Below are 72,089 nucleotides of genomic sequence, written 5' to 3' on the forward strand. Positions count from 1 at the left end.
ATAGAAGAAAAATTAATATGGTTTTTAAAATTATTTAATAAATTAAAAATATTTTAATAATTTAAAGAAGAGAATAATCACAAGTATTGAGATGAATATAAAAAGGAGTACAAATTTACATACTTATCACCATTCTTATATCCAATTTAAAAAATTAAATATTATTTATATTTATATTTATATTTATACTTATTCAATATAATAAATTTCTATCAAAATCTAAACTAATTTAAATAATACCCCTAATTTTAATAAAAATTAAAACAACAACGAGGTAGATACTTTTTCTTATACTCAACTTACAAGATCAACTATAATTTACATCCGAGCAAATATTTACATAAACAATTTTATTTATTACTCCTACTAAGATACTTTATTTATTATTTTGCTATACTAAACATAATATGTGGTCGTTGAAAGGAAGATAGACTATAAACCTTAATGGTAGATAGGTAATTAGGTTTTGGTTTAATGTGTTGATAGGTTTCTATTTTTGTCTAAAATTTTAAACAGGTTATCGACTTGTTCAACGTCTCAATTGGATCTTTATTTCTGTAAAATTGTATCAAATAAATGTTTGTCGTCAAGGTATATCTAATAAACTCTATTTTTTAATTCAAAAGTTAAGAAAATACACTTCACATATTTTTTTTTATTTGATTCAATTTTAAAAAAATAAAAATTCAATTAAGAAGCCAAATAAGTCAGAGATCTGTTTAAGATTCTGGACGAAAAAGGGACCTATTAAAAATTAAATCTACCAAAAATTAAACATTAGGTTTTCTAATTTGTAATTATGAATGCAAGAAATCAAATGTAAATGCCATGATGCAATACTCAAGAACCTGATAGTTGCAATTTACTTAACATATAAATTTCATTTTTTATTCTTAAGTATTTCAATCTCATGGTTTCCTTCTAGATTTTAGTTTAATCTCACTTGTACCTCTTATTTGGTAAGACCCACTTTTCTTTGAAGTGAGCTATATTATGATATATTTGAAACAAACTTTTTATCAACACTAGAAAAACAATAAATATTATTTTCTTAAATCAAAATAAACTTATATGAGTTTAAATAATATTGCGTTAAAATATTATATAAAAATAATTTCTACACTAATTAATTTTAGTTTATGGAGAAAAGTTATTTCTTTTCTATTTCATATAAATTATATACGTGGATATAAATCTTATTTTACAAATTATTTTTAGGGATGAATTATACTTAAAATTTATTTTTTAAATATATAATTATAACATACCATCAAAATTTAGTGAAACCTACAAAATTAGAAGAAATTCATTATTGTGAAATATCAAAATCTATTACTTTCAAAATTTCAACAAATATAAGAGTGGTTAGAAAATATATATATATATATATATATATATATATATATATATATATATATATGCAACTAACAATTCTCCTCATTTAAAACAAAAACATTTCTGAAAAACAGAGGTTAATCAAGTTCCACTAGTAAAAAATTGGGTTTTTACAGCGCACATTATGCCACGGTTCACTGGAAACCGCAGCATAATGGTGCGCGGTGGCAGTTTTGTAAATAAATCGAACAAATATGCCGCGGTTCATAGCGGAACCGCGGCATATACTTCAGTCAACCATCCCCTTTGACGCCACGTCTGAATAAAAAATTAAATAACAGAGTATATGCCGCGGGTTTCTGGACAACCGCGGCATATACCCCTGCCAATTTATTGCAGGGGCTGACTGAGTCAGAGAATTTCAGAAGTTACAAGGGTATATGTCGCGGTTCCTCAGAGCAACCGCGGCATATACCGCAGTAACTTCTGAACTTCTCCGTCAGTCAGAGAATTTCAGAAGTTACAGGGGTATATGCCGCGGTTCCTCAGAGCAACCGCGGCATATACCCCCTGTCATCTACTGATATTCCCCAAAAGGCAGTTGGATAGACAGTTGTGTTCAGCACGTTACAGGGGTATAGGCCGCGGTTCTCAGAGTAACCGCGACCTATTCTCCTACCTGAAATAAATTTAAAATGAATTTGAAATATTTAGAGGAATATACCGCGGTTGCCCGCTGAACCGCTGCATATAGTTTAAAAATAATTTCAAAAATGCCATTTAGGTTAATTTTTTTAATCAGTATAGGTCGCGGTTCATTGTGAAACCGCGACATATGAGCATCTTATACCGCGGTTAAGTAGTGAACCGCGGTAGATTCCCCAGTCAGAGTTAAAAAATAAAACTTTGGAACAATGTCGTCTTCTTGTTCGCGCAGGCGCAGTCTCGATTTTTCTTCTCCCTCTCGCGACCACCCATCTCAGGCCGTCGTTTTTGCATCGTTTAAACTCAAAATTGTTCGGTCATTTCTCGTTTTTGACGATAAGAAAGAGTTTTAGCCGATCAAAATCGTTTGAAACGCCTGTCATTCTCTCCGCTGCCATTTCCCTTTGTTGCACCAAGCTTTTTCGCCGCCCTTATTCTAGGTATTTATGCCCTTTTGCATTCTTAACATGATTTCTTCATTAGTTTTTGCATAATAACAATTGCTATAGTTTTGGTAATGTATGAAATTACTATAGTTTTGGTAATGTATGGTATAGTTTTTGCTAAAATTTTGGTAATGCATGAAATTGCTATAGTTTTGATAATGTATGGTAACAGACAAAATGGGTCATATGAGTGCGGATACTATGTAATGTATTGGATGACCCATATTGTTCGTTCTCACATCACAAGTCGTTGGGAAACGGTAATATTTAACTTTAACAAATTTTGATTTTTTTCCCAAATGTTGAATTCATATACACTAATTAATATGAATTGTCTTTTGCAGAGATTCAAGACTACTACACCAGTTCCTGAGAAGTCACTATTATTCATTAGGAACGCTGCTGCGAAGTATATAATTAGATTATACAATAGCTCTTAGATTTAAACATTGCATTTGATTAGATTGAATTTTCTTAGACTTTGTACTTTATTTGATGTTGAAATACATTTGAACATGTGTTTGTTATGTTCAAATTGAATTTGTGTACATGTTTTTATATGCAGGTCTGTTTTTGTGGTAGTGGATATCGCAAAAACAGACCTGCAATTTTAAAAAACTGCAGGGGAATATGCCGCGGTTGTAACCACAACCGCGGCATATAGTGTTTCGTTTTTTTGTAAAATGAGACATATGGCCGCGGTTAGTGCTAAAACCGCGGCATATACTACAGTCTTTTGCCGCGGTTGAACCGCGGCATATAGTGGACAAAATTTTTTTTTTAAAAAAAAAATGGATTTAGGCAGCGGTTCCTTGGACAACCGCGGCATATTCCGCAACCTATATACCGCGGTCATAACCGCGGCCTAAAGTCTCTGACTTACTACCGCGGCTGAATATGCCGCAGTTCGTAAACCGCGACGTATAGTGAAAAATAACCGCGATAAAATCCCCTCGCTGCACTAGTGTTCATAGTTAACCAAGTTCCTAAAGTACTAGTGGCTGGGATTTGCTTACTGCAAGTACTTGTTCCACAGGGAACCTTCTTGAAACACGAATAAAGAAAACACAACATGCACCTTTCGAAGCTTTGGATATCAATGGAATGAATCATGTTATAGCAGTTTCAGAAACTTCGAGGCCTATTTGAGGAAATAAAGGTAAAATCTAACATTTTAATCTTCATATCTTGTGACAACCTTTTTGTCCATGTTTCCTATATCATCTTTTTCATGAGCATATTTTAAAATTTCACATATAAAAAACTAATTGGAAGTGTTGTTAGCTTTATATATTATATACATATTAAACATATCAAGTTGGTGCATGAAAAGTAATGAATAATTAATGAACAAAAGCAGAATGAAAATTGAAAAATGACAGTAGATGGACCTGCACAACGATAATGGATTATTGCTTCGATCTGATGATGAACCTAAAGATATCTCTGTGTGACCACTTTTGAACTAACACTGCATATTATTGGGTTTCTAAGGGACTGTATAAATACACAAACTAAAGATTCTTCCCTCACTCACATGAAGAACTGTTTACCTTATGCTTAATTTTGGGTGGAATCTAATTCCCTTGTCTTTGCCATGATATTGAAATAATGGTGTTGCTTTTTTCTTCGCTTTTTTTAATTCTTCTGTAAAGTCAGGTTCGCTTTGTCTTACATTCTCCATGAATATTAAACATGTAATGTTTATCTTCTAGGTTTAACATGTACTATTTATCTTTTATAAAACGCAACCATATGACATGTACATTCATCTAATATAATAAAATAAAGGTTAAATATTTTTTCCTATTTTTTACTATGGTCATATTTTTAATTTTTTTTCAATATTTTAACTTTCTCAATTTTGTGTCATTTTAAAAAATAACAAGTTAATATAGTTTTTTTTTTTTATCAAATTGATAGTAAAGAACATTATAATAATAACATATGACATAGATAGCGAATGACATGTTATTAATCAAATAAACAACTATTTATAATACACATGTGTCATTATGTCTGTAAGATCCAAATTTAGTAATATAAAACTACTAAAATGAAACATTACATAAATAAATGATAGAGTTAAATATGTTTTTAGACCCTAAACTATCAAGCGAATTTGTTTTTAGTTTCTCTTTCAAAGTAAGATACATTTTAGTCTTTCTATTTAAAAAAAACGTTAATTTTTTATCCTCCTGGGAGGACAAAAATTAAGGTTTTTTTGAAGGAGGAGGACTAAAATGTACTTTACTTTGAAAGAGGGACTAAAAACAAATTCGCTTGATAGTTTAGGGACTAAAAACATATTTAATCCTAAATGATATAACAAGAACTATAGATTTGGTGAATAAAAATTTCACCTGAAAAACAAGATAACTACCTATACTATCAGCTTCACTTTCCCCCTTCAGCTGCTCCAATTGAAAAGAATGTATCCCTAAGCTCACACCATTAAGGTGGTCATCGCAAAAGAGAAATAACATACAAAGACAAGCCACAGAAAAGCAAGGGTAAGTTAGAGTAATTTAATTGATTACAGTTATCATGAAAATTAAACAAATACATAAGCACATGTCAACCGAACATTTTAAAGCATATAATGACCGACCATACATTACAGGCAATGACCGAACACTTGAATTGACCATCCGGATTGTATGAATATGTAGCTTTGGTTGTTCGTGCACTCGTGGGTGTAGTAACTGGAAACCCATCAGCTGTCGCACGAGGTTAGCCCGTTATCCCTCACCTAAGGTGTCCCCCCTTAGACTAGGGCCTTCTACTATTCTCACGACATGACTTACCCATCTCTACTTGAGACTTGGTAATCATTAGAATGTCAGGATGAACGCTGTGGATTTCGCTGTCCATATTCATACTTTACCACCACCTTGATAACCAATAACTAAGACATTCCTCTTTGGAATTCTCTTTCATACCAGTTGGAACATCATACCATACTTTCCATTTGACACCCTTATGATAATGCATACATCAACCATCAAAGCAATTGGAACAATTAATTATCCTAACACATTGGAATAAATATAAGCCGAACAAAAATAACCAAACACATATGAACAAGATCGAACACTCTGTGAATGTTGGAGACCGATCGTTCTCTCACTACCTAAAGAACACCAAACGGTCAATAATAGATACAGCTGAAGAGAAGGCCGAACACTATTACTAACCTACAACTAGAGGATTTCGAGTATCACAACATGACCGAATATTACCACCATACCAAGTATTAAGTTTGGACCGAACGCTTATGGCTTAGGCCGAACACCTATAGCTTAGGCCGAACACTTAGAGTTGATATTGATTACTAAAATATCACCGGACGGTCATTAACATGTAAGGCCCATGAGAGGCTGAGCGTAATTAAGACCGAATACAAGTACGAGATCGAGCACTAGTATAAGAACAAACACTACTAAGAGACCACACAATCCACCAGTAACGATCGCTATTTAGAGACCATACACCCACTATGACCGATCGCTACTAAGAGACCACACAACCCACTAATAACGATCACTACTAAGAGACCACACACCCACTATGACCGATCACTACTAAGGAACCACACAACCCACTAATAACGATTGCTACTAAGAGACCACACACCCACTATGACCGATCGCTACTAAAACAGAATACTAGTACAAGACCGATCGATCATTAACTGAAAAGCTCTACAGAAGTGGAACTCAGTTAAGACCGAACACAAGAAGAAACCGAAAGGTCAATGAATGACATTCGGCGATCTGCATAATTCTGCAGAAGATAAACAATTATCTTCACCAATTTCTACCACTTCCCAACTTCTAATCCTTTAAACATGATTCATATACCATTTTAAGCCTATCCAAAGGTACCTAAAATCGTTCTAACATCATCCCAAAAAGTCCCATACTAGATTTCACTCCCAACCCCAAACTATCATATTCACATACCCATTTTCTTAAGTTTAGAACAAACCGGACACTTATGTAGAGAAACTCCAACCAGTTCACAGGTTCCAGCATTCACAGATTCAACACAATTCAATCAAACATTCAAGTTACACACATGCAACCATCCAAACAATAATTTCATACATAGAAAATCACAATTAAATTAACTAGCTTCCCTTACCTCTTAACTGAACGAGAATCTTCTACCCTTTCAGAAATTTGTTCACACTTCCAAAATATCCAAGAACACCTATAGCTCACAGCTCTAAACAAGACTTTGACCGGTGGAAAATGATGTTTTTGACTCCAAGATTACTTAAGCTCGGTTTGATTGAAAATCAGATGAAGTAAGATGAGAGATTTTTAGAGAGAAGGATGGGAAAAGAAAAGAGAAGATATGGAGAGAAATGGTTGTATCAGAAAATGGGACGAACATTTGAAATTTTTCTTTATATAGGAATATTATTTTAATATAATCATTCGGTTCTATTATTCCCACACACCTGTCCACTCCAAAATCTTTAAAATTCTCGATTCTTACAATGTCATTATATTAATGTTATTATTTTGAATTTAAAAATAAAACTAATTACATTAACTTATCTTTTAAATAAAATAAATTTAAATTGAAAATATCCAAATATAATATGATTACAGGTAATAAAATGGGCTGGGTTCTACGTATCGATCCGCCTATCCGAATGAATAGAATCAAGTTAAATCAAATTTTTGAACTTGTCATTATGAAATGTCACAGTTCACTTAATCTGTCAATTTTGTTGCGTCATAAGCAGGACGAAATGGGCAGATTGGTCAAAATTTAATAAATTTTACAGTTTTTAATAATTTTTCTTCAACAAATATTTAAAACAATGCTACCTAAGTTTAATTATTTATATTATATATCTTTCTAAAATTTTGTGATAATTAAGGTGACTTGGATTGAATGTATAAAGTTAATGAAATGTTTAGATTATTAGAAAGGATACTTGAAAGAAGCCTTATGAATAGAATGCACAGTGAAGTTTAACAAATCATTATTTTACTCTAGATCCAAATGACAAAATATTTTTTTTAACATGAAATATAGAATATATATATATATATATATATATATATATATATATATATATATATATATATATATATATATATATATATATATATATATATATATATATATATATATATATATATAAAGGTTTGATATATCTCTATTTGGCATAAGAAAAGACCCTACAAATTTTCATAATTTTCTAACTAGTATAGCTATGTAAACTAAATAAACGTACAAAAATGATTAAAAATCACAAAACAATAAATGAATAAAATTTTACTAAATGGAATTTTTTTAAGATGTTGGAGATTGATCAACATATTTCACCTCTTTTTGATCAACTTTCATGTATAGTGCATAGTTGAATTTTGTAGTAAAAGTTATGAGTGTTTGAATATTATCTCTACCAAATTTATGTATCTCAAAATTTATTACCATAATATCAAATGTAAAGACTTTAATATCAAATATACACTAAAAGAAGTTACCACAAAAATCAATTTCTAGCCATTTTATTAATTTTTACAAAAAAAGTGTAAATAATAAAAATACATCAAAATAGATATTGCGTGTTGAGACAAGATCATTTAAGAATTTTTTATTTTGAAGTTTAACAAAAACGATTATTTGTGCTTAAATGATTGATTTAAAGAAGATTTGTGATGATTGGATTGATTGTATTTGGAAATAAAAGGGGTGTAAAAAGTGTGTTTTAGCGCATAAATTATTCTTGAATGTTCTAATGTTTATTTGTGCAGCTGAAATTATAAGTTCTATTGGTCCAAATGGCAATTCAAGGCCCAAAATCAGGTTTTATTTGAAAAATAATGTACAGATAGGCCAAACAGGCAACTTTTACCCTTGCACCTCCCAATTTCCCTACATACACCCCTTTCCTGTTCCTACCCCTCCTAAGCCAAACTCCACCAGATTCTGCCACGTGTCCAAATCCTTCAAACACAAATCTAACCATTAAGAAGCTGCCACGTCATTAATCCTCTACACACCAAATAGACCAACCACATGCTGCCACATCACTCCCACATCATCATCTTCTCCCCATAAACCCTAATTCCCAAATCCAAACCCTAGCCACCTATGGTACTGTTAGTCGCCGCTCTACCGTCAGTCGTCGTCGAGAAATCACGCTGCCACGCTGCGACCATCTTGCACGGCCACTATCTTCCTCGCGAGATTCGTTGCCGTCCTCCTACGCAACGCCGTTGGTCACCATCGCGCAACCACCTCCGTCACTGTCGTGTCGCATCAGCCGCGAGCTCCTTCACCTTCTTCATCGCGAAGCCGCCATCCGCGAGAGGCCACCATCACCATCGCGAGTCCTCCACGCCGTCGCACTGCCAGCCGCTAGTAACTTCTCATCCACGCTTCTCGCGCACCACGCGCAACCGTTGCACCACCATGTCGCGCCGCCATGACTCTACCTTGTCATCGCCTATCCGCGCTGCGATACCACCATCGAACACGCACCAGCCACCGCGACCTTCGCCACCATTCATCATTTTCACCACAGCTCCTCCATGGCAGCCACCGAGAAACCGTGCCTCCACTACCGTAGAAACCCTGGCGTCACCATCGTCACAGATCCACCTCCATGCCGCCGCGACGCAAATCGCATCTTCCTCCATCTCTGATCGCGACATCTCCCAGCCACGATGGCCACCACGCTGTAGCTGCCTTCGTTCTCATCATCGTCTTCGCGTCTCCACCTGAAAATCAAAGGAAGCCAAACGCACAGAGCAATCGCAACAAGCAAAACCCATTCGAAAATGTGAAGTCGCGCCTCCATTATTCGCAACACCGCGGACGAGAAGAGAAGCCCTTTCCCCCAATCTGAAACCCTAATTTTGGGTGGGAAGCGGGCTGACACGTGTCAATCTCCCATTGGCTGCAACCTCTATGGTCAAAGCTGGTCAACAGGGGCTTCTGGTGCAATTTTGGAGAAATTTTGAAGGGGCTAAAGTGCAGATAGAGGAAATTTCAGGGCTTATGTGTAATTTTAGAAATTCAGCAAAGCTAAAAGATAAAATTCAGTTGTTGAATTAATTTAATTTGGGAATATCAACAGAAAATATCTTCCAAATAATGTTACAATTATATAAATCTTTTAGTTATTTGGAAGATATAAGATAAAAGATTCTATCAACTGAATATTCAGAGTCTAAGCCTAATCAAGCCCTATATAAAGAGACCCAAGGGAGACTTCACTGAACTTCAATTCATTCATTCTCTCATACTTCTCTCTCTTATTTAATCTTGTATTAAACTCCATTCATGGAGAGCTAAGCATCTAGGGCTATTATGCTGTAATTCCATTATGGATTCTGAGGTTAGATTGAGTTAATGCAATTGTTTATTTTGACTATTGATTTAAGTTGTTCTCTCTTTATGTCTTTCATCTCTCTATCAAATTAAAAGCAAAGATTTTTGCATCATAATGTATTTGAATCTACATGCATATTGATTATATGAGTTCTAGGGTTTCTAGGTTTAATTGAGAATCTACTTTGATTTAATTTAGGAACTTTCATATGATTAATTGATTTTTACTATCAATTGAGAATGTACTTTGATTGGTAGTAATAATTTCAACTATAATCAATTGAGAATTTACTTTGATTGATTAGTTTTTAATTTGGTTAGGCGATTTAAGAATAGACATGATTAAACACAATAGGATTTGATTGAGAATGTACTTTGGTTGAATTCATTGTGAATAATCTAGAAAGGTTTTGCATTTGATTGAGAATTTACTTTGGTTAAATGCATGATCGCCCTCAAATTAATTAAGAATGCACTTTAATTAATTTGAAACTTAAATAATAATCAATTGAACAATTATCTGTGAATAACCGATGATGAATCTATCTTGGAAAAGTAGTGGAATTAGCCTATTTAATCATAACTGTTTTTAAGTTTCTTGTTTATTCTTTAAACATTCTTCAACCATTACTTTTATTCATAAGCATTGCAAAACATTCGTAAGAGTCAAATATTCGAAAGCAATTCCGTGTTCGTAGGGAGACGACTCAGGGTTACTTTAGCCCTATCTACTTTCTTGGATACTACTTGGCAATACTGAAGTTGTCTTGAAAAGTAGTATTAATTTGATAGCTTCAACGACAACTTATCAAAATACAAAATAATAAACATAATAATATTAATAGTGAATAATATATTATTATTATTATTATTATTATTATATACTAACTTTATAATGACGAAAGAACTAAATAAATTCCAAATCTTTATTAAATAACTTTTCTTTTAGATTTTAAGTATTTAATAATATTTTTATATTATTTATCTAATAAATTAAATACTTTATTCAAGTTATTTGAGTCAAACATGTCGGTAAGTTAAAACATAATATAATGTTAAAAATTATAGATATTAAATGTAAAAAAAAACACACACATATATATAAACATTTTTCTAGAAATTTAGAACAAAATTTTACCATTTATTAAGAAAAAAGTGAAAATAAAATTGAATCAAACTTATTTAAGGGAAAGTGTAAATAAAATTTTGCAATATATCACAAGTTTAAATCTAAACCATGTGAATGCTCCATTAATGTGGAGAGAGAAAAAGAAAGATTGTTGAATATAATGGAGAGGTGTAGGGTATGTTTGGAATAAAAGAAAATAGTGGGGAGGTATAGAGTATTTTTGGAATCAAAGAAAATAGTGGAAAGATGCAGGAGCACTTGGGGTGGTGGAGGGAGCAACACCCCAAAGCAAAAAAACTCTAATTTAATCTGTTTTAGTCGGACTATTCGGGTTCCAACATAAAAAAAGTTCCATTTATTTAAAGACATGAATGACATTATTTAGGTGTTTTCCTCTTGGTTCAACATAAATTGTGTGACATGAAAAAAAATAATGTTATACTAGTGAAATGTTTATAGTATATTATGATTATTCTGATGCATAAACATGTGATATTTCATATAGTTACTGATAAAATTATTCAGAATTAGATAAATATTATTATTTTTTCTATATATTTTATATATATATTCTATCAATCATGATGTCTTTTATTAAAATCATGATCAAACTCTAAATTATAAAAAAAATAATATTTTGAATGTGATTATTGATTATTAACGAATCGGAACATATTGCAATAAAAAAAAATATTATTACATCAATCTAGTGAGATATTAATTGAATTCAAGAAGAATTTTTATTTTTAGTTAGATCTAAAAGCAGAACCACCAATGTAAAAAGAATGTTGAAACAAACTTGCAAATATCCTAAAGTGTTTACATTATTACTTGATGCAAGAGTACAATCCTAGCCGACTCAAACAAACTTTCATTCTTGCTGCTTGACAAATCAGATGTTGATTTGGTTGAAACTTTTTCATTCTCAAATGAAGAATTAGTTTTACGTCTTTCAAAAAACGCTCCTAAATGAGTCTTGTTTTTCTAACTGTATTGTTCTTTAACTCAGCTTTAGCTTTCTGATTTTTTTTTCTGACATATTACAGATTCCATTTATATTTACGAGATAGCATATTGTGCTTTATAATTACTTAAATAGCACACTTTTTTTCTTAGGTAACAATTCGGTTTTTGGGAAACCGAATTCTAAGTTAGATTTTTTATTTTTTTCATAACTTTAGGTTAGAATTCGATTTCTGGAAAACCGAATTCTAAAATATATATATATATATATATATATATATATATATATATATATATATATATATATATTATAATTTTAGGTCAAAATTTTATGTTTTAATATTTTTTAAATTTTTTTTTAAGCATTTATATGAAAATATCTAAATGACCTTTCTACTCAAAAACTCAATGGCTTAATGTATTTATCGGTACACTAAACATCACCCATGACCATTAAACTCACTCACCCATACAAAATAAGATACATGAAACAATAACTTGAAAGTAAACTCATTTAGGAAGCTTAGAAAAACGTTTTTTTAGAAATTAGCGGTATCTTGTACAGTGGTCTAAAAGTTATGATTTAGTAGTCATTTGAAACCTCTTTGAGTCTAGATTCAAACAAAACAAGAATAAACTCATTTGGAGTTTGGTGGAGAAAGTTAAGAGCAAAACAACCAGCAAAGGTCAGAAAAACAAACTTGGGGAGTGTTGTTCATCCAAGTGGTGGGTGTAGTTGAAGTTTCTGTACAAATAACCATTTTTTTCTCTTGTAATCGATTACAAGACCCCTGCAGTCGATTACCAAAGGAAAAATGGCCATTTGTACAGAAAGTTCAACTATACTCCCCAATTGGTACAACAACACTCTCCATGATGATTTTTGGTCGGTTTTGGGTCAATTTTCCCATTTTTTGACAGAAGACACAATAATTAACTTTAATAGAGGACGAAGTCATTGACATTAGTGAATGAAACATTTTTTTAAAATTTTAACATAATTGTCTTACATAAGAAAGTCTGAGATACAATTGACATTATGACTACATCGAACATTAAAAGTAATAATTAACTAATCATTCTCCATAGTGGGATGTGGACCCTCTAATGCCAGGATTGTGAGGACAATGATTTCTCGTGTGGCCTGGGGTTTGACAGTATGAGCAATTTCGTGGGTGTTCTCGTTCCCTGATGTCCATTTCGGTCCTGATTCTGGATGATTTTGGTCGACCTTTGCATTCCTTTTTGTGGCTGGATGAGGCCAAATTTTTGTGCCTTGGTATGATGGCAAATATTCTTCATGTCGTAGCTCCCCAAACATATTATTATAAACTTTCATGATGGCATCCAAACTATAGTAGGGACTGATGTAAATGTTAAAGTCGTGATGAGCATGTTTGCAAGCTGCTAATACATGTGAACATAGTAGATGAATCTTTTAAAACTTGCCACAATCACACCATTGTTCATCCAATCTGACAACAAATTTTCCTGCAGGTCGTATTTCTCTTGGGTTTACCATCTCCTCAACTCTGAATCTTCTTGTATTTCTATCAAATTCAAACCTTATGGGTGTTTGATTTTGAATCAGGATCCTATAGGAGATTTGTGTCATTTTCAGAATAAACATGACCAACACTTACATTGCTCTTATTTGTTTCCCTCTTTCTGTGAAAAAGGAGTTACATCTTGTGTATGTGGCCAATAATATGGAGGAGATTGGTAAATTTCTTGTCTTCTTTAGGACCGAGTTAATTACTTCAGCTAGATTTGTTGTTAGGTGACCCTATCTTCTACCTTCATCATACGCAAGTGTGAATTGTTGTCTTGGAATTTGATCAATCCAAGTTGCTGATTTGGGATTGTTTTCCCTATTGATATTGTAGTAATAGTTACATCACGACTCAATCATTACGTATGCTGCAAAAATATTTAAGAAAATAATAATGATTTACGGATAACAAAGCATAATAAAGACAAAATTTAATTGGTTAAAATTTTTAAAAAAGTAGTTACCCATGTTGACAAGGTCCTTCTTCAAACTTGTATTCCTGAATCTTCGGGTGAAATTTTGTGCAATGTGTCGAATGCAATACACATGCACACATTGTCCTTCTGTCCACCCACTGGTTGGTCTGTTGAATGTTGCACTAATGGAGTTGTGGCGATCCAAAATTAAGCACAAGTTTTGTTGAGGTGTGACATGTTTCCTAAGGTTTTTTAGAAAAAACAACCAAGCGTCTGTTGTTTCACCCTCAACTATAGAGAAAGCAATGAGGAGTATGTTGTTTCTCCCATCTTGTGCCGCAACCACCAAAAGAGTCCCCTTATATCTTTCGTACAAGAATGTTCCGTCCACTTGCACCAACGGTTTGCAATATGGGAATCCATCAACATAAGGTTTGAAGGTCCAGAAAAGTCTTTTGAAATATTGTTGGTTTTGGCGGATCTCCTGGCCATCAATAATGGTTGTGTTTTCAATTTGTACATAAAGTCGGGAAGAAAAGTTTGCATGGAATGTAGTAGGCATGACAATTTGTTGAACGATTCTTCCCAATTCCCATACACATGTTCTTTTTCATGTTGTTTAGCCAACCAAGCCTTTTTGTAGGATGTAGTGTACCCCATAGAGGTCTTAAAGGAAGCAATGATGGTTGCAATTGGTATGGATGGGTCAGATTCGACCATCTCACGTATGTGATGGGAAATTATTCGTGATCCCAACCTGTTGTGATCTTGTGTGATGAGTTGCGTGACACATGTGTGTGCACCATCAATTTTTCTGATTTCCTAGACTTGATCTCGTGTACGAAGGATGGCTTGACAGTTCCATGGACATTGTTGATGTACACATTGCACCCTCAACCTTATTGTGTTAGAATGTGTCATTTTGTATGTATAATGGTTTTGTATGTGAAATGTGTTTAGAGCATTAATGACGTGTTCCTTGGTTTGGAACCTCATTCCCTGAGTCAATGTTTCAGGTTGATGATCACATGCATGAGGATATTGTTGTAGATGTGAGGAAAATTCTTCATAGGATTGGAAGTGTTGGGGTGGATTTTATGAAATAGATGTAAAAGGCTGTTGTTGTTGTATGGAGGGGATATCTAAGTTTTGTTGTTCATCATGATCGTGTTGGCTTAGGATTTCATCCTCATCCTCACTAAATGGATCTAATGACGATGAAGGTAAGCCTAATATTTCATTTTCTTGTAAAGTATGAGTGGATGAGGGTTTTGTGTTTTGATGTGGGAGATATTGGAAAAAATGTAAAGTGGATGGACCGGTTAATAGTTCAGTGTATGATTATATGTCATTTTGCCATTCCCCTAAACAAGTGTTGTTAAGGTCAAAAGAGTCATGTGTGGGTTGGGTAGGTGACGGGGGTTCATCTTAGTTAGATTGTGTTCCAAAAATCAGTACGGAAGATGGAATATCTATAGTATAGGTGGAACAAATTTGTATGCATGTTAAAATTGGGTTGGCCTTTGTAATGTCGATTGCACCTTCCAAGTCATCGTCATCTTGAATCTGAGTGGTTGTGAAGGTGATATGTCTGTCAAATATTTGAGTTACAAATCTAAAGTTTCAGATTGGAGGTGGATGGGTTGGATCTCTGTTTGACTTCTGTAGTAGTATTTGTATTAATCTAGACAACGTAAACCTCTGTGAATACGAATCATGATTTTGGTGTCCGATGTAAACAAAACACCACTTTCAGGATCAGAAACAATGTTACCATTATCGTAGATGCATGCATAGATGGAAGTTGCCATTTTAAGTTGTGGTAGAAGATGTTTGAATGGAGAAGAACAACACAATGAAGAGTAAATTTAGATGTTTGAATGTGTGTATTGTAAATGGTTGATAGGCGCATGTTTTATAGGTAAAAGTTGCACAGTAGCTTAGTTGATGATGTCACTTGCAATAATACATTATGATGTGTAGACTGACATCAGATAAGTGGAACAACGATAAATAACATGCAATACTTCAATACATTTTTGAAAAATAAGGTAGGTCATCCTCAATCAAGATTTAGTGAGCAATTGAAGTTATTCATCAAATCGTAATAAACTTCATTAGGGGTTGTGTCTGGTTGAATTGGTGTAATAAATGCCATTATCTCAAAATGAAGGCTTAATACCCTATTTTGTCCCCACTTTCGCTCGACAATGTCAAATTAGTCCATCCTTTAAAACGTGCGTCAATTACGTCCCTACTTAATAAAATTTATATCAATGAAATCCCTTCCGTTAAATCCGTACAAATGAGTCCTCAAAAATTAAATACTGTTAGCAACAAATGAGGACTAAAACCAAAATTCCGAGGACTAAAACAAACGTTTCGAAAAGAATGAGGACCAAATTGTACCTTACTTTGAAAGAGGGACGAAAACCAGAAACGGCCAATAGTTTAGGGACTAAAAACATATTTAACCCTTTATTATTTTCACACATGCTGAAGGTCTAACAAGTCACACTCAATGTCTTGTCCACATTTGCACCACTTTCTATGAAGCAATTGACATTTTTTGTTTTAATGTGCAAAAGTTAATTATTTTCATGCATAGTACGCATGGCTAGATGTCTTTTTACGGATAGAGATTTTGGTGAATCTAATGGGTCTACCAAATTTGATTTAGTTGTACCTGTCAACACCCAATTTCGTCCGGGTGACTAAATAAAATGTTTCTTACTTTTTGCTTTGTTTTATTTTATCTCATTTTTATATCTTTTCATCATTTTGTTTCATTTTATACTATTTAATTTTAATTTAATTTTATTTTGTTTTATTTAATTTAATTTTATTTTATTTTTATTTTACATTTTATTATTTAGAGTTATTTCGTTTTATTATTTTTATGTTAGTTTCTTTTTGTTGTTTAAGTTTTATTTTATATATATATATTTATATATGTTTTCTTTAGTTAAACGTTAAAAAACAAAAAATCTAAGAAAAAAAAAAGAAACAAAAAAAATGAAAAAGGTCAACTTTCTCTGCTTGCTTTTTTCACGCCATCTCCCATTCTGGTGAAATCTTCTGCTCGCCATGCATGCTGCACCTGCACTGTCTTAGGTGAGCAGAACAGAGTCTGTGGCAGGAAGCAAAGCCAGACTTTTGACTCTGAGGGGTCTGAAGCACGAAGAAGGGAGAGGGGAATCTCAACTATTCTGACCTTCAAAAACCAGCCTCTATCTGTCCAGCTTCGGGGGGATTAGGGGAACCGAGAGAAAACACAAGATCGGGGAGATAGGAGGAAGGAGTATAATCGGAGGGAGTAGAAGGAAGAGAAATTGGATCAGAGGAGGAGAGACACGAGGAACTACAAGGGGAAAACGTAAAAGGTAAGTCCTCATCCTTCAAGCTTCAAGCTTCGATGGTCACTAGCGTAAATGTTACAATCTTGGGATCATAGTATTGTTATTGGCTTGCATTTGATTTGATGATGCTTGGTTTGGTTTGTCTGATGGTGTTTGAATTAAACATGAAATTATATTGAGAGGTTACTTTGCCTGTTACGTCTGGTCTGGTTCTGTTACCCTTGTTTTCTTGTTTTCCATTCATCCATCACCAACGTAGATTCTTTGGCCAGCTTCGAACCCACCATTTCCCCATCACGAAGAACTCCATCACTAACACCACTCCAACACCATAGACATGGCTTTGCTGTATCCCATCACCTGAAAACCAGAAAACCAGAGAATCAATTGCGGCAACCACATTCAGATAATAAGTCTCTTTGCCTCCATTCACTCGTCGGATACCCCTTTCACCACCCATCTTCACCCTTACACCTCACGGCCAATATCACTGTCTTCATCCTTATGCTCCATTCTCTGTCACCCAATCTTCAAACATCATCCATCCCCTAGTACAACATCTCCAACACCCATCATCCTCACCCCATTGAACTTAACAGAAGACAACTCCCTCTATCACGCACATCACCGGAAACCTGCCATTCCCCAACCTATATCTTCATTTTCCTAGTCTTTTCCCACAGTAACAACAGAGACTCCAACCTTCGTCTCCCTCCCTCGCAAGCCACAGAGAGAACCGTGTTTATCACAGGGAACACCCCTTCAGATGCACTTGGAAAATTTGAGAGACCCATTGCAGAGGATCAGAATCAGACACTGATCACAGCACAACATACATACACAAAACAAAACCAAAACGCGGAAACAGAAAATAGACAAAGAAGAAAATGAGACGTCGAGGTGGTGACCGGAGGCAACCCTGGCGACAACCGGTGATGTTAGCGGGAGCCCTGGCCGGCGCGGTGGCCGAACTCGCCCAAGAGGCGATTCACGAAGGAAAAGACGAACCCAGCGCGGTGGCTGACGGTGGCTCCGGTGATGGATGGTGGTGAGCGGGAATGCTTGCGCCGTTCAGCCGTGACTCGCAGTGGGCGGTTTCGATGGAGGCCGCGGCCTGTGTGCATAAGCTGGCGGAGGCGAACCCCTCCCCCCGGGTTGCCATTTTCGAAGGGAAACGAAAGAGAGGGAAGGCGGTGGCGCCACGGTCGACAGTGGTTCAAGTGGCGTTTGGGGTCATCGCCGACGTCGAGACTGGTAGAGGCTGGTGGCGCGGTGGCCGTTTGGGCGGAGGTGAGCGCCTCTGGTTTCTTGCTCAGAGAAGAGACCTTGGGTCTCATGTGCTTCAGAGTTGAATATGAAAATGGGGAGGAAGAAGGGAAACCCCTAGGGAATTCTAGGTCAGGGATCAGAAGAAAGCCCCCGGGCCAGCACTGGGCCAAGCAAAAAAGAAAGATTTGTTGTTCTGCACCCCCTTTATTCATATTTCGCACCCCCATACCACCCCCGGGCCAGTGCTGGGTCAAGTCCAAGAAGAAAAAAACCTTTTTTCTCCCGCAGCCCCCGTTTCTCACTTCCACACCCCCTTTCAGCTTGGGTTTTGGCCCAATTCATTTCCAAAAGAAAAAAATAGTTTAGACACCCCAGTTTCTCATTTAGGCACCCCCACTATTTGTTTTATTTTACTACTCATTTATTTATTTGCTTTCCTTTATTTATTTTATTTTGTTCCCTTATTTATCTTATTCTATTTGTTTTTTTTATTTTTTTTTTTATTATTATTTTTGTTTTGTTTTTATTGTTTTTATTCTATTTTATTTTTATTTATTTATTCTAAACATTTATTTATTTTAAAATACATGTTTAATAATACATTAAAAAAAATAATAAAATATTTATATATATACAAAATTTACAAAAATATTGTAAAGGTTTAGGCACATGTGTGATCGCACGCATCGTCCTTGTGCTAAAACCTTTTCTTTTCTCAAATAATAATAATATATTTGAAAGGTTTAGGCACATGTGTGATCGCTCGCATTGTCCTTGTGCTATAAACCTTTTCTCTTTCTTTTATAAAAATACAAAATATATTTTAAAGGTCAAGCACATGTGTGATCGCTCGCATCGTCCTTGTGCTAAAAACCTTTTCTCTTTCTTGAATAAAAAAATACCAAACATATGTTTTGAAGGTTAAGCACGTGTGTGATCGCTCGCATCGTCCTCGTGTTAAAAACCTCTCTTTGTCTTTTATAAAAATATCAAAAAATATAAAAATCTTCAAAAACTAAAAACAACACTTTCAAGCAAACAAACAATATTCCTCTCCAGAACTACGTGATCCTTGATTCTTCATCAAAAGTGGAGATACGTAGGAGCAAGGCTAGACCTTGTCAGGTTCACTTTCCCAAAAATCCAAATTTATCCGTAATCATTTTCTCAAACAAATCTTTCAATCATTTTCTCAAACAAATCTTTCAATCAATTTCTCAAACAAATCTCTCAAATTTTTTTCAGAAAGAACTACGTAACCCTGATTTCTCATTCTGAATGAGAATACGTAGGAGCAAGGTCAATCCTTGTCGGGCCCAAAAAAACTAAAAAATATATTTTGTTTATTTAGAATTTTATTTTAGGGGATAGTTAAACATTTTGAAAACCACATCATATTCGTGCATTTAGTTAGAGGTACTGCTTTAGGGCAGGCGTTGTAGGGTGCTAACACCTTCCCTACACGTAACCGACTCCCGAACCTAGAATCTGGTTTCCGTGGACAGTGTCTTATCGTTTTATGGTTTTTCCGTAGTTTTCCAGAATAAACTATGGTGGCGACTCCAAATCTCTTTTTCAAAACCCGTTTCTTTTTGGATCGTCGTCCCGTCGCGATTCCGGTTGCGACAGATGGCGACTCCACTGGGGACTATTTTTAGAGAGTCAAGCCATTTAACTATATGCGCGAATTCAATGTGGTTTTTCTTTATGTTTTTCTTCCCTTTTTCTTTATCTATCTTTGATATTTGAATAATCGCATGTGAATAAATTTGCTTGTTGGATATTGAACCCTAGGGTAGAAAACGTGTTATATCTGCCTGGGAATCTTCTGGTTGTTTTGCAGGTGAGGGTTTGGGGTATGCATTGCATTCTCCCTTCACACACACACACTTTATGCATATCATGAGTGGGACCCTATACCCGGGCCTGAGTGTAACTTAGAAATAGAGGGGTTGTGTAGCGGTGCCATTTGGGACATACTTCCTGTTTGGCTATCGTGAGAATCCCAGCTAGAGTCTGTTTTCTTCATTTGTGTTTTCACATCTAGTTGATTACTCGACTGTTGTGGAGATGCTGTGAAGGGGGCCATAGCTCTAGTGACCATTGATCTTTAGGTTTAAGGAACCATCCTTGTGAGATTGCATGTACCTAACCTTGAATCTTGACCGTTGAACCCTCCTAGGGCACAAAGGGAGGTGTGTGTTTGTCTTGTAATCGTTATTTTTGCTTAATAAAATTAAACACCTTGTACATATCACCATATCTTTTGATACATTTTATTTTTTATTTCTTTTCTTTCTTTTTCTCATGCATTTTTATGGTCTTGTTGTTGGTTCTAGGTAGGAAGTTATAAATTTGTGATTAAGCCCTTGAGGTAAAATGGAAATTAACATGAGATTTGAAGTTGACCGGCCTTCAAGTTCAAACATTTTAAAGGAAAGGATAGTCGTTGAAGCCGAGGAAGGAAATATGGATAGTCTGAGAGAACTAGTAAAAAAAATGACGACATCCCAAAAAGATGAATTCAAGAAGGAGTATGGGAATTTGTTGAGCCTGTTAGAGGTGGAGGTCCAAACATCAGCAATTATTACTTTAGCCCAGTACTATGATCCACCACTAAGATGTTTCACTTTTCGGGATTTCCAATTGGTGCCAACAGTGGAAGAATTCGAGCAAATCTTAAACATACCTCTCGAGGGAAAAGCTCCATACAACTACCTTGGACAGTATACCCCTGTCTTGCAGCTAGCGAGAATCATAAAAGTACACCCTATGAAGTTGGAGAGCAAGTTCACAATCAAGGACAAAGTGAGGGTCCTTTCTCAAGCATACTTAAAGGGATACTTGCATCGTTTGGCTGAAGAGGAAAACTGGGAAACATTTATGGATGTATTGGCTCTTCTCCTCTATGGTGTCATGCTTTTTCCTAATGTCAAGAATTTCGTCGACTATGCCGCCATGAATGCATTTGTGGGATACAAAGAGCGCTGTGAGAATCCGGTCACTGCTATCCTGGCTGAAGTTTATGGGACCCTTAATCGTTGTTATGAGCTAAAGGGAGGAAAAATGTTATGCTGTCTACCAGTGTTGTATACGTGGTTCATCTCCCGTGTGAGTGAGGACGCCTTGAATGCCACGTGTCCCATGGATGAGCCACTGCAATGTAAACCAAATGTGAAAGGGGCAAATGAATGGGCGCAACTTTGTGCAAGTTTAAATGAGGAGCAGATTAAATGGTGTGTCCCTTGGCAGCGTAGATCACAAATCATATATCATTGCGGGAGGTACCCTAATGTACCCCTCATGGGTATCAGGTGTTGTATTAATTACAATCCTGTGTTAGCACAAAGGCAATTTGGGCGTCCTATGAGGGGATCACCTACACCTGCATCTCTTGCCATATTGCAGATCTATTATGAGGAAGGAACCTTTGTTGAAGTGCTTCATCAAGTTAGGAATGCTTGGGGCAACATTGTTCGTGCAGAAAGGGACCCCAGACCATGGACTATCGACGAAGGAATTCCTTACAGCCATTGGATTGCAGAGAGGTTTAGGACAGTGAAGTTGCCTTTCAAGTTAATTTCTTCTAACCTAGATTATGGAAAACAGTTTCATAAGGCTGAAAATGAGGAAGTAAAATTGTTGAAGGCAGAACTCGAGCAAATGAAGCTAGAAAATATCAAGTTGACCAGTAATCTTCAGAACCTACAACATGATTACGTGAATTTTAAGCAAGATAGTGTGGAAACCAGCGAAGCATACGAGGAGTTGTTAAGAAGACAAAAGCAAGAGCTGGTAGCGGCCAACATTGAGCTGACTTTGAAAGACCGGGAATATGGTATAATTGAGATATCAGAGCGTGTTACGAAGCAATTGTGTGACCAATTCCAGAGGGACAAGCAAAAAGCACTAGAGGAGTTGCACAAAATGCATATTAGAATGGACGACGCCGAACAACAGGCGAAAGCAGCGGTGACAAAACTGAAGAAGGAACGTTGGCATCAGGCTGAATCAGAGAAGAAACATCAAGAGTTGATGAATCAGATGAAGGAGTATACCGTTGAACAAGGGCGAGTTATAGAAAACTGGAAGAGAAGTTTCTCACAACTAGCTTCCCTTGCTAACGAAGCCATTAAGGATGTCCCTAAGTTATTAGCTGATGCTGAATCTGTAATGCCGATCTTTAACCCGCCCAAGAAGGTCGAAACTTTCCTCAATTACTGCAAGAAACTGACGAGAGAAATGAAGAATGTGATGGCTGAGGCTCGTGATAATTGATCGTAATTTTGCATAACTCACATGTGGTGAACTTAAATGTGGAGGATGAACTGTCCTATTGACTTTGTTTCATGTTAATTTCCAGATTATACATTTGGCGATGTTTTCACATCTTTATAATTTCTTACTATAGTAATTGCGTTACTTTGTCTTTCCTCTTTTTCTTTTTCTTTTTATTTTCTTTTCCTTAATTTATTTCATCTAATGAAATTCAGTTTAAAAATAACAATACGGCTAAGTCTCCAAGACACCCTAAAGGACACGAACCGGTGGCAAAATCATGGAGAACCAGGGAGAAGTTGAAGAGGGAATGAAAGCCGATATCCAACAGTTGAAGGGACAAATGAGTCAAATATTAGAGGCTCTGAATGCCTTACAAAGCCCTGGAGATTCGTGCGCACAACGACCACAACAAAGAGTTCCAGAGGCACCAACTTTCCCTTCCTATGGTCTTCCTCCGAATTACACTCCACCCTCAAGAGTGGACTTGGAACATCTTGACGCTCAAAAGGCCGAAGATAATGCAGTTGAAGTAGAAGACGAGCCTGAGGCAACCACTTTCACAATTCCGGAGAAGACGATCCAACCAGGTATTGAGAGTATGATAATGAAAGAACAACCCGAGACGAAGTCTTCATCTTATGTCGTTACACCAGCAAATTTTAAGGACGACAAGAGTAAATTAGAAGTCTTTGAGAAGAGGTTGAGAGCCATAGAGGGCGAAGGAAGTTTTGAATTTGGAGATGCTAGAAAACTATGTTTAGTTCCTGATGTGGTGATACCTCCAAAGTTCAAGTTGCCAGAATTTGAGAAATATCGGGGAAATACTTGCCCAAGGAGTCATATAACCATGTACTGCAGAAAAATGGCAGCTTATGCCAACGATGAAAAACTTTTGATTCACTTCTTCCAAGAAAGTTTAACTGGCGTGGCTTTAACTTGGTACATGCGCTTAGAAACGACTCACATCTACTCATGGAAAGATCTGGTTGATGCATTCCTAAGGCAGTATGAATATAATAAAGATCTAACACCTGATAGAGTACAATTGCAGAACATGTTGAAGAAAGAGTCTGAATCATTCAGAGAATATGCCCAAAGGTGGAGAGAAATTGCTGCTCAAGTAGAACCGCCTCTGAGTGACAAGGAGATGACTACCATATTTCTGAATACTCTACAACCACCATTTTATGAACACATGATAAGCAGTGTCTCCTCAAGTTTTGCTGACATAGTAGTAATTGGAGAGAGGGTTGAGGGTGGCATAAGAAATGGAAAAATTGCACTAGGCCCAGAGCTAGTAGCAAGTTTAAATGAGTATGGTCCTAGACATGAAGAACGAAGAGCTAATTCACATTTTACTGCCTATCCTCAAGTGTCACATTCCTGTGGGTCCAATCGAGCCATTCAGCGAAGAAATTACAATCGTGATGAAAAGGTCGCCAACTTTACTCCTATCCCCATGACCTATACAGAGCTACTGCCAGATCTTCTCCGCAACAACCTCATAAAGGTTTGTCCCACCAGGCCTGTACGACCTCCTTATCCAAAGAACTATGACATAAATGTCAGGTGTGATTATCATGAAGGAGCACGTGGACATTCAACAGAGGCATGCAAGGCTCTAAAGCATAAAGTGCAATCTTTGATCGATTCAGGATGTTTAAAGTTTGAAGAAAGTCAATCCAGCACTGTGGCAAGGCATGATTTCGCCTCTACAAATGCCATGAACAAATAAAGAGGACACTGGGACTGTATGGGAAAGCATATGTTATTGTAAAAGGCGAAATTGATGATTGTTTTGCTCGTGTTTTGAATTGTCTTGCTATGAGGGCTATGCTCATTGATATCATGTTTCCATCCATGACTTTTAATGTGAACTTTCATTACGAGGTATCTCCAAGGTTTACTGGAAATCATGTCCTAATAGGGTGTCGCGGAGAGAATGAAAGCCGCAAAGAACAAATTCAAAAAAAAAACAAAAATGAAGGCAATCTTGAGTCACTCGTCTTTCTAGTAAATCGTCAAACTCTTGTTTTTCGAAAATAGCAAAAAAGGAATAAAAAATGATAATCGAAAACAAGAGTTGCAGTGTCAGACTTTTCCGAGGTCAAATGTCTAATCAAAAATAATAATTTGACGTTTTCTCTCGAGACGTTTGTGCGCATGTCGTTTGAAAACCTTCACCATTTACCTATTCCTAAATAAAGGATTTTCCCCAACAAACATTGTCACTGCTCTCAGTAACAAAGTAAACCTTTACACTGGGGCAGATTGGCTTGACCAAAATTACTCTCGCTTGTGCTAGTTGGGTGATCCCCGAATCCATTGAGACAAACAAAAGAACTTTCAAAAAGAGAATAACCCCACTAGATTGAAAACCCGAAAGGGCAGTCTAGAAAGGAAAAGAAAAGGAAAAAGAACTCATGTTGAGGTCATCTAGTCGTAGAATTAATCTTTTGAAAATAAAGCAATCAGAATTTGAAATGATGTGTGGCCATCTTTTCTTTATCTAAAAAGCAAAAAATATATATCCATTGTCACCCTGTTTGAGCCAAAAATAAACTCTTTTTCAAAATTATCCCCAAGCAAGGGTTGTCATCAGGTAGGAGTCAACTCATGATGCAAATGAAGAACACTCAATGATTAAACGAAGAAATTTCATCAAGAAGAGTGAACAAAAAAAAAACAAAAAAAATCACAAAGTGATGATGAAAAAAAATGAAAAATGGAGATTCAAGAAAAACAAAATGCTCAAAAGGTCAAATAGTTGATGCAATGCCAGATGATAACCCTTGTTTAAAAAAAAAAATAATAACCGACAAGCATTCATTTGGGCCTTTAACCCTTTCTTTCGATACCTTCTAGCTCTAGCCACATTACAAGCCTAATAAAGTCCACACAGATTGAATAATGTTTGCTCAAATTTTCATAAAGCTTAATTTTGCGATAAGAAGAAATGACTTGCAATGTGTCCAAAAAACAAAAACAAAAAAAATTTGAAAATGAAAAAAAAAGAGAAAAAACTAATGTCTCAAGAAGAGGGGATCTCCCTACCAACTGGATAGAAGCGTACAAAAGAAAATCAAACCAATTTGCGCCATCCTTTTAGCTGATCCTTCCATGCCCACTACCTCTCCCAAACGAACCCCATGCCAAAAACAAAAAAAAAACAACAAAAACTGGGGCAGCTTGGTGGATCTCACCGCACGCCTTTTCCTTGAAATTCATTAGCCCGTAATCTCAAGACTGGGGCAGCTTTGCAGATCTTACTTGAATTTTCCACCTGAATTATCATGGATTCGTCACCATACTCATTACACCAAATCGGGGCAACTTTTAAGTCCCTCGTGTTCGCTTCGGCCCCCACCTCCTTTAAGGAGCATATGAGGTGACATGCCCGCATGGCTATCCCATTCTCTTCCAAACCATTCTAAACAACTCTCATCCTTCACTTACCAGTAATTTCAAACGTGTGTGCACTAAAGTCTCGAAAGAAAAAGTCAAAAAATGTAATAATCTCAAAGTTAGATCTCGGACGTATGACATTCCTCACTTTTAGAAGCATTGAAAATAATGACCAGTTTGATGATTGCAAGTAAGACGTTTGACTCAAGCAAAAAAAAAAACACACACAAAACAAAACAAATGTTTTCATATGTGGTGTCAATCCACTCAAAAAGAAAGTCTTTCTGATCGAAACCATATTCATTCATATGAATGGTTATCGAATCCTTCTTCAAAAACACAAAAAATAACATTCAGATTTTCTCTTTCAAGTCATATTGTTTCATTTCGATCACGTTTTTTCTCTCATTATAGGGTTTTGACATCCTGATCCTGCATCAAGATTTTAATACTTTGTAATGAAAGGTTTCAACACCTTGATGTCTTTTCAAAAATCAATTTCCTATCAAAATTACAAAACATTTCACAAATTACAAGTTTCAAGAATTTCAAAATTTGAAAGCCCAGTTCCACACTGGCCCCCAAGCCCAGCTCGCCTGGCCCCCAAAGCCCAGTTTCTACACTGGCCCCACAAAGCCCAGTTTCACACTGGCCCCCAGGCCCAATTTTCACATTGGCCCCCAAAGCCCAGTTTCTACACTGGCCCCCAAAGCCCAGTTTCCATACTGGCCCACAAAGCCCAGCTCGCCTGGCCCCAAAGCCCAGTTTCACACTGGCCCCCAAGCCCAGCTCGCCTGGCCCCCAAAGCCCAGTTTCTACACTGGCCCCACAAAGCCCAGTTTCACACTGGCCCCCAAGCCCAGCTCGCCTGGCCCCAAAGCCCAGTTTCAACACTGGCCCCAAAGCCCAGTTTCCACACTGGCCCACAAAGCCCAGTTTCTACACTGGCCCCCAAAAGCCCAGCTCACCTGGCCCCCAAGCCCAGTTTTCACACTGGCCTCCAAGCCCAGTTTCTACACTGGCCCCCAAAAGCCCAGCTCGCCTGGCCCCCAAGCCCAGTTTCTATACTGGCCCCCAAAGCCCAGTTTCAACACTGGCCCCAAAGCCCAGTTTCAACACTGGCCCCAAAGCCCAGTTTCTACACTGGCCCCCAAAGCCCAGTTTCCACACTGGCCCACAAAGCCCAGTTTCAACACTGGCCCCCAAAGCCCAGTTTCCACACTGGCCCCCAAAGCCCAGTTTCAACACTGGCCCCCAAGCCCAGTTTCTACACTGGCCCCAAAGCCCAGTTTCAACACTGGCCCCAAAGCCCAGTCTCCACTGGCCCCCAAGCCCAGTTTACACACTGGTCCAAAAGCCCAATTTTAACATTGGCCCCAAAGCCCAGTCTCCACTGGCCCCCAAGCCCAGTTTACACACTGGCCCCAAAGCCCAGTTTTCGCATTGGCCCCAAAGCCCAGTTGCAACACTGGCCCCAAAGCCCAGTTTTCTGGCCCCCAAGCCCAGTTTCCACACTGGCCCCAAAGCCCAGTTTTCGCGCTGGCCCCAAAGCCCAGTTTCAACACTGGCCCCCAAAGCCCAATTTCCACACTGGCCCTAAAGCCCAGTTTCTACACTGGCCCACAAAGCCTGGTTTCCACACTGGCCCCAAAGCCCAGTTTACTTGGCATTCTGCGCTCAAGTTTTTCTTTTCGTTTCTGTCCTCTGCTAGGAAATAGTCGAACTCTTCTATAATCTCACCTTTTTCTTGAATTTGCTTTGTACTAATCCTCTTTCTTTTCGCCTCCTTTGAAACCCAGACGAAATCAGTGTTTATATCTTTACTTAGCTTTTACTTTGATAATATGGAAATTTTAAATTTTCATATTATCTAGTAATATCTAAGTAAAGAGGGGCAGCTGTCAACACCCAATTTCGTCCGGGTGACTAAATAAAATGTTTCTTACTTTTTGCTTTGTTTTATTTTATCTCATTTTTATATCTTTTCATCATTTTGTTTCATTTTATACTATTTAATTTTAATTTAATTTTATTTTGTTTTATTTAATTTAATTTTATTTTGTTTTATTTAATTTAATTTTATTTTATTTTTATTTTACATTTTATTATTTAGAGTTATTTCGTTTTATTATTTTTATGTTAGTTTCTTTTTGTTGTTTAAGTTTTATTTTATATATATATATATTTATATATGTTTTCTTTAGTTAAACGTTAAAAAACAAAAAATCTAAGAAAAAAAAAGAAACAAAAAAAATGAAAAAGGTCAACTTTCTCTGCTTGCTTTTTTCACGCCATCTCCCATTCTGGTGAAATCTTCTGCTCGCCATGCATGCTGCACCTGCACTGTCTTAGGTGAGCAGAACAGAGTCTGTGGCAGGAAGCAAAGCCAGACTTTTGACTCTGAGGGGTCTGAAGCACGAAGAAGGGAGAGGGGAATCTCAACTATTCTGACCTTCAAAAACCAGCCTCTATCTGTCCAGCTTCGGGGGGATTAGGGGAACCGAGAGAAAACACAAGACCGGGGAGATAGGAGGAAGGAGTATAATCGGAGGGAGTAGAAGGAAGAGAAATTGGATCAGAGGAGGAGAGACACGAGGAACTACAAGGGGAAAACGTAAAAGGTAAGTCCTCATCCTTCAAGCTTCAAGCTTCGATGGTCACTAGCGTAAATGTTACAATCTTGGGATCATAGTATTGTTATTGGCTTGCATTTGATTTGATGATGCTTGGTTTGGTTTGTCTGATGGTGTTTGAATTAAACATGAAATTATATTGAGAGGTTACTTTGCCTGTTACGTCTGGTCTGGTTCTGTTACCCTTGTTTTCTTGTTTTCCATTCATCCATCACCAACGTAGATTCTTTGGCCAGCTTCGAACCCACCATTTCCCCATCACGAAGAACTCCATCACTAACACCACTCCAACACCATAGACATGGCTTTGCTGTATCCCATCACCTGAAAACCAGAAAACCAGAGAATCAATTGCGGCAACCACATTCAGATAATAAGTCTCTTTGCCTCCATTCACTCGTCGGATACCCCTTTCACCACCCATCTTCACCCTTACACCTCACGGCCAATATCACTGTCTTCATCCTTATGCTCCATTCTCTGTCACCCAATCTTCAAACATCATCCATCCCCTAGTACAACATCTCCAACACCCATCATCCTCACCCCATTGAACTTAACAGAAGACAACTCCCTCTATCACGCACATCACCGGAAACCTGCCATTCCCCAACCTATATCTTCATTTTCCTAGTCTTTTCCCACAGTAACAACAGAGACTCCAACCTTCGTCTCCCTCCCTCGCAAGCCACAGAGAGAACCGTGTTTATCACAGGGAACACCCCTTCAGATGCACTTGGAAAATTTGAGAGACCCATTGCAGAGGATCAGAATCAGACACTGATCACAGCACAACATACATACACAAAACAAAACCAAAACGCGGAAACAGAAAATAGACAAAGAAGAAAATGAGACGTCGAGGTGGTGACCGGAGGCAACCCTGGCGACAACCGGTGATGTTAGCGGGAGCCCTGGCCGGCGCGGTGGCCGAACTCGCCCAAGAGGCGATTCACGAAGGAAAAGACGAACCCAGCGCGGTGGCTGACGGTGGCTCCGGTGATGGATGGTGGTGAGCGGGAATGCTTGCGCCGTTCAGCCGTGACTCGCAGTGGGCGGTTTCGATGGAGGCCGCGGCCTGTGTGCATAAGCTGGCGGAGGCGAACCCCTCCCCCCGGGTTGCCATTTTCGAAGGGAAACGAAAGAGAGGGAAGGCGGTGGCGCCACGGTCGACAGTGGTTCAAGTGGCGTTTGGGGTCATCGCCGACGTCGAGACTGGTAGAGGCTGGTGGCGCGGTGGCCGTTTGGGCGGAGGTGAGCGCCTCTGGTTTCTTGCTCAGAGAAGAGACCTTGGGTCTCATGTGCTTCAGAGTTGAATATGAAAATGGGGAGGAAGAAGGGAAACCCCTAGGGAATTCTAGGTCAGGGATCAGAAGAAAGCCCCCGGGCCAGCACTGGGCCAAGCAAAAAAGAAAGATTTGTTGTTCTGCACCCCCTTTATTCATATTTCGCACCCCCATACCACCCCCGGGCCAGTGCTGGGTCAAGTCCAAGAAGAAAAAAACCTTTTTTCTCCCGCAGCCCCCGTTTCTCACTTCCACACCCCCTTTCAGCTTGGGTTTTGGCCCAATTCATTTCCAAAAGAAAAAAATAGTTTAGACACCCCAGTTTCTCATTTAGGCACCCCCACTATTTGTTTTATTTTACTACTCATTTATTTATTTGCTTTCCTTTATTTATTTTATTTTGTTCCCTTATTTATCTTATTCTATTTGTTTTTTTTATTTTTTTTTTTATTATTATTTTTGTTTTGTTTTTATTGTTTTTATTCTATTTTATTTTTATTTATTTATTCTAAACATTTATTTATTTTAAAATACATGTTTAATAATACATTAAAAAAAATAATAAAATATTTATATATATACAAAATTTACAAAAATATTGTAAAGGTTTAGGCACATGTGTGATCGCACGCATCGTCCTTGTGCTAAAACCTTTTCTTTTCTCAAATAATAATAATATATTTGAAAGGTTTAGGCACATGTGTGATCGCTCGCATTGTCCTTGTGCTATAAACCTTTTCTCTTTCTTTTATAAAAATACAAAATATATTTTAAAGGTCAAGCACATGTGTGATCGCTCGCATCGTCCTTGTGCTAAAAACCTTTTCTCTTTCTTGAATAAAAAAATACCAAACATATGTTTTGAAGGTTAAGCACGTGTGTGATCGCTCGCATCGTCCTCGTGTTAAAAACCTCTCTTTGTCTTTTATAAAAATATCAAAAAATATAAAAATCTTCAAAAACTAAAAACAACACTTTCAAGCAAACAAACAATATTCCTCTCCAGAACTACGTGATCCTTGATTCTTCATCAAAAGTGGAGATACGTAGGAGCAAGGCTAGACCTTGTCAGGTTCACTTTCCCAAAAATCCAAATTTATCCGTAATCATTTTCTCAAACAAATCTTTCAATCATTTTCTCAAACAAATCTTTCAATCAATTTCTCAAACAAATCTCTCAAATTTTTTTCAGAAAGAACTACGTAACCCTGATTTCTCATTCTGAATGAGAATACGTAGGAGCAAGGTCAATCCTTGTCGGGCCCAAAAAAACTAAAAAATATATTTTGTTTATTTAGAATTTTATTTTAGGGGATAGTTAAACATTTTGAAAACCACATCATATTCGTGCATTTAGTTAGAGGTACTGCTTTAGGGCAGGCGTTGTAGGGTGCTAACACCTTCCCTACACGTAACCGACTCCCGAACCTAGAATCTGGTTTCCGTGGACAGTGTCTTATCGTTTTATGGTTTTTCCGTAGTTTTCCAGAATAAACTATGGTGGCGACTCCAAATCTCTTTTTCAAAACCCGTTTCTTTTTGGATCGTCGTCCCGTCGCGATTCCGGTTGCGACAGATGGCGACTCCACTGGGGACTATTTTTAGAGAGTCAAGCCATTTAACTATTTTCACACATGCTGAAGGTCTAACAAGTCACACTCAATGTCTTGTCCACATTTGCACCACTTTCTATGAAGCAATTGACATTTTTTGTTTTAATGTGCAAAAGTTAATTATTTTCATGCATAGTACGCATGGCTAGATGTCTTTTTACGGATAGAGATTTTGGTGAATCTAATGGGTCTACCAAATTTGATTTAGTTGTACCCATTCACTTTTGCCATGTAAAATATGACTATTTTCATGCACTCGAGAAGTACTGCCCATTCTTTTTTTAACACATATTTCCAATTCAACTTTATCATAAATATTATTAAATTATTCATTTCTTTAGTATTATTATTATATTCTTTAATAATAAAACAAAATGATGTGGTATCTAATTTCTTACAACCAATTTAGTGTAGCATGGTACATGTGAATGTGGTGGTGTTAAAGAGTTCTGTCAATGTCAATTATTTAGTTGCTTTGGGTTCTATGCGAATTGATTACCTATGTAGACTTTGTCCATGATATATACAAAATTTCATATACTTTTTGCAGTAAGAGATTGTCATATTTTTTGCTAACTTTAATCCAATGGATGACTTTGAATTGATGTAGTGAGCAATTGTCTACATATATCTTCAATTGTGGTTGTTCATAACCTCATCACATACTGGAATTATTACCATCAATTAAATTGTAGACGACAAAACACTTCAAAGATGTTGTTGTGGAGGCAAGAAAAATAGAGTTGCGTATATTGCATTGATGGTATGTTATTCTTGTTTTTCATAAACTTAAATTTCAATTAACTTTTGTCCTAAACTTTCTTTTATTGTTCATTTTTAGGATGTAGAGGGCAACATTATCTCTTCATACTATCATTCGATGCCTGAACCCCATGTTGTAGTTGCTCCTGTCATACACGAAGCTGGGTTTGGTGTTGTAACTAAATTGAGACACTTAAAAGTAGATCACGGGTTAGTTACAATGTTGGTCGAAAGGTGGAGGCATAGAGACACATACTTTTCATCTTCCAACTAAAGAATGCACAATTACCTTGCAAGATGTGTCACTCCAATTGGGGCTTAGAGTTGATGGTCCTTCAGTAATTGGACTTACAATGTTTGATTGGGAAGATATGTGTGATACATTGTTAGGGATTACACCGATTAAGGGGTTCCTTGTTGGATCTACGGTGAAGCTAAAGTGGTTGTGGGAAAATATGCTGCCTATACATGACGACTCAAGTATAGAAGAAATACATGCCCATGCAAGGACATATATATTAGGACTAATTGGAGGGGTTCTTATGCCTGATAAAACAGGTAATAAAGTACACTTAATGTACTTAAATTTCTTAAGTAATCTTCGCAGAACTCGACGATATAGTTGGGGGTCTGCTTGTTTAGATGTGTTGTACATGGAGATGTGTAGAGCAACAGATCGACATTCAAAGACCATGGGTGGTTGTGCATCGTTGTTACAATTATGGGCATGGTTTCATATGCCCTTTATTGCACCAATTTCGCGAATGCAATTTAGTTTCCCACTTGTATGTCGATGGAGCGGAGGTCGTGTTTTGACCTTTTGAAATGTCCCCCACAATGATTTAATTGGATACCGATCAAGGCTAGAACATAACCAGGTAACATGGTATTTGTCATTTAAATCTTTTTTCATAAAAAATGAATCAGATAGTAATGGTCTGTTGACGCAGTTTACGTGGGCTCCGTATGAGGGATTAGAGTCAATTATTCCTACCCAAGCTTACAAAGACCAGGCATTGTGGACATCATGCACAACATGTTCCTAAATTACCAAACAATCTTGATGACCTCCATAAAGTTGATACGAGAGGCAGACAAGATGAGAATTGGGTTACTAGACATTCCCAATGGATAGACATGTGGAACAGCAGGCGTCAACTAACATTGACAGGAATTCCAGTTCTAGGGCCACTTGTCCACACAAGTGAGTACATGTCCTGGTATTTTGAGAATGCAATTTTATTTGTCTATTCCACAAATGTTGAATGACCCTAGGATGCAACATGCCTCGACATCGACACATCTTCATTCTCCTGAATACCATGACAGTAGGGACCATCAAAACAGTCCTCATGTAGAGGCAAGTATGGATGCAAGAAGGCATTCCATTTCATCGTTCTCTGATCTACGCATGCCAAGCTTGTTTGAAGCTTATGCCCCTACTCCACCTTCGGCTCACGGTGTTGGGGGACCTTATGATAACTCGTTTTATTTTGTTGAAAGCCATAACAAAATAGGTACTTCCTCTGCTACTTATGGAGGAGATGAAGGTGAAGAACATATTGAAGCACAACCTTCACAGGAAGATCCACCTAGATCTCCACAGGAAGAACCACCTAGACGTCCATAGGGAAGGAGAAATCCAACTAGGAATAGGCGGTGATCACGTTGTGGAATTGCACACCATTATGGAGAATGATTAGTTAATTACTACTTTTAATGTTCGATGTAGTCATAATGCCAATCGTATCTCAGACTTTCTTATGTAAGACAATTATGTTAAAATTAAAGAAAATGTTTCATTCACTAATGCCAATCACTTCGTCCTCTATTAAAGTTAATTATTGTGTCTTTTGTCAAAAAATGGAAAAATTGACCAAAAACCATCATGGGGAGTGTTGTTGTACCAGTTGGGGAGTATAGTTGAACTTTCTGTACAAATGACCATTTTTCCTCTAGTAATCGGTTACAGGAGTCTGTTAACGAATGTGGAAATTGAAAAGAAAGAGAGAAAGTGAAAGTGGAGGTGGGGGCTTGTCTCTAAGAGAAAGGATGAAAGTGAAAGGAGATTAGGATTTAAAAAAATATAAAGTAAAATAAGTAAAGATAAAAGTAAAAAGGATAAAATTAGAATTTAGAAAAAGTTGAAAAGGTGGAGGGAGAAGATAGGATGGTGGAGGGAGTAACATTCATAGGACTAGTGCTTAAATGGGCTGCAACTGATTAATAAATGGGATTGGGCTGTTGCACCTATTGGGCTGATTTGATGCATTGGGCTTCTGCAATTGAGATGGGGGTGTTGCTTCCTCCACCCCCACACATCTCTTCCTCCACCTCCCCTTTACTATTTTGCCCCTTCCTCCACCTTTCCTTTACTATTTTGCCCCTCAGTAAAATTTTATTTTTAAAATTGTTGTTTTTTAATTTTATTCATTTATAACATATTTCACTGATAACCTACGTAGTTTCTTGTATGAGTAAAATATTTTTCTACAAAGCTTGGTGATCGTGAAAAGAATTATCAAACAATCTTCTTCTTGTTCTCGGTGCAGTACGTGGTGCAGTGCGTTTATGGTGTAGTGTCCTTGTCGTGGTTCCTCTCCAGGTACGTAGTCATAATCCTTCCAATAATCCTAAACCCTAAATCCTTCCCATACTTCCAATAATCCTTTTAATATCCAAGCCTATAATCCTTGCATGAGCCGCAAAACGTAGCAAAATAAAAACGAAACGTAAAAGGAACACTGCCTATGGACGGATGACATCCTTCAACGGATGTCAACATCCGTTTAAGGCAAAACGGATGTCGACATCCGTTTAAGGCAAAACGGATGTCGACATTCGTTTTGCCTTCAACGGATGTTGACATCCGTTGAAGGATGTCATCCGTTTCCTTTTACGTTTTGTTTTTATTTTATTTGTTTATTTTATTTACAGTAATTTATATTTAAATTTATAATTTTAAATGTTATATATGGTTAGTTTTTAAACGTAATAATTTTGTTAAAATATGAATTTGTTAAAATATGAATTTGTTATAGGTGGAGAAGAAACTTAACGGAAGAGAGAAAGGTAAACGAAAATGGAAGAGAGGAAGAGGTGCAGAGGGAAGTAAATCAGAAGTTTTAAATAAATTAAAATATTAAAATAATAAAAATAAAAAATTTTAACTTTTGAGGATATAATTGTCATTTTAAAAGGATATAATTGGTATTTTAGAAAATTGGGGAGGTGGAGGAAGAGACGTGTGGGGGTGGAGGGAGTAACACCCTTGAGATGGAGAGGCTAGATTATTGCACAAGGCCGCTGAGGTGGTTTGGGCTCTAATTAATGAAGTTGTGCTTTCTGGTGGGAAGTTGCTGCAACTCTAGGAAGGGCCTTTCATCCTGTACCTCCAAGGTTTCATTATGCACTTCCAAATTTCATAAATACCCTTAAAGTTCAGTGTATTAATTGAAGTAACATGGAATATATACTTTCTTCTTCCCTCTTATGCCCTCTGTCTGTACTTCCATTTTATTTTTCTTTCCTTCTTTGCTTCAATAGTCCTTCAAAGAAATTGAGGAAAATTTTTGTTGAACTTATTGGTTGGAAGTGGTGGTTCCAGGCAGTTGAAAGTAAAAGTATTGGCATTAGAAGTGAAAAAGTGGTATTTTAAGATTATGACATCAAACATGCGCATGCTTCCACGAGTCGGATATAAAAAACCGACAAAAGAAAAATCGGATTTTGAAATCCGATGTTGTACCTCTCCCATTTCCATTTCCGAAGCATACTTTTTTCTCTAGCATTTTGATATCCGAGAATTGTTCGTCAGAAACCAAAAACCCACGCAGAGGCTTTAACACGCCGTGTGTAGAGGTGTTTCTGCTTATTTTGATATCCATCATGATCAACCATCTCAAGGTTCTTTTTATTTTCTCTATCTTCGTTCCTTGTTGTGGCTGAAGTCAGAAACAAAAGAAAGCACAAACACATATTCGTGTTCATCATCTTCGCCATGAGCCCCTGCTTCCCGAGTACCAAGACCAAAAATCATTATTTTCTCAAGACTCCTTCTATTCTGAATCACCACCACCTCCTCCTCAGTAACCATCTTTTTTTGAACCCCCACCTATTCCCTTCTTCCCACCCTTTCCTTTCCCTCCACCTGCTCAAGAAACTAAGGCTCCTTTTCTAGTAAATTCCATTGGAAATTGGGAGTTGATTTCGGAAAATGCAGGAGTTGATTTCGGAAGTGCGAAAATCATATATCTATGAGATTTCGAAGGTGCTGACATGCCTAACTACACACCTGTGTTGTACAAACCGGAGGAGCCTAAATGGTTAAGGTTTACTGTGCTTAAGCCAAACACCATCGCATTTCCATATTAGAGGTATATACGTTTTTTAAATTTTGTTTATTTTGTACTCTCGCACTTCAATATCCCAGACATGTTTGTCTCGTAGAGCCATATATATTTTTTTAAAGTTTGTTTATTTTAAATGTTTAATTGTATTATATTATTTTAAAATCTAAAAGTTTATTAAATAATTTTTAAATGTTTAATTATATTATTTATAATCTAAAAGTTTCTTCTTTTAAAATGTTATAAATATTATTTTAAAATTTAAAAGTTTGTTTATTTTGAGTGAAAAAGTTTATTATATTATTTTAAAATGGTTAATTATACTATTTATAAACTTTTAATTAGATAATTTGTATACAATAATTTGTATGAATATTTTAAATTTATTAAAAATATAAATTTATTTAAAATTTATATGAAATAATTTTAAAAATTATTAGGTAGTTTTAAGTATTATTATTTTAGTGTTTTAATTTTTAAGTTTATAGATTATTTTTTGATTTTATAATTTAATTATAAGTTTTTAATTTATTCTATTAGTTTTTCATTTTGTTAAAATTTTCAAATTGTGAGACTTTTTTAAATTATTTTAAAAAAATGGTATGTAAAATTGATATCAAAATTTTGAATGATTTTTTAGGCACTTATTTATTATTATTTTGGTATTTATTTTTAAATTTATTAGATAATTTATAATTTTATAATTTATTGTATTAGTTTATAATTTTATAATTTAATTATAGATTTTGAATTTTTTTTTTGTATGATTAAAATTTTAAATATATATTAACTAATTATAAATTAAAAGAGAGTAAAGAAGAAGAATGAAATCCAAGACTGGAAGATGCCAAAATGTGAGAGAGAAACCTAAAAGTGAAACTAAAACTGGTCAAGAATTTTGACTAGATTCTTTTCAGTTTTCTATAAATTAAAACAAATTAAAAATGTTTTTAATTAGGGGTGAAATAGACATTTTGTTAAATTTTGGAGTTGCAGCGTGAAATCTTGGAGGTGCAGTGTTCACTTTGTCCAAATGAGAAGCAAAGAACCCTCTCAAGCTAGGGCTTTACACGATAAGAAATGGAGTGTTCAATCTTACATCTCTCATCCTCTAATTCCAAAAATTCCACTTTTCATCTTACACCTCCCATCCTGTAATTCCAAAAATTCCACTTTTAACCCTTACGAGAGAGTCGTGCGAGATAGTCATAGTTAGGGTTTACGCGCATTTCGTAGTGTAGATTTTTGACGCTCTTGGATTGTTGATCGAGCCTCACGGTGGTGACAGCCCGTGAGCACCTCGGCGTTGCTTTTACGGTGCTTTCTCTTGTAATTTTCTGTGTTCAATTCAATTTAGTCCAATTACATTGTGATGTTTTACTTTCTGTTCAAGATTCTGGTTCTGTTTAGGAGTTTTATGCAGATTTTACGCTTCCTAAAGTTTCAGTTGTGCTTTTAAACTGTTAAATGTTTTAGATAATGATAGTTTCCATTGTTTTGATTTCTGTCGGTTGAAATTAGTTTTATGCATTTGATAGTTCTTGATTTAGCATCTGTTTCTACATTTAGGTTTTATGAGTTTACTTCAATTTTAGGTGATGCACATTGCTATTCTAATTCTTCCATCAGTTTCATTCAATTTCTGGTTTTGTTTTGAATTCAATTGATAACAGATCTGATTAGGTAGATTGTAATTAGGTTCTTTTATTTGATTGCAAGTAGCTTAGTTAGTTTCTTGATTCCAGATTTTTGCTTATGATGAGTTGTTTACGCTAGTCTATTTTCATTAGGAGTTTACAGGTTCTTAGAGTAGATTGTATGTTTAATTGCATTTAGGTTAGGTTGTGCATCTGATATTGATTAAAAGATTGCATTAGAGTCACATTTGCTATGGTTTGTTATAGAGAGTATGCATTTGCACAAACTAAGTTCTGAATTGGGACTTAATTACCCCAAAGAGGGTATACCTTTACAGGATGTCTTCCTGAGTTGCAAATAAATACTATGATGTACTAATCCTTGCATTTTGGATTCCAATTCATGAATCTAATCAATGATTTAGTGTTTGAGTAATATTTTTAGGTGTTCTAGATTCTGATTTAGTAATTCTTCATCCATTTATATTGTTTTCTCTTTCCTTAATGTTTTGAATTGATCATTTTTTTTAGAGTTCTGATAATTGGATTTTAGATTTTAATTTCTTAGATTTTAGGTTGTTTACTCATGATTCATTCAACTTTGACTTTTCACTTCATTTTACCATTCTTTCACTGTCCAGATTAGGTTCATTCTGTCATTGTATCATTTCATATAGGTTCATGTCATTTAGCATTTAGATTTCTTAGCTTTTATATTTGTTGAATATAGCACTGTTGGATCTTGTCTGATACCATTTTTTTCTTTACATTTCAGGTTTATTTCTTAGTAGTTTAGATTTCTATTTTTTTTCTTTTATTTCATTTTTTTTCTTTCTTTAAACAGATTCTAGTTTATTTTCTTTTTAAAATTACATGTCTTTTATTTTTAATTTCCCCACCTTGTCTTTTAGTTAGTTAATAATAAATAAAATAAAAGATTTAACTCTACACTTTAAGCTTAATTTTAGTTGAGTCCTTGGATTGATCCCGAGGTTTTCCCTTCTGTTACATTAGTGGAGAAACTTAGGTTTTGTTCTCTTTTTGTGCGACCAAATCGAGTTTAACCGTACTTTTGTAATTAAAAAATATTTGGGGAGGTGTAGGGAACATTTGATGGTGGTAGAGGGAGCAACACTCAAAAAGAAAAAGAGAACAAAACCCATATTCGCCCAAGCCCCATTAGCCATTACATCTCATAGTCCTGACCTAAACTCAATTAGCGTAACCGTGCAGTGACGAGAAAACAACGGGAGTTTCAGATTACGCGGTCAGTGTCGGACATTGTGATAACCATTACGAGGTATGTTGTGCTATCATGTTTAGGTTATATTCCCTTTATCATTGAGATTTTTTACTCAAAACACAATCATTCCATAGTTACAATCATATATTTGCGTTTGAATGTTTTGTATACACATTTTTCAGACTTAGTGTCATCAAGAACGATGAGTATCTTGCAAGGGAAACGCAAGCGCCAAGACCTGGCTTCTGCACTCTCTGCGTCGATGACCAACGAGGAGCGGGTGATTTACAATATCATTCGCGGGAAGAAGGAGATGGGGATATGGCAAGGGGACATCAAAAGAGAAACCAACATCCCTGACAGCATTTTGAAGAAATCCATCAAGTTGCTAATCTCCAAGACTCTTATCAAGGAAGTTGTGAACATCCAAAACAAGTCCAAGAAGGTGTTGATGGCCATGGAATTCGAGCCCTCTAAGGAGATCACTGGTGGAGAGTGGTATACTGAAGGCAGGCTCGACACACAGCTCATTGATGCTCTGTCTGATGTCTGCTTGAAGCTTATTTCTCGGAAAAAGATCGCTACCCGCGATGCAATTCTTGAGTGGACTAGAACCTTAGGAAGTGAGGTTTTTCCTGGGGGAGTCAGTCCAGGACAGGTGGAACAAATTTTGAAAGTTTTGGTTATGGAAAATAAGTTACAAGAGGTGAACAGCACTGGCTTTGGGGATTTTTCATCTGTTCCTGCTGGTGAAGTTTGTTTTAGGCTGGCGAAAAAGGTAGGCACCAATGTCAAAGTTGGTGCCATGGCTTCTATTCCTTGTGGGGTTTGTCCTAGGATTAAATTTTGTACACCTAATGGTATTATATCCCCAACAAATTGTCAATATTATCAGAAATGGTTGGACTTTTAATTGTGTTATCCCCAGTTCTTTCTTAGTTTTAGGTTTTTTATACGGCACTTTTTAGTTTTGACTTTTGGGTTTCGTCTACTATATAATCAATCTTGTTGATTTTTTTTTTCAATGTGGTGCTTCAAAAGTTATTGATTTTCATTTGCATTAAAGTGAAGTTCTTTTGTTGTATTTTGTTCAATAAATTGAAGATGTATGCTTGATAAATTAAAGATGTATGCTATCTTCATTTAGTATTATTTTTCAAATACCTATTGATAGCCATACATAAGCCGTCAAAATGGGTTGAAACCCGTGAGCCAACCCGGTTCACCACGGGTTTGAATCGGGTTGGGTTGGAAAAAAATACAAAATTTTTTATGAGAGTCAAATGACTCGGCTCACTAAGAACCCGACTCACACGGATTGAACTCGTGGTGGGTCGGGTTGGCTCACCAACCTACCTAATTTTTTTAATGGTTTAATACCCAATTTTGTCCCCACTTTGGTTCGGAAATCTCAAGTTAGTCCCTTTATAGAAATGTGAGTTCAATGGATCCTTACTTGTAATTATTTGACTCTAATGAGTCCCTTTCGTTAAATAGAAGGAAACGGAGTTAGTGGGCTGATGATGTGGCAGTTGTATTTGGTGAGGTGTCAATACGCAATTGTTTGCGTGCTTACGTGGTGTTAGGGTTCCCCATTTTCAAATTGGGTTTTATTAAAAATTGGGGATAAAAGGATTTGGGGCTGATTTGTTGGAGATTAGGGCATGTCCGAGAAAGAAGACAGAGGCAGGCAGTGATCGCGGGAAGACGGAGCAGTGGTGGTTCGCGGTTGGCGAGTTCTTCTTCGTTGTCAGTGGTTGTCTTTGTTTGGGGTTCGCTCTTTCGGGTTCACTCTTTGGGGTTCGCAATGTCTTCGAATCACGGTTGTTCGTCTTGCTCATGGGGGAGCTGTCGTGGTGGTTCATCCAGAGGATTGGTTGAAAGCCAAATATGCCACTGTGGGGAGGCTGCTGTGTTGAGAGTGGCAAAAACAATTAAGAACGAGGGGAAACAATTCTGGGGCTGCCCTAACTACAAGCGGACAAGAAATGAAGAACTTCAAGGATGCAATTTCTTTAAATGGCTTAGTGAAGATTGTGTAGATGATACTGTTAGTACTATTGCAAGGCAAAGGAGGAAGATTAATAGTCTGGAGAAATGTGTTAGGGAATGTCAAAAAAGGGAGAAGATGTTAATAACAATGATATGTTTTCTGGGATTGATTAATATCATTGTTGTATGTATTTTGTTTAAAAGTCCATGATGTGTTCTGTTAGATAGTTTATGTGAAGAGCACTTTGGACAAATTGTAATATGATGTTATCAAATGAAGGTGAAATTTGAATTCAAGGTTCTGAAATTATGGTTTGAATTCAAGGTTCTGTTAGGTAGTTTGAATTTACAATAAAATGAGGAAGATTCTTCTGTAATCCAAAAAGAGAAATCTGTATAAGAAGTTCGTTTTTAGACAAGAAGAAGTACACTTTTAGTGTTTGTAATAGTACTTCTGTAATCCAAAAAAAGAGTTATGTAACAGAGGTACAACACACTTTCAGTGTTTGTAATATAATTGAAGAAGAAATTGATATGCCAAAATCTGTGAACAAAATATAAATATAAATTGAATCCAAAAAGCTGTGATCACAATATAATCAGAAATTGATATGCCAAAATCTGTGAACAAAATATGTGATTGAAATTGATATGGCAAAGGTCCAAACAGCATTCATAATTACATCATAATGAAAACAAAAGCTGTCATAATTACATCATAATGAAACCAAGTAGATGTCTGTGATTACAAAATACATGTCTGTGATTACAAAATAGCCATCACTTAAGCTAAACATACTGTCAGTCCTAAATCAGTTTTAAACTTGTGTTGTAGATGGCTGAGTAAGTTGACTTGGTCCAGTAATTGGCTGACTTTGTTCAGCTTGGGTTGCGGGTTGCTCACTTGATTGATATTGAGTTTGGTTTGCTGGAGGAGCTTGTGGACAACTATTTCTTTTATGACCAACCTGTCTACATATGGAACATCTCTTACGAGTTCCATTTTGCTTCAGTTGTGTGTCATCCTTCTTTAGCTCCCAAGCCTCTAGCCTTCTCTTCTTCTTTGGTCTACCAGGCAACACTCTTTTAGTTGGAGGCAAAACATCAGGCTGAGAAGTTGTTTCCCATAGCTGAGGACCATTGACAGGGTAGATGATTGTAATGTATGTTTCTTGGTAGGTTGACTTTGTAAACCAATGTGGCACGTAGTCTTCTCCATTGATGTTGATAAATGTCATGGCAGCTAGTGCATGACAGCATGGGATAGCTGTTAAAGTCCACTTTCTGCAACTGCATTCCAGTTTATCAATGTCAACGACATACTTGTCAGTCATCATTGAAATGTGTCTGACCTCAAAAATTTTCTCTCCAGACCAACTACAAATTTTTAAAAGAGAAATCAGTGTTTAAAAGAGAAATAAGTGAAATGGTAATGTGGTCATGTCAACATACCTAGGTATCCAGTATTTTGTCAGGTGCAGTTCCTTGTCAAATCTTTTCTTAATCTTTGGACAAATACTACCTTCATATGTGGATATTTTGTTTCTATTTGTTGCCCATCTCTTCATGAGGTACAGACGAATGTCTTCCATCATTGTGATGATGGGCTTACCTCTTGCATGTAAAATTACACTATTAAATGCTTCAGACATGTTATTCACTAAGGTGTCACAAACAACATTACTTGTAAACCTTGACCGTGACCAAAATCTACTTACACAAATAACAAGTGCAAAATATCAGCTATGAAAACAAACAACAATTAATAGGAGCAATGAATTTTAAAGGCATGTGGATTGGCATACCTTGGTGGGATGGCTAATAAGTATTTAAAGGCGTCTGGATTCACCCCTTTAATTTCTCTCATCACTGCTTCCCATGTTTGAGGGTGTGTTGATGCTGCTGCCTTCCATAGTAGACGTTTTAGAATCTGGCCAGGAAACCTCTTCCTGAAATTAGCATAGATGTGCCTCACACAAAACCTTTGCTCCACACCAGGGAGAAGTTCTTGTAAGGCTGGTAAAAGTCCCTATTCACATGAAGCTATACAAGTTAATATAAAACACATGAAGGTTTAAAACATAAAAAAAGATGGCAATGGTAATAAGTTACTAACTTTTTGTTGATCTGACATAAATGTGATGGTTGAAGAAATCTCCACACCACCAAGATCATCAATGAGAAAATGTAGAAACCAACTCCAAGTGTCCTTATTCTCCACTTCCACCACAGCATATGCCAAAGGACACATTTGGTCATTCCCATCTCTTGCTACTGCAGTTAACAACTCACCTCCAAATTTTCCTTTTAAGAAACAACCATCCAAACCTATAATCTTCCTACATGACACGAAGTTGTCCTTACAGGCCTTCAAACACACATATAGTCTCTTGAAAATTGGAGTGTCCTCATTAGGTTGAACATGAACTTTCACAGTTGAACCAGGATTTGACCGAAGCAACTCATTGGCATAGTCATACACTCTTCTATATTGTTCTTTAAAATCACCTTCTATTTGTTTGGATGCCATTGCTTTTGCCCTACAGGTTGTGGACCATGAAACACCAATGTTCCACTTCTTAGAAACTTTGTTATGGAGGTTATACAAATTAATATTTGGATTCTCTTTCATAGTCTTCTCTAACCTCCCACTCAACCATTTTGAAGTCATTAGACGGATGTTAAATTCTCTACTGCAAGTGTGGTTGTCTACTATTTTCCTTAGCTGCCATGTATTTTCAGCTGCCTTATATGCACAATATGCATTCCAAGGACATTTCCCTTTTGCCCCACAACATCTGACACGCACTCTTCTTTTGTCATTTTTATAAACCTTTAATTTTCTACCATTCTCTACTCCATAGGTTCTTATAGCTTCTGTAAATTCTTTTTTGTCACTGAAGTACGTGCCCACTTCCCATTTATATTGTTACATAGTTTTGGGCATTGAAAAAACACCAAAATCCCCATGGTCATCCCTGTCATCATCTGTGTTATCACTTTCCACAACACTCTTCAAACTGTCGGATTCCCAATCACTGTCAGATAAACCCCTAGGTCCACCAAATTCAACTTCATTAGTACCTTCAAATATATCAAATCCCACTTCATCAGACCCATTCCAACTGCTAACATCATACTCATCAGTTTCTACTCCATTACCCTCTACCTCACCCTCTACTTCTGCCTGCCCCTCCACATCAGACTGGACGTCTACATTCACACCATTTCCCTCTACCTCAACCTCTGCCTCCACACCAACATCCTCTACCTCAACCTCTGCCTCCACACCAACATCCTCTACCTCAACCTCTGCCTCCACACCAACATCCTCTACCTCAACCTGTGCCTCCACTGCATCCTCCACACCAACATCCTCCACTGCATCCTCCACACCAACATCCTCTACATCCTCTACCATACCCTCTATATCAGCCAGTACATCAACCTCAACTTCTATCATTTCTGGATGAACTTCTGATTCAGGTTCTACCTCAGGTGCTATTGTCTGAACCTCTGCTTCACCCACTGCCTTAACATTTGCTACACCAATCTCTATCTGAACTTCCTTTTCAGCACTCTCTCTCTCAACTTCTCCTTCAACACTAGGTCTATCAACTTGCAAATCAGCACTCTCTCTCTCAACTTCTCCTTCATCACTAGGTCTATGAACTTCCAAATCAGCACTCTCTCTCTCAACTTCTCCTTCAACACTAGGTCTATCAATTTGGGGTTCAGAAAAGTATTCCAACTGCAGAAGATACTCAGGTTCACACACCCTATGTATAACGTAGAGGTGAGCTTCACCATCAACATAGCAATATTGATCAGATGACAAGCACCCTTGTCATCTAATAAAGGTTCCAAACAATCTTCTAATACAGGACCACGACCCAATGAATACCATAAGTCCTTTACATTCCTATAACCCATCTCCTTTAGAATGCTTAATATTTCAAAATAACTCCATCGATCAGGGTCTATTTTTATAGTTGTGGTTTCACCATAGTGATATCCAAATGTCCCATTATTCTCAAATTTCCCCCCATGGTGAAACACGACTTCAATGTGTGAGTTGGCCATATTATCTAATATAAAATTGGTCACAGTTAGTTAATCTATGCTTAACCCTTAACCCAAATGATATCTAAGCAAAAAACAAAGCATAAACAACTCAAACAAAACAAAACCACATTTATGACATTAAATAAAGCAAATGCCACAACACAGTACCACACACTATGAAGGGGGACCACAACGACAACGTCGCAACAGAAACAAAGCAAATGCACTGACAATGGGGCACACAACACAGACAAACCATAAAATAAATCAAAACTTCTGGGGGGACCACAACGAAAGCAACGAAACACAGAACAAAACCTACCATAAACGCACCTTCGAAAGTCGCTTTTCCATATTTACCCCACCAATGGTCGTCCACTCACAAATGCTTTGTCTAAAAGTTCTTACGAGTTCCCGCGATCACTGCCTGCCTCTGTCTTCTTTCTCGGACATGCCCTAATCTCCAACAAATCAGCCCCAAATCCTTTTATCCCCAATTTTTAATAAAACCCAATTTGAAAATGGGGAACCCTAACACCACGTAAGCACGCAAACAATTGCGTATTGACACCTCACCAAATACAACTGCCACATCATCAGCCCACTAACTCCGTTTCCTTCTATTTAACGGAAGGGACTCATTAGAGTCAAATAATTACAAGTAAGGATCCATTGAACTCACATTTCTATAAAGGGACTAACTTGAGATTTCCGAACCAAAGTGGGGACAAAATTGGGTATTAAACCTTTTTTAATTAAATTAAATTAATTATTCAAATCCTATATTTTTTTATTGAAATCAAATTAATTAAATTAATTATTCAAAATGCACAACCTTTACTTAGCAACAGAGCCTTTCGCGCCGTTGTCTTTCCAAAAGTTCTCCTCTACAAATAAAACTCTAAGATTATTAATTTGATAATATTATAGATGGAGATAAAGAAGAAGATGCTTCAAGACAACATAATAATGTGGATTTATCCATTTAGGACTCCAATTTAATAGATGGATAATATTATAGATTAGATAATTCAGGAATATATCATTTGTTTTATCTTGTTTTTAGACCTATCTACAAGCATGACAATTTTATCTTGTGCTATATATTTTTGTTAACGAACTAAATTGACAAAATTTTATGCTTGATAGCTTAGAATATATATAACAATATATTTTCTTTGTTTTATTCTCTTTTATCAATTGGTTTAATTATTACTGTTTCAATTTGATAAATCAAAGTAACATATTATAAGAATATGAGAAGAAGAGGGTGAAAAAAAAGTTAATTAAGTGAGCCGCCAACCCGTTTAACCCACCAACCCGTGGTGGGTTGGGTCGGGTTCGAATTTTTTCAACTCGCTAATAAATGAGCCGGATTGGGTTGGCTCACTAAGTGGCTAATCCGTGGTGGGTCAGATCGGGTCGGGCCGAGTTACCCGTTTTGACAGCTCTACATTATTCTTTCAAACAAATTATGAGTTCAGTTTAACCGTCTAGGTTTTCTGATCTAGAGAGTTACATAATATTTAATATATTATCTATTATGAATTTATAAACTTCAAGAATGCACCATACTTTTTCCATTTTTTTATGCCATGATATGACTTATTTGGCAGCATAAACATAATTTTGAAACAGCAGGTATTATCATACCATTTTTTTAGCTTGAGTAGGATATGGTATAACTTAATTTCCTTGTCAGAGGTGGGTTTCCTCTGGAGTTCAATTGGAAATATCCCATGTGGATGTTTTGTATTATGGCTTGAGATGCATAATCGTCTGTTGGGAGGGGGTGTGGGAGAGATACATTGAGTAAGAATATGACCAAATTATAGTATATAAGTGAATGTTAATTTCACATTACAAATTAGTATTAGTATGTAAAACGCTACAGAAACCAATATTGAATAGAGACTTTTGTAAGTAACAGAGAATGTGAATAGACCCTCGTTGGGTAAGCAAATTAGTAATACCTGTGCAAGATGCTACGCTTAGATGGAAATAAGCCGGAGAGTATTAGTAACAGGTCACAAATAAATTTGAAACAGAACTCAAATAATGAAGTAAAAAGGTTTGAAACCCTATAATGTTTCAGCTTCCTAAAAGGGGGGAGATATCACGAAATATTTTAAAGGGTTGGAAAACTCATTATAGCATCTGTATGCAATGATGTGATACAACAGTCTCAGCCCCTAGGCTGCTACATCCTGTTTTTTAGGGAGCTATTGACTTGCTTGCCTTCCACAAAGCTTTACGTTAGAATTTCCTTATTATTGTATAACTGCAGAACTTTGAGGCTCTGCATCTCTCAATGCCCAAAGACACCAATCATCTCAAAATTACAAGATGGATTTCTCTCATTCTTCTCTTCTATTTGCATACAGCTACAGGTCTTTATAGAACCGAGGCTAAAGACCCTTATTGCCTCGGTTAAAAAAATAACCAAGGTAATAACATGTATTTAGGATTAAATTTCACGAACAGAGATAAAAGTTGTGCCGCTCCTCACTTTTCTCCCATCTTCTTTCGTTGGAGAGAGGGAGGCTTCCTTCCTCTTCTTTGTTCCGATGGAGGCGCGACGGAGGGATCATTAGTGACGCGACGGAGGTGCGACGGAGACGTGGCAGGGACGCAAGGGCGCGGTGGTCGCTCTCGTTCTTCTTCTTCTTCTCTCCGTTCTGATTTGCAGCGAAGGAGGAAGCTTCCTTCCATCCCATTTTTCTGATTTCGGTTGGGTTGTCTTATGTTTGCTTAATTCTCTGCAGGAGTGGTGATGTTTGATTGATTCTCTGCAGGTGGTGGTGGGAGAGCGTTGTTCTCGTTCTTTGTTCTTTGTAGTTGGGAATCTTTGATGATGGTGATGTGAGATGGAGCGGAGGGTGTTGACAGATTGCGGCCAAGGGCTAACAACTCACCTTGCGAATGGTGAAAACAAAAAAAAAAAATAAAAAAAAAGAAAGAAAAAACCCCTCTACTACCTCGGTTGGATTTGAACCGAGGCAAAAACACACACCTTTTTGCCTCGGTTCAGAACCGAGGCAAAAATCTTACCTCTTTTTGCCTCGCTTGTATATGCCTCGGTTGCGGAACTATTGCGTATGAGCGAAAATAACCGCTGTCGTTTCCCTTTACTGTACTAGTGTAATAAAAATACATCAAAGTAGATATTGTGTGTTGAGACAAGATCGTCTAAGAATATATTATTTTGAAGTTTAACAAAAACGATTAACGAAATATTTTCTATCAAAGTGACTATCTAGGATAACACAATAAACGATATTTATGTCTCTTGTATAAACTACTCTAAACGATTTGATAAACAGAATAATATAAACGCTATAGTACAAGGATTGCGCAAAACGCTATAATAATCGTCTAGCATTTGAAATCCAAATATATGAATAATACTTTTTGTCTCTTGTATTGTTTCTTTTTATCTGTGCAGATCCATAAAGGACAAATACTTTATTCAAAAGTTTTACACTGGTGCAAAAGAACATTAAGAGATACAAAGAAGTAGTTTTTGTCTGTCTAATGTTAAGAAATGGACTTTAAGTCTAACTCAATCCCACAAAACCGGCTTGTAAGGTGAGGTTTGCACCCACTTATATATTATAAATTGGGCTTATCTCTAGTCGATTTGGGACTTCCAACACACCCCCTCACGCCAAGGTATATACATCTCGAGCGTGACAATAGACATTAATGGGTGGTCCGATAACAGTCCAATAGCAGGTGGAACAATATGTGCACATAAATCTCGCTAGGATAGGTTCTAACCTGACTTTGATACCATGTTAAGAAGTGGACTTTAAGTCTAACTTAATCCCACAAAACCTCCGTACAAACAACTTATTTGTTTATGCAAAAGCAACGTAACATTTAACCTCATACAAAAGGTCACACACCTACATTAAAGTCAATCTTTCTGAGTAATAGATCTTTCTTGAAGTTGCCTATGTAAAGAAGATTGCATGAAGAGAAGAAAATAACAAAAACTGCATATATTATCACGTTGCCAATATTATCTTCTTGGTGCATCGTCTAGCTCTTTGAAAAAGAAAATTCTTTGTAACAAGTTTTCTAGATATACTTTGTATTGATCAAAATCCTTTTTGAGAAAGCTTCTCAATGTGTATTTGCCTTTAAAAAAACATTTTGTTGTTTTTGAATAATTAAAAGTGATTTAAAACAGTTGGTTGTTTAACTTAATGGGAGTTAAACATTTTAGTCAGTTGAACTATTATATACTAAGATGGTTAAACTCGTTGTAAAACTTGTTGTGTGTAACCTTTTAAAAGTGCTTAAAGAAGAACTTGACGTAGCTTAGCTGAATTGAATCAGTATAAAAATGAGTTTTCATCTTTGCTCTCTTTTGTTTTGTTTCTAAACGATTTTGAAAATCCTTAAACGTTCAATATTGTCTGCAGTCTGGCTAGCCCCTACAAATAGCGTCTAAACTAATTGAAAAAAAAAAATCAAACTCTATTTAAAACCCGCTTTTTCTAGAGTTTGCTTATTATTTAGCTACAAATCCAATTTAGACCATAACAAAAGACCTACACCAACCAATTTAGAGCAGTAAAATGACTTTTAACACTTCTAGAAACACTTACAAAGAACACCAATAAAGAAAGAAAATAAGAACGAGAGAAATATTATTATGATCATTCTTAGACATAAACATGTGAAATTGCATGTAGTTATTGAGAAGAATATTGAGAATTAAATAACTATTATTATTATTTTTATATATTTTATATATATTCTATCAAATCAAGATATTTTTAAAAATTAAATCATGATGAAATGCTGAATTACAAACGAACAATATGTTAAATCTTAAATGTGATTATTAACCTTAACGATATTATTTTAATAACTAGAATAGAAACATATACAATAAAAAGATATTATTACATCAATCTAGTCACGAATTCAAAAAGTATTTTTATTTTAAAAAGGTTGTGTTGAAATTCATCATCATTAGGATATTTTAGAATAATTCTCAAACTTTAACCCAAAAACGAACTCAGTGCATGTTCAGATTAGAATTGAAACAAAATTGAAAAATACCTTTACTAGCGAAACAATAAATATTTATTTCTGGCTTCACACACTTGAATTTACATCCCTTTTGAAGCAAAGGTGCAGTAATAAATTGATTACTAGGCTTGTTGACCTCCTTTGAGACAACACAGAGAAGCTGGAAAAAACTGCCATGTCTTGTTTCCTTTTCTCTTTTCAATTTTCTTTCCGTGTGAGTTGTTGCTTTCGAGAGGTTCGCTTTGATTTGGGGGATCAAATTCGGCTTGATTCCACTTCGGTTTCGTTACAGGGTGGAGAGGGTGGTGATAGATAACCATATTTGAGAAAATCTAAAAGTCCTGGAAAAGTTTAATCCAAGAACAAGCCAAAAATTGAAAATCTATGTAGAAATAGATGGAGAGACATGGAGACATGCATACATATATATACCTGCAAGTGCAACTCAGCTACTTCGATCTGATGAACAAGAAGCAGAATATTATATATTTTATATCTCTCTATTTTACCACTTCACTTCAACTAATACTCAAATGCTCCTCCGCTGCATTCTCCTCTTCTATTCTATTCATTTATTCCAACAATCGTGTTGCTTTTCTTTCACTTTTTTGGATTCTTCTATAAAGTGAGGTTAGCTTTTGTTACCGTTAATTTCTTTTTATTCCAAAATATAAAATGAAAAATTCATTTTGTGTTGAAAAATATAAAATATAAAATTTGTATTCCCAAATGTATGTTAACAAAAACTGTAACAAAAATTAATCTTTTCGATAAGTACCGAAGGACAATGGTTGTTCCAACAATGGATCTGAAAAAAAAATAAAAAATAAAAAATAAAAAATGAAACATGCACGGCCAAGGAAACATAACCACTAGAGAAATTTGAATATGCATAAAATAACCCCTATTAGCTTTCCTATATTCCTAAAATAACCCCTATTTTAAATTTCAAAATTTGAAAAAATTCAGAATTTGATTTCAAAAATTTTGATCCAGATTTCAAAATATGGAAAAATCTAGAATTGAATTTTGAAATTAGGAAAGTTCTGAACTCAAAAATTGCATTTCAATGGGAAAACCAAAAACTAGATTTCAAAATCCAAATTTAAAAATCCTAAGTGTAAGAACTTACTTGCCGTGTTACATCATTACTTGATGCAAGAGTATAATCCATTGAAAGTGTAGCTGACTCAAACAAACTTTCATTCTTGCTTCTTCACAAATCAGATGTTGATTTGGTTGAAACTGTCATTCTCAAAATGAGGAATTAGTTTTACTTTTCAGAAAAAGCTTCCTAAGTGAGGCTTGTTTTTCTAAACTACGACTTATTTTTTAACTCAGCTTTAACTTTCTCTCGACGTCGTTGATCCTTTTTGTTTCCTGTACTTGTTTCTTTTGTTGTTGCTTGATAGTACATTTCTCATCATTTTTTTTGCCTCAGTGACAATTATGAATCTGATTCCTAAAAGAATCAAGTGGTTGAAAAACTATCATATGTATTAAATAAGTATCATTTTATTTTAATATTATATGTGTCTAGATTACCTTATGTAAAAAGAATGTTGAAACAAACTTACTTGCAAATATCCTCAAGTGTTACCTCCTTACTTGATGCAAGGGTGTTGACAAATCAGATGTTGATGTGGTTGAAACTTTGTCATTCTCAAATGAGTAATAGGTTTACCTTTTTTCAGAAAACGCTCCATAAATAAGGCTTGTTTTTCTTCCTTGTTCTTTAACTCAGCTTGAGCTTTCTTTCGACGCTGTCCATCCCCTTTTGTTTCCTTCTTTTGTTGTTGCTTATTTATAATACATTTCTTATCATTTTTTTTCCTCACCTTATGACAATTGCGAATCTGATAAGAATCAAGTGGTTGAAAAACTATCAAACGTATTAAATAAGTATCATTTCATTTTAATATTATATGTGTTTAAGATTACCCTATTTATCATTATTATATTGTGTCTAGGGTTACTCTATTTATTATTATGATTATATTGTGTTTAGGTTACTCTATTTATCATGATTATACCGTGTCTAGGGTTACTCTATTTATCATGTACTTTGTATTAAACTTTCTTATATATAGAATGAGAGTGAGAGAGATCTTTCAAATCCTCTAGAATTATGTTTTTTCAATCTCAAGTTGGTATAATAGTAGTTTGTGTGAGTCTCTTCCTACTCTGTCTTTGTTGTCGCCGATGATCGAACCGACGACTTTAAGATTTTCATCCCAATTTACTAAATATTACATCTCCCTTAGGTTACTACATTAAAAACATTTATTAAATATCACATCAATAGTGTTTACTTTTACTTTGTGAGAGCCGAGAAATTTAAAGGAAATTGGAGCAGGACAGATGTATGCACTGATTGGACCGTTCAATTTTGAGAGTAGTATATAAATAAAAGTTTCAAATTTAGTTCCATTCTCTGCATACACTCTCTCTCTCCAAAAATTCTGATATTCTCTTTTCTCCTCTTTCTCTCTAAAGATTTTCATCAGTTAATCAGTTGTTCTTCGTGTAGGAGGAGTTTAAGTGATCCTTGAGCTGAAGGATTTCTAGTCAACCAATTAATTCAGTGATTTGAGTCAGTGTTTTTAGAATTTCTTGAAGTTCAAACAATTTCCTGAAGGTGTAAAAGCTTTTTGTTCGGTCAAGAGGTAAGGGAAGCTAGTTAATTTAATTGTGATTTTCTATGTATGAAGTTACTGTTTGGATGGTTGCATGTGTGTAACTTGAATGTTTGATTGAATTGTGTTGAATCTGTGAATGCTGGAACCTGTGAACTAGTTGGAGTTTCTCTGCATAAGTGTTCGGTCTGTTATAATCTTAAGAAAGTGGGTATTTGAATACGATAGTTTGGGTTGGGAGTGAAATCTGGTATGGGACTCTTTGGGATTATGTTAGAACGATTTTAGGTACCTTTGGATAATGGTATATGAATCATGTTTGGAGGGTTAGAAGTTGGGAAGTGGTAGGAATTGGTGAAGATAGTGGTTGATCATAATTCTGCAGTTATTCTGCAGATCGCCGAATGTCATTCATTGACTGTTCGACTTTCTTCTTGGGCTCAGTCTTAACTGAGTTCTACTTCTTTAGATTTTTTCAGTTAATGACTGATCGATCTTGTACTAGTATTTTGTTTAGTCTCAGCGATCGGTCTTAGTGGGGTATGTGATCTCTTAGTAGCGATCGATCTTAGTAGGGTGTGTGGTCTCTTAGTAGCGATCGGTCTTAGCGGGGTGTGTGGTCTCTTAGTAGCGATCGGTCTTAGTAGGGTGTGTGGTCTATTAGTAGCACTTGGTATTTTAGTGCTCGATCTCGTACTTGTATTTGGTCTTAAATGTGTTCGGCCTCTCATGGGCCTTACCTGTTAATGACCCTTTAGTGATATTTTAGAAAATCGATCTTATATTAGTATTCAGTATCAACTCTAAGCGTTCATCCTAAGTTATAGGTGTTCGCACGAATCCATAAGCGTTCGGTCTCCAACGTTCACAGGAGGTTCGGTATTACATGAGATTTTGCATTTTGGTTTGAAAACTTAATAAGTTTAATTATATGAATCTTTGTGCCTAAGTGATGGTGTGGTTGTTTTATTAAGGTATTATGTTCTAATTGGTATGAAAGAGAATTCCAAGGAGGGATACACTAGTACAAAATTTACTTTTAAACTCGAACAATAGACATCAGTTTAGACAAAACCAATGTCTATCAAAACGTGGTGGCAGTTTTGTAATTACGGCAAACTTATACGCCTCGGTTTCTCAGTGAACCGGAGCATAAAACTCCACATGCTCGCATGCCTTTTCAGTTGACAACTTTATGAAATGGAGATACTGCCTCGGTTGCACGCAAGACCGAGGCAGCAAGCCTCTACCACACCTACAACTCACTGAACATCCCTCTGCCACATGTCAAGTTAGCCATACAACATTGGTTCCCTATAGGACCGAGGTAGTAAGTGTTGTCATGTCCAAGAGCTACTACTTCGGTTGTTTAAGACCTATTGTCCAAAGGTTATAAAAGGCCTCGGTTTTCGGTATAACCGAGGCATATAAGTTTAAGATATTTTCAAAAATGCCATTTCCTTTTTGTCTTTTATTTTTCTTCTGGCGCTTTAGGCATCGGTTGCTATAATAACCGATGCCATATGGATGTATTGCCCCGGGTTTGCGGATAACCGAGGTGGTATCTCTTGTTAAGTTCAGACACAACCTACTGTTCATTTGTGTTTCTTCTTCCTCGCACTCTCCTCTTTTTCCTCGGGCAGTTCCTTCTCAGGCGCACAACAGGCATCGTTCTTCTTCATCCACCGCAGCATTGGGTTCTTCTTCTTCGTCTTCCCTTCATCGTTGCCTCCAACCACGGTTTGTTTCCGCTGTCATGTCGTGCCTCTTTCGCCATTGTTGTCGCTGTCGATATGTGACTCTTCTGCCATTGCTACCGCCGTCACAAAACCACTGTCCCCAACTGGCGTGCATCCACAGTCGCTACCTACGCGCGAACTAAGCCCCAACAGTCGTTTGCAATTGTTTTTGCACCTTGTGTTTGACACCATTGTCGCCACCACCGTTGGTTGCAGCCACCACCATTGGTCGCCGCCACTGCCCGTTTGGATCGCCACGCTCCCTGGTTCTCTTTATCCATTGGAGATTGTTGACTTGCGTGGTTCTTACTTTGATGATTTGCTTGGGATTATAGAATTAAAGAAGTTGCTGATTTTTTACTTGTACAAATGTGTGATTAAGAAAAATGTTAGAATTAAAAATATATTGAATGTCTGATTGGTAGCTTTGTATGTGATATTTGATATATGTAAAAATTTGAATATTGGTTCAGTTATTTGATATTTGTCAAAATTTGAATATTGGTTCAACTTTATATTTTTCAGTTATTTGATATATGTAAATTGCTTGAATATATTGTATGTTGCATATGTAATTATTTGTGGTTGAATATATTCTTGTCCCAAATTAGCCTTAGTTTCTCGTTTGAGATTTAATACAAAAATTATTTACTATCTCCTATTTTTTTGAACAAATGTACTTTTTAAAGATGAATAGAGAGGAAATGGTAATAATAATTTAAAAGTATTGAATCATGTGTACGGATCGAGGGTGCATTAATTTACCAGGTATCAGCACTGAGTACGAGAGAGGGGTAGAAGAATTTATAGAGTTTGCGCAACGTAATGCGAGTACAAGTGGTGATGATGAATTCAAGTTCAGATGTCCCTGTGTGAACTGTTTGAATGGGATGAAGTTGAAGACAACTGATATTAGGGAACATCTTATCTGTGATGGTTTCATACGAAGTTATACAACATGGATATGGCACGGTGAATTAACAGACTTTCCAATTGTCTCTCCAACTGAAAATGTATATGATTCCACCATGGATATGGAAGATCGATCGGAAGAAGACAACTTAGAGGACATGATCTGTGATGTTGGCGCAAAAGCTTTTGTCCAAGCGCATGTGTAAGTGGGTCGACAATAACAGTGGGGTCAAAATACATGAATCTGGTATGACACTAGTTGATTTTCGAAAAGTTGGTTATGGAGATGAACCGTTTATCATGGCATATCAAGCAAGTCAGGTCTTTTATGTCAAAGATCCTGCATCTGACCATTGGTACGTCACTCTTCAAGGAAAAAGACAAATTGAAGATAAAGAAGAGAATATAAGTAATCTTCATATTGCTGACAACCATCCATTTAAACCGACAATAAATTTGGATGATGACCCTCTAGTTGATGATGTACATGCAATTCGGGAAGATCACAATGAGGGAATATATATATATATATGACCAATCCATATGATTATGTATGAATTTCATATTTGTGTAAAACATTATGGCTTTTGTTAATCTTTTATTAATCTGTTTGTTATTTTATAAGTCTTTTATTAATCTTTCATCTTATTTTTTGTGACAGATATATGGTTGAGGCACCACATTCGTCTAGGGATGAAATCTCCACTTCTAGACCCACTAAAGGAGCGACGAGGTTACGACAACTTCAACTTAGAAGAAATGCAGGTGAGAGGACACTTGTCATTATTGACGTGGTCATTGGAGTAGCATCTAGGCCAAATGCAGATGAATTTAGGTCTTACCTTGGAGTACTAGCACATGATCGAATCTCTATACTTACTCCATCCTTTAACTATGTATCTAAGGTTGATCGAAATCTTATCTGGCAAGATCTATTGGCCAGTTAATCAATATTGCTCCAAATTCTAGTTTAATGATATTGATAAATTTATGTTGATATAAGGTTATTACTTTCTTTATTGCAAATGACATTTGATATCCCAAATGTCGATAGCTTAAGGAATAGGTGTTTATCTACAATTGCAAAAAGATTTTGAGGGTTTAAGACAAAATTGACGTCTAGATATATATTTGGACCAAAAAGTAATGAAACTCCATGGCATCACTTTGTAGAGCTTCGTTCATCCGAGACATGGCAGGTAAGTGTAGGTAAAATCATTCAAGTCATCATTCATAATTTTATATCCTAACAATTGTTTCATTTGTCACAGGAAAAAAGGTCAAAAGCATAGGGAATAAGTGCTCAGAATAAAAATTCACACCTACTGTCTCATGGTGGTTAGGAAGCTTGAGGAAAAAATAAGGTTTAATTGCTTCCTTTGTCCCCAGTTTGGTTGAATTGTGTCAAATTCATCCTCATTTTTAAAAAAGTTTCATTGTCATCCTCACGTGGTGTAAAAGTTTCATTGTCGTCCTCACGTGGTGTAAAAGTGTCAATTGAATCCAAACATAGAAAAAATTTGTGTCAAAGTAGTCATTTTTCCTATATATCTGTGTCTTCCTTTCATACAATCAAGTACAAATATTCATTTTACCTTATCCAATTTAAGGCTTTGCATAGCTCCAGAGAAGTGACATATGAAAGGAAGACACAGAGATATAGGAAAAATGACTACTTTGACACAAATTTTTTCTATGTTTGGATTCAATTGACACTTTTATACCACGTGAGGACGACAATGAAACTTTTTTAAAAATGAGGATAAATTTGACACAATTCAACCAAACTGGGGACAAAGGAAGCAATTAAACCAAAAAATAATGAAGCAAAAGTCAGATAGTAGACTTCCACTTTCTGAGGGTGGTGACCCTCCTCCACCTTCACCACCATCTCGGCCAGAGAAGTGGAAGTTAGCCCGTATAAAACCATCGGGCTCCTACACTTCTGACTCTGCCAGAGAGATATCTGAAAGAATTGTAAGATGTCATTTCTCATATTTTTACAACATTTTTCTTATATATATTACATAGATCTTTCAAATGATTTTGAAGTTTTGTTATGTTACAGGACTCCTTGGTTGAGCAGAGCTCCCAAGGTCAATTCACACAAGAAGATCGTTAGGATATTCTTGCCACAACTATTGGACGACCTGAGCACCTAGGACGGGTGCGTGCTGCTGGGACTGGCATAGGAATACGACAATTCTTTAGGTCTTCCTCGCGTCCATGTTCATACGAAAAGCTGAAGGAGGACATCAGAAAAGAGATGACACACGAGATCACAAAGAAGGTTCGGGCAAAGTTGTATGATGAAGTTTCTGAAATGGTTGCGTGCCAACTCCAACAGCTTTGTCAGGATTATGGCAATCGTCCTCCGCCATCTCCTGTAGCGGAACATGTTGTGCCCTTATAGGTAAACTTAATAATCATTTTTTTTATTAATTTACCTTTTGTATAACCTAACATTTAATTTGACAGGTAGAAGCGGCAAAGGAAGTTGCTCAGTTGTCGGTGTCCCAAGGGACGACATGGACGACACTTGTCCATGTCAGTTATATATTCTCTCTGATACCGGGACCATGCTAGTGGCTCATGGCACAGTCTATGAGATAGCCATTGTAGTGCATGGTGTACACCTGGCAGAAGATCAGGTCAAGGTCACGGTGGATGAAGTTGTCGTATGAGATGTCGTTCTTCCTGTGCCTACAGATGAGTTTTCCACTATGCAAGAGGCATTTAAGTCCTTCGTCGCCTAGCCTAGACATTTGGTTGGTGATTTATTTGATCCCCCGGTAAACACTCCTACTATATACTTCTCAATTTTAATATTTACTTTTTATTGACGTCATAACATAACCATTTTTTCATGTAACAACAGACAGGTCAAGAGAAAAGTCCTACACCGAAGAAGACTCATTTATCTGAGGACGACCCTCTTGGTGCATTAGACGAGCTTGCTAACATCATTTCAGATGCGCCAATGAATGTACACGGGGATTCTACTACATTTGGAAGAGAAGCTCAGATCCCATTGTACTTGCATCAACAAGATGTTAGGGAGCTTGCGTCGGGGAAAGAAGAAATTAATATTACACTCATTCAGTTGTGGATGATGTAAGTTTATGATAACTTTTTTATATAATTCTTTTTTATCAAGTTACTTATATCAGATTATTTCTTCATTTTAGGTATATGTTTGATGTCAGTAACAAGAAGGGGTTCAATGATGTATATGGGTTCATTGACCCCTCTATGACTCATGAAAGAAATAAATTTGATGATATCCAAACATACATCACCAGCTGCTTTGTAATGGGGAAGAAGATATATTTTCTCCCTTATATACTTAGGTAAGTGAAGTTTGCTAACTTTAAAGTTTCATTTATTAATTTTGGTATATGAGAATTAAGTTATTATCAATTTCAGGCGTCATTGGCAGCTACTTGCGATCTCCATACCGGAGAACACTACTGTCTGGTTTTGTTCATTACACAAGTCTCCTCCCAGCCATCTTAGACATGTAGTAGATTTGTAAGAACCTCAATGTTTCAACTGTCTTTGTTATATAAATGTATGCTAAAGAAATTTTTTTTAATAGTTCCCTTGCAACACATATGATGTTATCTGGGAGATCTACTACTACAACTAAAAAGCTTGCATGAGTTTCCCTTAAGGTTTGGTATTTTAGTCCATACTTTGTTACATTATGTTCCATTCCAATGATGTTACTTAACATTTTATAATTATGATGATATATTATAGTGTAATAAACAAACGGGGTCATATGAATATGGTTACTACGTCATGTTTTGGATGATGGCCACTATTCGTGCACATTACACCAGTGGATGGCAAACGGTAATATTTAGGTTTGAATTTTATTTTCTATATAGTTTAGATTTCATATACACTAATTAAAATTATTGTGTTTTATGTAGAGATTTAATATGACTGCTCCAATTTCATAGAAGTCACTTAAACTCGTGAGGAAAGCACTGGCTAAATATGTAATTCAATTATATAATAGTGTGTAGTAGATTTTAGGATATAGTAAGTTCTAAGTTTATGCTTCTAAGTTTTTTTATGTTTTTGTACATTATTATTAGTTTAACTTTGTACATTGGATTGATTTATGCTTCAAAGTTGATTTATGATTACATTGGATTGATTTATGCTTCTAAGAAACTGATTTATGATTACATTGAATGTATTTAACTTTTAATATAATTTTTATTCAAAATATATGCTTCTGGATTTTTCTGTAATATGTTCTGGCTGTGAAATTATATGCAGGTCTGTTTCTATAATTCGGAATGTTGCAGAAACAGACCTGTTCTTTAAAAAAAAACAGGGGAATATGCCTCGGTTGTGACCATAATCGAAGTAGAAAACCCCATATAGCATCGGTTCATGCCACAACCAAGGCGTAAAGGCTGACAGATTAAGCAAAAAAAAAATTAAAAAAAGACCCTACTGCCTCGATTATGGTTCCAACTGAGGCAATAGAGGCGACCATACAGCCTTGGTTCATAATGAACCGCGACATAAATGCCTGCGAAAAAAAAATAAAAAAATCAAATAAGATACTACTTCGGTTAGTTACGAACCGAAGCAAAATCGTACCTTTTTATGCCTCAGTTCAGAACCGAGGCAAAAAGGCTACCCATTTTTACCTCGCCTGAATATGCCTCGGTTCAGGAAAAGCTGCCTATTGGCAAAAATAACCGTTGTCGTTTCCCCTAACTGCACTAGTGATATCTCGTGCTGGTTATCATGGTGGTAAAGTATGAATATGGATAACGAAATACACGGCGTTCATCCTGAAATTCTAATGATTACCAAGTCTCAAGTAGATATGGGTAAGTCATGTCGTGAGAATAGCAGGAGGTCCTAGCCTATAGGGTATCGTAGGTGAGTTATAACAGACTAACCCGAGGTGGCAGCTGAGGGTATCCCGTTACTACATCACCCGGGTGCACGAACGACCTCAAGCTACATATTCATACAATCCGGATGGTCAAGTAAAGTGTTCGGTCATTCTTTTTGTAATGTATGGTCGTTCATTGTATGCTTTAAAGTGTTCGGTTGACATGTGCTTATGTATTTGCTTAATTTGCATGATAACTGTAATAAATTAAATTACTCTAGCTTACCCTTCTTTTCTATCTTGTTCATGTTTCCGTTTGGTACTCTTTAATTGCAATTATCACCTTGTGGGTGTGAACAGAGGGAGGCGATTGTTCGCTGGAGGAAGCACGGGATGGTGAAGACCCAGTGGTGTAGTCTATGACCGTTCGGTCATATAAATATAATATGTATAGACTATTCGGTCATGTATATAGTTTTGAAGTTATGGTAAATTTTTGTAAAATTTAAATTTATAGTTATTTTGTGGATAACTGTAAGTTAGCTTTATTTTTAGAAACTATTTTATTACGGTGTAAGACTCGGATGTTACATACTTAGCCTTATATAAACATATTTTTAAATATACTATATTTCATTTAGTTTAATTATGGTTTTAAGTACTGTAACCCATTTACGATGAATGGGAAGAGTAGAAGAAGGTTACGTGGTTTACTGCCAACTACTCTTTTATTTCATAGCATCTTTTCATATATTGGGCGAGAGCCAAATATTAAATTTAAAACTTCAATTTTATAAAAAATAATTTTAAATCTCAACATAATAATTAAATTATAAAAAAAATTGAAATATAAACAAAAATTATAGATATATAATGCACGCTTTATAAAACTTTTACTTTAAAATAATTTTTATAAAAAAATATGTTGCTTTAAAATCAATGTTATTAAAAAAAATTATAGTAAAATGAGATAACTTATAAGACTCGTATATATATATATATATATATATATATATATATATATATATATATATATATATATATATATATATATAATTTTATTTTATTTCTTTTTCCATCATGTATGTTTGAAAAAAACGTGAATATGCCATAATCCTATTCAAGTGAAAATTCTTTAATTTCCATCATGTATGTTTATTAACCTACCTACTTAAAATTCTACATAAACCAACCAATAAACTTACCTAAATACAGTTAACTCACAAATAGGATACTTGTACCCTTTTACATAATATATAAATTTTTCAGATTTTCTTTGCATTACAAATGTTTGAAAAGGAATGCATGGGAGAAATTAGATTAAATTTATCCTAGCTGTGGTACATTATGCTTGTTTAAATTCAAATAATACACGAACACGTATAATGTTTTAGCTTGTAATGTCTTTGATTGACTTATGTATTCAACCATTGATTACGATGGGCTGGAGTTTTGGTTGTTAAGAAGTTGAATGGAACTATGGAGAGAATATTTTAAGAAGTTGTTAGTAAATAATTTTTTATTAAAATGTTCTTACACTTTTATTTATTTCTTTTTTTTATAAAAGACATCATAATTCCTTCTAGATTGATATCATACTCCTCCATAATCATAAACTTCTTAAGAATATATATATATATATATATATATATATATATATATATATATATATATATATATATATATATATATATATAAACATATATTAACTCAAAATTTGTAACTTGGAGCACAAGTGCAATTGTTTTGTTATATAAAATCTTGTAGTAACAATATTAGAAACTAAATCTCTAACCTGCCATGTACTATAATTTCTAGCATACCTAGTATTTTTCTTACAATATTTCTTCTTAAGTGTCTCCTTTTTCGCTAAATAAGGCATGTAATGTAAGTAAAACTCACATTAATATAAAGAAAGGAAGAAAAAAATTAAAATACAAGAAACCATAAAAATTAGTTGTTAAAATGCAATGATCTAATCATTTAAATATGTCACCAAAACAGCCTAAACTATTTGATATCAAATTTTTGGGTAGAATTGGATTGCTTTATATTTAACGAAAGGATTATCAGAATTAAAAGAGGAATAGACTTGATTTCAATATACAGATTTTTGACATTTTATTTTATAAAAAGGTGAAAACCTTAAAAAATTCTATCTATGTTTTATTCTAAACATGAGAATATTATATATGGAACTTGTCTAACACAAAAGGACAGGGGCAAGACACTTGTTTTCTGAGGGGCCTGCACAGAATTAGATTTCTCAAAATGCAGAAGAAATAATTTCATAAAATCACAAACAAAATAGATTTCTTAAAGTGTGTAAATCCAAGATTATTAAGAGGTTCATCAATATAAGTTTTGACCAACACAAACTTCACTACCATAAATTTAATTAACATAAGTCCAGTAACATAATAAGATTTAAAGTTTACTTTTTAACAATTATAACTTACCATCAAAATTTAGTAAAAACTACAAAATTAAAAGAAATCCATTAATATGATATATCAAAATCGAACACGAATAAAAATACACAACACGCGCTTTGGATATCAATGGAATGAATCATGTTATAGCATTCTCTCATAAACTCAGCCTATTTGAGCTAATATTCAAACATAAAAGGAAATAAAGGTAACTAACATTTTAATCTTCATATACTGTGACAACCTTTTTGTCCATGTTTCCTATATAATCTTTTTCATGAGCATATTTTAAAATTTCACATATAAAAAACTAATTGGAAGTGTTGTTAGCTTTATATATTATATACATATTAAACATATCAAGCTGCTGCATGAAAGTAATGAATAATTAATGAACAAAAGCAGCATGAAAATTGAAAATGACAGTAGATAGACCTGCACAACGATAATGGATTATTGCTTCGATTTGATGATGAACCTAAAGATATCTCAGTGTGACCACTTTTGAACTTACACTGCATATTATTGTGTTCCTAAGGGACTGTATAAATACACAAACTAATCACTCACGTGAAGAACTATTTACCTTATGCTTAATGTGGGTGGAATCCAATTCTCTTATCTTTGCCATGATATTGAAGTAATGGTGTTGCTTTTTTCTTGGCTTTTTTTAATTCTCTATAAAGAGAGGTTCGCTTTGTCTTCCATTAATATTAAACATGTAATGTCTATCTTCAAAATTGAACATGTACTACTTATCTTGTATAAAACGCAACTATATGACATGTACATTCATCTATAATATAATAAAATAAAAGTTAAATAATTTTTCCTGTTTTGTTACTATGGTGATATTTTTTTTTTCATTATTTTAATTTCTCAATTTAGTATCATTTTAAAAAATAACAAGTTAATATAGTTTTTTTTGTTGATCAAATTGATAGTAACAACATTATAATAATAACGTATGACATAAATGACATGTTATTAATCAAATAAACAATTATGAACAAATGTGTCATTGTGTCATATATTAGAGTGTCGAGGAGAAGCAAGCGGAAACCTTAAAAAAAGGAGCTCGACGCCTTGTTCCGCTAAAGGAAGTCGTGGCTGAGAAAGTGCACGTCAAACTGAGCCAATGCGGTGGTTCACGGAAGGCCGTCATCGCGATTCTGCTGGAGGGGAGTGACCTTTCGCCTAAGCTTGTTGACCAGATCCATGACAGATTAAATGAGGAGGTCGGTAGCGGCGCAATCGTGCTGGCGGAGCCGGTGACCTACGCCACTGTAAAGACTAGCATGTTGTTTGTGGGGAAGAGACTTATGGATTGCCTACCATGATATGTTACAAAATTAAATCAATCATCATAGGCATTTGAATATTTGAGACACAGACCAAATTATGTTAGGAAGTGTTATGCACATGGCTTCACTATTTTTCTGCATCAAATTATCCACTAACGAGCGGATATCTGCCTCAGGAATACCTTTACTGAGCTTTGTCGATGTCTTCTTTAGCCCTTACAGAGCTTCTATCATTTCTGAAAAAAAAAATAGTAAATAAGCAAACAATCTCATTCCCAAAACTTGATCAAATAAAGAACTCATGGAAAGGTAATGAAACACCAACTACTAACTTAAATTATGGCTACAATACAAAAAGAAAGTCACATTACCAACAGCGAGAATAAAATCTCACATTCTTGCTTTCAAGAAAAATAAATAATTTAATTAATTATAATCAAAATACATTCAACAACCAAAACTAATTACACTAGTAGGGAGCACATTACCAGAGACCGCAATAATGCTATCATGATCCTCTCCGGCACATGCGTCGACTCCGGCACATGCGTCGAACACCAGGCTTTCCTCGAACAGATTGTGTCAACAATTTCAAATCCCTGTCTGCATCACCGATAAAAAAGTCTCAATTAGAATTGAATGACCAAGTCCTAGATCTAGAATGCATGTTATACGATTGAATACTTAATGTAATAAACATGAACCGGAATCAAGATAAGCAAAAATTCTCAATCACCTTCCAACACCAAAGACACGACTCGGAGTAGTCCTCTAATACAGAGGTATATTCATAAGTCACTTTCCGTCCCGCAAACAACACACTACTCTTCACAGTGGCGTAGGTCACGGCTCTGCCAGCACGATTGCGCTGCTACCAACCTCTCCGTTCAATCTGTAGTGGATCTGTCAACAAGTTTCAACAGCGGAAGTCACTCTCCTCCAGCAGAACCGCAACGGCGGCGTTTAGTGAACTACCATACTGGCTCAGTTTGACGTGCACTTTCTCAGTCACGACTTTTTTATAATAACAGAACAAGTCTCTAACTCCTTCTCTAAGGTTTCTCGCTTGCTTCTCCTAAGCACTCTTTAGGTTTTGCAGCGTCGATGAAAGTTTCTTCCGGCCCCGCGGGGTGGTGCTCCTCGGAGTAGTAGTCTTGGCAATCTTGGCATGATTCGAATTTGGATCTCAAAGTGTTACTGCGCTGCCATTTCCCCTCTTCCACTTTTATCAAAACCTGATGTGGGATTGATTATTTAATGAGATTGGTTATTTAATTTCTATCTCATATCTTCTTCAACCTTTTTCTTTATTATTATGTTTATATTTTAATATACTTTTTTATCATTTTTAATTATTTTATCTATGATTACATATTTACAGTTTTACATAATCGAAAAATATAAATTATAAAATAAATAAAGTTTAAATTTAATTAACATTTGTTAAATCATTTATTTAAAATAAAATTATTTATCTAAATAAATAAGATTTTATACAATTCTTTTTAAACACTATAAGTTCTATCAGAGTTTAATTTTCTCTAAAAGATTTAAAATTATAATACATAGAAATTTATTTCGTTTAAAAAATAGTTATAACAAAACTTTTATTATTTTATATCATTTTATATTTATTTTATATTTATCAATTCGTTTATCAGAAGTAGTTTTGTAAAGTTGTTGTCTTTTTATTAGTTTTTTCTTTTAATATATTATCTTTATGAAATTTGATCATATTTTATCATAGTCTAATAATTAAAGAATATTTGTAATCTATTGGATTTGTTTAAATAGAGTACATTTTTTATTATAAAGAAATAACATATTAATAATTAATTTTATTAATGAAAAAATATTTTTCAATAAAACAAAATTCATCAATAAATTTAAATTTTTTATTATTAATAGATATTTATAAATTAGTTTAGGTAAATGAGTGTTAGATATTTTACTTTAAACTTTGATTATTTTATAATAATATTTGTCAATTATATAATTTTTTTAAAATTTATCACTAAATTCATTGATAATTGATTTTTTTTTAATATGTTTGTACATCAATCCGATTTTACATATTTTAATTAAAATCATATTACATAACAATATCTTTTCATTTTAAAAAATAATTTCCTTTAAGTAATCATATTTATGTAATGTTATCTTTTATGTCATTTCACATTTATGAAATAATTTATATCTATACGAAAATTTCAAGTCAATCTATTTGTTCAAAATTTATAATTGAGTTTTTGTTAAATATTTCCCATGAACTAGTGGTTAAGTTGAATTATTAATTGACTTACAATTTTGTTTTATAAGAAACATTCAAATTACATTTTTCTCTTTCTTTTTATTTTTAGAACATTCAAGTTAGCATTCTCTCTTCGTACTTTTGACTTTATGTATATCTAAGACAATTATCCTGAAACATTTTAAGTTATTACATTGTTCGTATCATTAAGTGAGTAATTCATTGTAGTTTCAATGTTTAATGTTTAAGTATTTTTCTCAATTAATCAAATGTTAAATTATTCATACTAAAAAGGCTCAAATTTTTATTATTCAAAACCTTTGTTTTCTAAATAGATTTCCAAATTCAAAATGATTTTTTTATCAAATATATTTTTACCAAGCATTAAACTTATACTTGTAAAATGAATATTTTCTAAGATATTTACCAAGCATAAAACTTATAGTTGTAAAAGTAGAATGTTTTTTTTTCAAAATTTTTGAAGGAAACTTTAATTTCTAACATACCTTGTATTTTTCTTACAAATAAAATTGAGATCTAATTATATTTTTGTATTATTCTGCATTAACAAGTCCGAAACTAAAATAGTTTTTAATAGGCTTAAATGCTTATTTCGTCCTCATGTTAAGAGGTGAATTTATGTTTAATACTCGGTTCTAAAAATGAAGACATTGGGTTCCTATGTTATGAAAAGTGTATGAATAAGGTCTTGTCCGTTAAGTTGATAGCAACGACGTTAAGCTCATGCTGATGTTACCGTACTTTTTCTCTTCTCTCTTCTGCTGTCCAGCTTTTTCTCTCTCTTGTTCAACTTTTTCTTTTATGATTTGTTGAACTTGTTCTTTCATTGTTGACCTTACTCATATTTTTCATAACATAGGGACCCAATGTCTTCATTTTTAAAACCGGATACTAAACAGAAATTCATCTCGTAACATGGGAGACAAAGTAAGCATTTAAGTCTTTTTAATAATAGGATGTCATTTTGATGATATACCATAGAATAAAATTTGAATTGTTATAATTAAAAGTGACAAATATGGTTCCTTTATATGATTAATGTCACGATTAAGCTGACAAGTAAGAAATTTGTGGCTTCTTTTTGTAAAGTCTCCATGAAGTCACATATTTGCAATAAGAATGTCTAATAAAGATAACCAGAGACTGAGAAGCATTTATTCAATTAAATTATATGATTGTGATGAGTTGTCAAAATTACAATATTTCTTCTTAGTGTCCCCTTTTTCTGGTAAATAAGGCATGTAATGTAAGTAAAACTCACATTAATATAAAGAAGGAAAAAAAATTAAAATACACTAGTACAAAAACAGCATATAACATCACGCGTTCAACATCCAACCACTGAATAGCCAACGTTAAAAATGAGTGGTAACATTTTTGTAAATAAATGCAATTATTAAACGTCGCTTAGAATTGTAACTCGACGTAAAAAGATATAAAACGTCGAATGCCCTTTAAATTCGACGTCAAAAGGTTAGTGAATTCAATAAAAGTTTGAGCAGGAGATTGAAAATTCATTCACTTTATCTTAGCACGCGATATCTTCTTCTCTTCTCAAACTTTTCTCGAACGAAGTTTGATGAGCATCACAAGTAATCTTCCTTTCATTTATACAAATGCATATTAATTAACTACTTTATGTATGATTTTTGTTTGTTTTAACCGATTATTTTCGTGCTCTTGTCCTTCATAGGTACATTATGTTTTCTGGTGATAAAACTTTATTCCGATGAACCCACCTTTTGAAGGTTAGTTTTCGTTTTCGTTTTGAAGAACTTATGTGTTGAACTTGTTTGTTGTTTTTTTTTTGTTGAACTTGTTTTTTGTTCTTGTTTGGTTGAAGTTGTTTGTTGTTTTTGTTTGATTGAATTTGTTTGTTCTTGGTAATTATTGTTTGTTGTTGATACTACACTACACGTCCGTAGTTCATGCTTTATAAAATACCAAAAACTGAAATTTGTTGTTTTTTTGTTTTTTTTGTAAAAAGGGATCACAATTAATTAAAAGAAAAAAAATTGATTAACGTCGAATATTGACAAAATTCGACGTTAATTTAATATCATATATTGGGAAAATTCGACATTAATTTAACGTCGAATTTTAAAAAATTCGACGTCAATTTAACGTCTCCTGATACATACCGTTTGCAAATTCGCCATTAAAAATCTAAAATATTCAACGTTGTACGCAATTTTTGTACTACATTAAAAACTAGTTGTTAAAATGCAATGATCTAATCATTTAAATATCTCACCAAAACAGCCTAAATTATTTGATATGAAATTTTTGGGTAGAATTGGATTGCTTTATATTTAACGAAAGGATTGTCAGAATTAAAAAGAGAAATAGACAAGATTTCAAATACAAATTTTTTACATTCTCTTTTATAAAAAGGTGACAATACGAACACCTTAAAAAATTATATCTATGTTTTATTCTAAACATGAGAATATTATATATGGAACTTGTCTAACACAAAAAGATAGGGGCAAGACACTTGTTTTCTGAGGGGCCTGCACACAATAAGATTTCTCAAATTGCAAAAGAAATAATCATTAGAAGGTTTCTGAATAGAATATTATATAATTTCTTTTTCGTTTTTAGTTTCTTTTATATTCCAATCATTTCCAAATTATATCACCAGAGGAACTAAAAACATTATAAAGTCTTTATTTTTATTTTTTTATACATTTGTAATAATATGAACGATTCTTTATAACTATTAAAGTTTTACATTTTATACATTTCAGTTTCTCTATTTTTCTTTAATATTGTGAGCGGCACATGTAAAGAAACATTATTTCAACACTTTCTTTAAAAAAAAAAAACATAAACATGATATATTTATATTTGTGTCTCTCTAACCTGGGATGTAGTAGAATAAAACAATATCCAAAATAACTTAGAGAATTAACTATGATGATGTAGCTACTCTTCATCAACTTGAGTTGTACATTATTCTTTTCAGGAACGGTAGCACTCTTACATGTCTAGTAGCAAACCTTTCAGCCTCAGAAGGTTAAGGCAAATGTGCAAGAGATGCTATCTCATCCTCTCCCCATATATCTTCATAGGGTCCATTTCTGCTTCGAATAATGTCTCTACCATTCATGCACCTCAAGCACGTTCCTGTTTCACAGTATATAAGCTTTTCCATACTCCATGTGTGCAAAATGTTCTTTAGATCACTAATCTCTACAAATGACACTATACAGTAGAAGGAAATGGCCTCGGTTGTTTTTGGTCATAGGCCTCGGTTGAGAAACCGAGGCATATACGGACGAGGTAAAAAGTCTTCCTCTTATGTCTCGGTTGTAAACCGAGTTAGTATCTTGTCTTATACTGTCTCAGTTGAAACCTGAACCGAGGCAGTAAAGTGGTTTTTTTTTTTGCCACACCTTGTGGAGCACGGGGAAGTAGAAGTGGGAAGCAGAAGTGCGTCCAGAGAGTGGTTACACAAGCTTTGAAGACAACAAACAATTCATCTCTGGGAAACTCTTGGCTCAACTTGGCAGCAATATCTCAACCCAATTTCCTGACAGCAATAACTTGGCAAACAATTTCCTGCAATATTTCAACCCAATATCCAATGAGATTGGCAGCAATATCAGCGAACAACCCAGATATTGTTCATCAAAAATAAAAAAAAAAGTGAGTTTTACCGTGTGTTCATCGAACAACCCAGATGCTGCCCCTTCAATCCCCCTTCAATCCCTTCATCACCCAAAAACACCAAAAAACAGCCCAAGCTTTACCGTGTGTTCAATCCCTTCATCACCGAAAATCACCCAAGGCCAACCAAGAGTTGCAGCAAAAAACAAAAGTTCAAGATCAAACAAAAAAACCTAACACCAAAAATACTTCCCCTCTCCAAAGCTTCAAACTTTTATCGATTCAGAGTCCAGCCAAACCCCACCACATGCATCAATCAGAAATAAAGGAGGGGGGCGATGGAGGAGGAGTGGAGGAGGGGTTGGCGGTGGTCGATGAGAAGAACAGGCGACGGTGGTTGATGAGAAGAACAGGCGGCAGTGGTGGACGATGAAGGCAAGGACCAGTGGCGACGACGGCAGTGGTGGACTTGGTAGTGGCGACGGCGGGGAGGCAAGGACCAGTGGCGACGATGAAGAACAGGCGAAACCACGACGCCCAGAGGTTGAGCCAGCGATGGTAGTGGGGCACCTGGCAGGGGGAACTGAGACGATGGGGGCGGTGGTGCAATGGCGTGGCGGCCGAAGCAAAAAGCAGTGGTGAACGGCGAGGGGCAGAGAGGTTTTGCGGGAAGAAGAATAGTGAAAGTGAATAAAGTTTTGAACTTTAACCCTCAAACCCAGCCATCGAGGCAAATATAGGCCTCGGTTACAATAAAACCGCAGCATAAATGTGTTACAACTTCGTTTAATTTCCAACCGGTGCAGTATACTCTTTTAAAAAGCAGGTTTAAAAGAACCGAGGCATAATGTGTCTCCAAAATTACATTTCTGCCACCGCGTTTTTATACGTCTCGGGTTTTCAAAAACCGAGGCATAATACGCGATTTAAAAATCCTATTTTTTACTAGTGTGATATGAAAGGAAACTCTGTGTCCAGAATCAATCTGTGGCATATGTTCACCTTCTCCAAATCTTCCAAGAAATTCAGCACACACAACAATGCCTTCAAGCTCATTAGTAAAATCGCCATGCTCAATATCTTCTACTTCCGGGTGTATTTAATCATGGCCCTAGCATGCTTTTCTTCAAAGTTGCCATCAGAAAATTTCAGCTCGGTGATGTTGTTGCAGTGTTCTCCAATAGCTAGGATCATGTAAGTGCAAAACGAGGTTAAGAACGCGGGTCATATGTTTCGGTTTTCAAGAACCGAAGCATATGTAAAAGTGGTGACATTTTTACAATTTTAACAAACTTATACGCCTCGATTGCTGGGGAACCGAAGCATGAAAACCAAATTTTACCTTGGTTAAAAGTGAAACCGAAACGTAATGTTCTGTCACCTCCCACCTTAAACTGACTATTTAACTGGCAACTTTTTTAAATTGCCTATTGCCTCGGTTCTCTAACGAACCGAGGCAGAAAGGTT

At 35.4% G+C, this 72,089-nt stretch overlaps 1 protein-coding gene, 2 long non-coding RNA genes and 3 pseudogenes across 10 annotated transcripts in view; 2 read left to right on the plus strand and 4 right to left on the minus strand.

Moving 5' to 3' along the window:
- The window catches only part of LOC148202268 (uncharacterized), a 5,015-nt gene extending 1,042 nt beyond the window's left edge, over positions 1-3,973 (minus strand). Inside the window, exon 1 of the long non-coding RNA XR_015785015.1 lies at positions 3,878-3,973. This is a non-coding gene — a long non-coding RNA (uncharacterized LOC148202268). The remainder of the gene's footprint in view (positions 1-3,877) is intronic.
- Positions 3,974-13,016: 9,043 nt separating this feature from the next.
- Positions 13,017-15,159, minus strand: LOC148202269 (uncharacterized; annotated as a pseudogene).
- Positions 15,160-32,634: 17,475 nt separating this feature from the next.
- On the plus strand, positions 32,635-34,146 carry LOC148202270 (serine/threonine-protein phosphatase 7 long form homolog; annotated as a pseudogene).
- A 3,793-nt stretch (positions 34,147-37,939) lies between these two features.
- On the plus strand, positions 37,940-40,765 carry LOC124819699 (uncharacterized). Of its 7 annotated transcripts, none has more exons than XM_088108475.1 (3): positions 37,940-38,194; positions 39,736-39,802; positions 39,928-40,765. In XM_088108475.1, the coding sequence occupies exon 3, from the start codon at positions 39,948-39,950 to the stop codon at positions 40,656-40,658; it is 711 nt and encodes a 236-aa protein (XP_087964601.1). In that variant the 5' UTR covers positions 37,940-38,194; positions 39,736-39,802; positions 39,928-39,947; the 3' UTR covers positions 40,659-40,765. The 7 variants fall into 7 exon arrangements, with proteins under 7 accessions (XP_087964601.1, XP_087964602.1, XP_087964597.1 ...); XM_088108476.1 differs by having other exon boundaries at positions 37,940-38,182; XM_088108471.1 differs by having other exon boundaries at positions 37,943-38,194; positions 39,278-39,802.
- A 3,260-nt stretch (positions 40,766-44,025) lies between these two features.
- On the minus strand, positions 44,026-45,670 carry LOC148202271 (uncharacterized; annotated as a pseudogene).
- Positions 45,671-64,310: 18,640 nt separating this feature from the next.
- LOC124827518 (uncharacterized) lies at positions 64,311-65,966 on the minus strand. 2 transcript variants are annotated; one of them, XR_007027949.2, is made up of 4 exons: positions 65,475-65,966; positions 65,227-65,341; positions 64,921-64,974; positions 64,312-64,765 (listed from the first exon to the last, which is right to left on the minus strand). It is a non-coding gene; the product is annotated as an uncharacterized LOC124827518 (long non-coding RNA). The 2 variants fall into 2 exon arrangements; XR_015785219.1 differs by having other exon boundaries at positions 64,311-64,974.
- Between the last annotated feature and the right edge of the window lie 6,123 nt (positions 65,967-72,089).

Source organism: Vigna umbellata, chromosome 3 (assembly GCF_029865625.1).
Source record: "Vigna umbellata cultivar VRB3 chromosome 3, Vumbellata_1.0, whole genome shotgun sequence".
Lineage (NCBI taxonomy): Eukaryota > Viridiplantae > Streptophyta > Magnoliopsida > Fabales > Fabaceae > Vigna > Vigna umbellata.

Excerpts from the sequence above, each read along its gene's own strand:
- LOC124819699 (XM_088108475.1), top strand. The coding sequence starts at position 39,948 with ATGAGTATCTTGCAAGGGAAACGCAAGCGCCAAGACCTGGCTTCTGCA.